The sequence below is a fragment of the Aquarana catesbeiana genome, linkage group LG03 (assembly GCF_042186555.1).
Source record: "Aquarana catesbeiana isolate 2022-GZ linkage group LG03, ASM4218655v1, whole genome shotgun sequence".
NCBI classification, from domain to species: domain Eukaryota; kingdom Metazoa; phylum Chordata; class Amphibia; order Anura; family Ranidae; genus Aquarana; species Aquarana catesbeiana.
In genome coordinates, this window is record NC_133326.1 from 271,555,876 (window position 1) to 271,627,964 (window position 72,089).

Here is a 72,089-nt window from a genome sequence, read left to right on the forward strand (position 1 = left end):
AAACAGGACAAATAGAGAGGCTGTATCTCCTAAATAGGGACACAGACAGCAATAAAAACTGACAAGCGTTCTAATCCCTCTCCACTCTATCCAAAACAAAAAAAAAAAAAAAAAGTTCTGCCCTAAGTTAAAAGATTTTTTTTTTTAATCTTTTGCTTTTAAGGGTAAAGGAGAGATTTGTGGTCTTTTAGACCCCAGATCTCTCCATAAAGATGACCTGTCATGCTGTATTGTTATCATTTTCCTTGCAATAGCAATAAAAGTGATAAAGAAAAATGTTTTTCTGTTTCAATCATTTTAATTAATATTTTGATATTAATATTTTGAGAATAGATGCCTTTCACACTGAGGTGGTTTTCAGGCATTTTAGCGCCTCGAAATAGCGCCTGAAAACCACCTCCCATTAATTTTGAAATTTCTTTTCACACTGGGGCGGTACGCTTGCAGGACATTAGGAAAAGTCCTGCAAGCAGCATCTTTGAAAAGGTGTATTTAGCGCTCCCAAAATGCCCTGCCCATTGAAATTAATGGGCAGCACTTCCAAAGCGCCTGAAAAGCGCTTCAGAAGCACCGTAACATGGGCACTTTTAACCCCTTCTTTGGAGTTAAAAGCGCCCCGGTAGTGGCCTAAAAGCGCAGCTTAAACATCGCCTCTAAAATGAGTGACCCTTTAGCGCTAACGTGACCCAAGTGTGAAAGGGGTCTTAAAGTAAAAGGAGCACTGTGCAGAGCAGTGAACAATCCTTGCATGCTCTGTATAGACAATAAGAAATGGTACATAAGTTGGGAGGAAACCAAAGGACAAAAAATCTTGGCAATTGGGTTAGGTCTGCATTTGGCCACCAACAGAAGTGGACAGGAATAACATGTTTTGTTTTATAACATGGGTATAGAACAAGAACATTATAAACACTGGGAGGTGGTCATCTATACGATCACCCAAAAAATTTTTTTGAAAGGGACAGTGTAAAAATTAAGAAAAAGGTAATAAAATACAATTTTTTTTTCTTTAAATCACCCCTGTCCCCGCATGCTTGTGTGCAGTAGTGAACACATACATAGTTCACGCCCACATATGTAAAGTGCTTGCACCACACATGTGAGGTATCAGCATGAACGTCTGAGTGAGTGCAATAATTATAGCACTAGCCCTCCTCTTTAACTCTAAACTGGTAACCTGTGGGGATTTTCAAGTACTGTAGTTTGATCCACGAGCACGCACAATTTTAAAGTATGACTTGTTAGGTATCTATTTACTCGGTGTAACATCATTTTTTATATTATGCAAAAAATTTGGGGTACATGTTGTGTTTTTTTTTGGGGGGGGGGGGTTTTAACCGCTTACTGACCAGAAGATTTTCACCCTTAATGACCAGGCCAATTTTTGCGATACAGCACTGCGTCGCTTTAACTGACAATTGCGCGGTCGTGCAAAGCTGTACCCAAACAAAATTGATGTTCTTTTTTCCCCACAAATAGAGCTTTCTTTTGGTGGTATTTGATCACCTCTTCGGTTTTTATTTTTTGCGCTATAAACAAAAAAGAGTGACAATTTTGAAAAAAAAAACATTATTTTTTGCTATAATAAATATCCCCTAAAAAATGTGAAGAAATAATTTTCTTCATCAGTTTAGGCCAATATGTATTCTTCTACAAATTTTTGGTAAAAAAAAAAAAAAAAATCGCAATAAGTGACTGATTGGTTTGCGCAAAAGTTATAGCGTCTACAAAATAGGGGATAGATTTATGGCATTTTTTTTTTCTTTTTTTAAGGGTTGAAAGTATTTTTAATGGTATTATAAACAGCGTAACAAGTACATGACTGATATATCAAATAAAGTAGAAAGGCAGCGAGTAGGCCAAGTGGCTATTGCCTGCAGCAGTGCTCGTGCTATTAAACTGTATAAACATTGGGGAGTGCAAATTATATCAAACAATGGATAATAAGGGGGAAAGAAGGATAGAAAAAGAAAGAAGTGGGGAAGAAGGAAGAAAAGAGAGAGGAGAGAGGGAATCTGCTGGGAGAGCATGGAATAGGAAAGACAGTAACTTATCTAGTGGAGGCCATCATCGCATATTAAGATTCATGGTAAAGGCGGGGCTGAACTTGGAGGGGTGGGGAGCATGCCAGCCAGAGTATTGGAGGAGGAGAAGCTAAGCCAAACTGACCACAAAATAATATACTTATCAGGTGTATTATTGTCAAGCGCCAGCATCTCCTCCATTCTCATGACATCATTCACTGTAGAGATTCATAGTGACAATGGGGGAGTGGTGGCGGTTTTCCAAAAACGTGGGATAAGTTGCCGAGCCACAGACAAGAAAAAATGGAGGAGATATCGTTTTCTGGGAGGCTACAGAGCCCGGCAACATAGAGAGGAGTGTGATCTCTGGGGTCGGCTGTAAAGATTCCTCATAGCTTTATACACCTGAAATACCTCCAGAGTCCAGAGTCCAGGAGGGTCGCATCCGTTCACACTCCCACCAGACATGGAGGTAAGTACATGAGGTTGCACCGCATCGCCAGCAGAAGGCCAGGGTAGATGGGAAGATTTTGTGTAATGTAGAGGGGTCCCTGTACCATCTGGAAAATATCTTGAAATTATTTTCCTGTGAGTAACAGGAAATGGAGGACTTGTGGGTAAAGTGGAACGCAGTCTGCAAGTCTCCCCTGGAGAGGCTCTTTCCGAGGTCTGACGACCACATCCTAGTGTAGGGGGGTAGATCATCCTGTGTGAGAGCTTGAATTAGGCCGTAGAGGGAAGAAAGTAAATGTCTGGGCATATCATGGAGAGAGCTTAAATGTTCAAATTCAGAGAGTGGACAATATATTTGGGAGGAAAGGAAAGTGTTTTGCAAAGGAAGCTAAGTGGAGGGAGATGAGCCAATCACGGGTGTCTTCAGGAATGATTGGGGTCCCAAGTCCTGGTCGAATGAAAGGCTTGGGGCCAAGAGGAGCGGTGAAATGAACCCACCGTAGAAACCCAATGTCCTGGTGGAAAGCCAGATTGTTAAATAGGTAGGATAGAGAAGAGGGGTCCGAGGAGAGGAGCTCACACAGCCCCTTCCGCTACCAGAGTGTGAGTACCGCGGTGGTTAGAGGTGAGGCGGAGGATAAGCTAGAGAAGTTACCCTTGTAGCCCCATAGGAGAGCACATAAGTGCAGTATAAGTCCTGTGCCACCCTGTAGCTTCGGGCAGGTGAGTAGTTTGTATTTGACTCTAGATAGGCCCTGGTTCCAGATAAAACAAATGAAAAGTGAGCGTAGGGCAGCAAAGAAGGATTTGTGAATTATAACGGGTACAGTTTGGAAAAGATACAGCAATTTGGGAAGGGTATCCATTTTAATGGTGTTGATTCAGCTGAACCAGGGTAGGGCGGAGCCCCTCCAGGATGATAGGTCTTTCCGGAGACTGGAGAGGAGAGGGACGTAGTTTAGTGAGAAAAGGTCAGAAAGGTTGACAGGTATCGTTCTGCCTAAGTAGGAAATGCCCTTGGTCTGCCATTGGAAGGAGTAGTTGGAGCGAAGTGAGGACATTGTGGGACAGGGTAAGGAGATGTTAAGGGCCCCAGTTTTGGAGATATTGAGCTTAAAGTGATTGTAAAGCTTAAATTTTTTTTTGTTTTTTAAATAACAAACATGTCATACCTCCAATGTGCAGTTCGTTTTGCACAGAGTGGCCCCGATCATCCTCTTCTGGGGTCCCTGGCAGCGCTGGTATCTCCTCCCTGCATTGTATAACCCTCTATTGAAGCGTGCTCCCAGGAGCGTTACCTTGCGGGGGCGCTCCCGAGTCCAGCATTTGCGTCCATAGACACGAATGCTGGACTCGGCCCCACCCCCCCGGTGCCGCGTCATTTGGATTTGATTGACAGCCGTGGGAGCCAATGGCTGCGCTGCTATCAATTTATCTAATCAAGAGGCAGAGGAAGAGCGCGTCTCTGTCGTGGGAAATTCCAGGGCTCAGGTAAGTAAAACGGGGTGGCTGGGGGGCTGGTCACGGCCAGGTGTTTTTCACCTTAATGCATAGGATGCATTAAGGTGAAAAAACACGAGGGTTTACAACCCCTTTAAAGTTACTAAGAGAGCTGAAGCGCCTGAACTCGGAAAAGAGTGAGGGTAGGGTCGTATGGGGTTGCTGGGCATAGATCGATCTGTGATTTTTAGTGGGACTGCGACATTGCAGCAGACAGATCGGACACTTGACACTTTTTTGGGACCATTGACATTTATACAGCGATCGTTGCTATAAAAATGCATTGATTACTGTGTAAATGTCACTGGCAGGGAAGGGGTTAACACTAGGGGGCGATCAATGGGGTTAAATGTGTTCCCTGGGAGGTGTTTCTAACTGTGGGGAGATGGGACTGACTTGAAGAGGAGAGAGATCGCTTTTCCTGATCACTAGGAACAGACGATCTCTCTCTACTCCCCTGACAGAACGGGGATTTGTGTGTTTATATTGACAGATCCTTGTTCTGGCTCTCTTTCCCGCGATCGTGGGTGGCCGGCAGACATTGCGGCCACCAGCCACGGGCATCGGGTCCTCCGCCGTGCAGTGGGCGTGCGTCTACTATGGCCCTTAAAAAAGAGCCAATGTACATTTACGGCGATTTGCGGAAATGAACCAACCTGCCACCGTATAACGACAGCGGCTGGATGGCAATTGGTCAATAAAGTGTATTTATTCCCAAAAAATTGCGTTTGACAGACCGCTGCGCAAAAAATGTGTGACATAAAAAACTGCAATGACTGACATTTTATTCTCTAGGGCAGGGGTCTCAAACTGGTGTCCCACCACCTCTACCATGCCTCTACCTGAGGGAGTCATGCTTGTAACTGTCAGCCTTGCAATGCCTCATGGGACTTGTAGTTCTGCAACAGATGGAGGGCCGCCAGTTTGAGACCCCTGCTCTAGGGACTCTGCTTAAAAATGTATATAATGTTTGGGGGTTCTAAGTCAGTTTCTAGCAAAAAATATTGATTTTTTTACTTAACAAATGTGAGAAAAAGGGCTGGGTCCCTAAAGGAGAACATACCAGGAACCTCCCATGCTCTCAATACAGTTATGTCTTCCTGTCTGCAATAGATGTTATGTTATAAATCCATTGGAAGTGAAATGGAGTTTCTGTGAGCCGTTGCTGTGTATGTTTTACATCGGTGAAGAGCAGAAGTCACCATTTGGTTTATTAATCTGCAGTGTAAGCTTTTACTACCCGAAATAAACGGGACACAGTTCACCAGAGAACGAAGACACGCCCACACTGAGTGAATGGGCTTCTGTGACGTGTCCGGCTCATGCACGCTGCGCATGCGCGGAACTGAGGCTCGTGGTTAGACAGGCAGGAATGATTAGCAGAGCTGAAGTCATATTCTTCCTTTCCTTCCGCTATGTGAGTGTCCCGCTGCCTGCCTTCTCCTCCTCCTCCTGTCTTTTTCTGCTGCTCCTTTCTACAAGCCATCACCAGTGTGCAGCTGCCGGCCACTGACCGTCCCCATCCCATCATGTCTGTGTCCCATCACTGGAGAATCGCCTCTGGCCTTCTGGTAAACTTGGTGGCCTCCATCTGCATTGTATTCATCAACAAGTGGATCTATGTTCACCATGGCTTCCCTAACATGAGCCTGACCCTGATCCACTTTGTGGTCACCTGGCTGGGACTGTTCCTATGCCAGAGAATGGGGGTCTTCTGTCCCAAGTCTCTCCCCACCACCAAGGTCCTACTATTGGCCCTCAGCTTCTGTGGCTTTGTGGTCTTCACCAACTTGTCTCTGCAGAACAACACCATAGGAACCTACCAGCTGGCCAAAGTCATGACTACCCCGGTCATCATCCTCATCCAGACCCTCTGGTACGGGAAGACCTTCTCGCTCAGGATCAAGCTCACTTTGGTGAGTGTCCAGTCACGTTTTTATTGCATGTTTCAAATCAGCTGGTCTAGGATAACTTTTATTGGGTGTTTTCACATCCTCGAGCCCTGCGGACCCTATAGTGTTTTTACCTGCCCATACACTATAAAATCTGCTTGAACAATCTTTTAGCCCCCCCATTCACATTAAAAGTGGCTTTGAAATCGTGCAACTTCATCTGAAATCGCACAATTTCAAAGCTGCATGTCAGTGCGACTTGAAAGATACCTGTGCGGCTTCATGCACAGATGTCTATTGAAGTCACACTGAAATTGCCAAAAGTAGTGCAGGAGCTACTTTTGCAAATCTGTGCGCCGTTGCACTGATTGGACTATGACAACAATAGGCTGCAAGTTGTCATGTGATTTGATCTGTCAAATGTAATGACAAATTGCTCCAATGTGAATGTGGGCTAAGGCAGGCTATATATTTATGCAATTTTTCTTTTCTTCAACCACAGATTGTAGAAAAGAAAATTACTTGATTCCCCCATCAACACAGTGTTTGGTGGGGGAACCCCTCCCACAGCACTGTGTTCTGCCGGTGTCTTGTCAAATACAGTCCCCTATCATATAGTGTCCGCCCTGTACTGCGCAGTACGGAGGACAAACGAAACGCCGAAAGTCTCTGAAGTTTAACAGCTGATCATCAGCTGTACACGGCGCCTGCGCTTTTATTCTCACCCTATGTCCAGGTTCATTCCCTACTATCCAAGTGGACATAGAGTGAGAATAAATAGTTGCCGAGCGCAGCGAGGCTGTGCCCGAAGCGTGGCGAGCGGCCCTCTTACACAGCCATCGCTATGAAGTGCCGAAGCGCCGTGTACAGCTGATGGTCAGCTGATCAACTTCGGACACTTTCGGCATCTCCTTCTGCTCCGTACTACGCAAGCACTACGCCTGCGCAGTACGGAGCGGACAGTATATGTCAGAACACCGGCAGTGATCATGTGATTTTGTTACAGGAAAGGGTCAGGAAGTCCCTTTACCACTGCCAGAATGCAACCCTGTATACGCAATGTAGCCCTAGGGTTGTTGGTTTGAATCCCAACCATAGCACTACCTGCCTGGAGTTTGCATGTTCTTCAAATCTTGCGTGGGTTTCCTCTGATTTCCTTCCACACTCTGAAGAAATGCTGGTAGGTTAATTGGATCCTGTCTAAATTGGCCCTAGTATGTGTATGAATGTGAGTTAGGGATCTTAGATTGTAAGCCATTTGAGGGCAGGGACTGATGTGCATGTATAATATATGTATAAAGCACTACGTAAATTAACAGCGCTATAAAAAGGTACCTGTAATATGTAGCTGAAGCTACATAGAGTTTATACGCTGGTAGTGACTACTGTATTGGTAAATAAAATAGTTTGTATGGTCCAGCTTGGCCTTTAAAGTGAAAGGAAAGATGGAGCTTGGCTTTAAGCTAACCACACACATTGCAATATGATTGTACAATCTTCTTAAGATATACCAACAAGTATGTCCTTGAAGGACCTGCCTAATTTGATAGTTTACGTAGGTCTTCATATTACATAGTTATGGTAAATCTAAAGTTGATTGTACAAAGTTCGTATGGTCAGATTGTAATGTGTATGGTGATCCTTAAGTCAGCCATAGATCGAAATTTGTCTGGTTCAGCAAGAATTGGCAGAATGTCAGTCCGTCTATGTGCAAGCTGGTTGTACTGAAGTCGATCCAGTAAAATATCTTGGACTTTATTTTTGCAAAGAAAGAGCACCTATTTAATGATTTCCTTGTTTCTTCCTCTTGTTTTCTATTTTTTATTTTTTTTTTAAAATGTTCTGTCATTGGAGTCACCCAAGGCAGAGGCTGCAGATGGAGGGGTTGCACAGAGTCACATGTTATATTTAAAAAAAAAATTTTTTTTTTTTTAATTAATTTTTTTTTCTTTGGGGGGGGGGGGGGGGGGGGTTTCCTTGAAGCTCGCAAGATAGTCTGTAATGGGAAATTCAGACCTCCACAACTCCAATAAGTTATTAGCACTTAATGGGAGAGTCTGCCTGGTACATGTTGTTAACTTAAAGAGGAAGTAAACCCTGATGGGTGTTACTTCCTCTTTGTTTCCCTGCAAAGTAAAAGCATAATGGGCTACTATGCATTGCATAGTAGCCCATTATGTGACACTTACCTGCAGGAGAAACCCGCGATGTCTCCGTCTTCCTCGCTAGTAGCAAGTGTCTATTCATCACCCCTCTTCCTTCCGGGGCTGCGAACTCCGGCTCTCTGACTGGCCGGTGTCGTGTGATGTCACTCCCGCGCAGGAGCCACCTTTAACGGCATGACCCGAGCTAGAAATGGCACAGCGTGCCCTTTCTAACTCCGGCGCATGCGCAAAAGAAATCGCCCTACGGCGATTTGCAAATATCTCCTAGACCGTGCAGGTCTGGGAGATATTTCAAGCACCTACAGGTAAGCCTTAATCTAGGCTTAAATAAAAAATAGATTTAAAAAAAACCTAACCTTTACTATCGCTTTAACTCTGTCCTTGCTGGGCATTTTTTTCAGTGACTGTTTCAGATAGCCCCAGAGACCCGCAAAGCCACCTGACAGTCCCCACAGTTGACCAGAGACACTGCATAGGTGGAGCCTTAGGAAGAAGGGGTGGAGTTTACAGATTAAGGGGTGGGTCTTAAACAGGAAGCGGTGGGGCAAATTTAGATGGGGGGGGGGCAGATTTTAGTCTTGCCTAGGGCAGCACAAAACCAAAATGCAGTTCATCCGGAAAGTGTTCACAACTATTCACTTTTTCCACATTTTGTTATGTTACAGCCTTATTCCAAAATGGATTAAATGTTATTCTACAAACGATACCCCATAATGACAACGTGAAAAAAAATGTTTGAAATCTTTGCAAATAAATTGAAAATATTGCATGTACAGAAGTATTCACAGCTATTGCCATGACAGTCGAAATTGAGCTCAGGTGCATCCTGTTTCCACTGATCATCCTTGAGATGTTTCTACCACCTGTGGTAAATTCTGTTGATTGGACATGATTTGGAAAGGCACACACCTATCTATATAAGGTCCCACGGGTAACAGTGCATGTCAGAGCATAAACCAAGCCATGAAGTCCAAGGAATTGTCTGTAGACCTCCAAGACTGGATTGTATTGAGGCACAGATCTGGGAAAGGCAGCATTGAAGGTCCAAATGAGCACGGTGGCCTCCATCATTCGTAAATGGAAGAAGTTTGAAACCACCAGAACTCTTTCTAGAATGGGCCGCCCGGCCAAACTGAGCAATTGGGGAACAAGGGCCTTAGTCAGAGAGGTGACCAAGAACCCGATGGTCACTCTGACAGAGCTTCAGTGTTTCCCTGTGGAGAGAGGAGAACCTTCCAGAGGAACAACCATCTCTGCAGCACTCCACTAATCATCCCTGTATGGTAGCTTGCCAGACAGAAGCCACTCCTCAGTAAAAGGCACATAATAGCCTGCCTGGAGTTTGCCAAAAGGCTTCTGAAGGACTCTCAGACCATGAGAAACAAAATTCTCTGGTCTGATGAAACAAAAATGTAACTCTGTGGCCTGAATGGCAAGCGTCATGTCTGGAGGAAACCAGGCATCGCTTATCACCTGGCCAATACCATCCCTACAGTGAAGCATGGTGGTGGCAGCATCATGCTGTGGGGATGTTTTTCAGTGACAGGAACTAGGAGACTAGTCAGGATCGAGGGAAAGATTAATGCAGCATTGTACAGAGACATCCTTGATGAAAACCTGCTCCAGAGCGCTCTGGACCTCAGACTGGGGTGAAGGTTCATCTTCCAACAGGACAACGACCCTAAACACACAGCCAAGATAACAAAGGTGTGGCTACAGGACAACTCTGTGAATGTCCCTGAGTGGCCCAGCCAGAGCCCAGACTTAAACCTGATTGAACATCTCTGGAGAGATCTAAAAAAAGCTGTGCACCAATGCTCCCCATCCAATCTGATGGAGCTTGAGAGGTCCTGCAAAGAAGAATGGGAGAAACTGCCCAAAAATAGGTGTTCCAAGCTTGTATCATCATACTCATAAAGACTTGAGGCTATAATTGGTGCCAAAGGTGCTTCAACAAAGTATTGAGCAAAGGTTGTGATTTCAAACTAACAACTTTCACGTTGTTTATGGGTATTGTTTGTAGAACTCCTTTTTAGTGGCTGCACACTTGTTATGGCTCATTGACTTAAAGCAATGATCAAGATACCCAGCCCCAGGAGCTTGCACTTTCAAAGAAGTCTGTTATGGAAATTGACAGCTCCCTTTTAACTATAAAAATATCTGTCTGAAAATTTCTGGTAAATTGATGTTAAATTTTTATTTTTGTGATTTGATGTATTTTGTTTTCTTTTGCAGATACCTATAACATTGGGAGTGTTTCTGAACTCTTACTACGATGTGAAGTTCAATGCATTGGGGATGATATTTGCTGCTCTTGGTGTCTTTGTAACATCCCTTTATCAAGTGGTTTGTATCTTAACTTTTTCATACTTGTTCTGCAGTACAATGCTACAAGACCTGAGAGCTGAGATCAGTAACCCCAATTTTATTTTTGCATTGCTAATTACACTAGGGTGTACTGTAGATGGACTTAATTTGAAAAAAAAAAATATTCTGCTGCCTTGTCTGTATTGTAAAGCTAAATTTCAGGCAAGCGGCTACATATTTTCACAGAGAAAAAAATATATCAGGAAGCTGTTTTGCTTGCCAAAGGATTCACATTTCTATCTGTCCAGTGTTGAGGTTGAAACAGCACAGCCCTTTCTAGTGGGGCAGGAGAGTTGATTTTCTTTGCTGCATTTAAAGACCACTTACAAAACGTGTCCCTCCTTCACTGTGACTGGACAGTGAAAGGAGAAGCAGCACACTGATGAGCTCATCACTCTGCTTTTCCTCCTATCAGTATGTTTCATGTTATAACATGAATACAGCAGCACAGCTGACTTATTCAGCTTCTCCTCCTCCCAGTCTGAGCTCTGCTATACAGGGATGACAAGCTGATACCAAGCCAAATGCAGGTACGTGCACTACTTGCATTAAAAAAGAATAATAATGTATTAATCAATACAGAACCGCATTAATGTGTGTGTGTGTGTGTGGTGTTTTTTTTAATCGGCCCGCCCCCCAGCATCCGCGTCATTGGATTTGATTGACAGCAGCAGGAGCCAATGGCTGTACTGCTATCAATCTATCCAATCAAGAGCCGGGACCCCATGGAGAGAGGGAGAGCATGTCCCCGCTGAAGAGATGAAGGGGCTCAGGTAAGTAAAACAGGGGGGCTTCGGGGCCGATGACTGCCAGGTGTTTCTTCACCTTAATGCATAGGATGCGTTAAGGTGAAAAAACACGAGGGTTTACAACCCCTTTAAAGGCTAAGTTCACTTCATTTTTTTTTTTTATGTACCCTTATGCAGCTCCCTTATGTACCAGTATAGCATTCATGTACTTTTTTTGCAAAAATATATCAAAGCCTTCCATAAAATCTACAGACACGTACCTTGCTGTCCTACATCCATGATTCAAAACGTATCTTTTGCTTCTGTCTTGCGTCTGTACAGACTGTAGGTCATGACACAGGAAGGAGTTGACCAGCTGATCTTATTAGTACATCATCATCCACCCTTCCATTCCCAGCTGCACATTTTTTTTAAATGAAATGAAATGCAATCAATCAGTGATCACCCTTCTCGCTAAATACACCATCAGATTGCATAGTGTATGGCCATCTTTATACAAGAACATAGGCGGAAGTGGACAGAAACACTCAGCTGTCAAGCCCTGTTCACATCTCTGCATAGCATGAACTCGCATTCCCACATGCGTTTTTTTTGTTTTTTAGCGAGGGGGTGGGGGGTGTTTTTGGAGCATTTTTTTACACATAGCAATCGCCCCAAAGAAGCTTCAGAACTTTTAGATTTACCAACCCCTATCTAGGCAATCACTCTGTATCCAATCAGGCAGGCCCTTGCACTACATAATTGAAGGCAAATGTAAAGGAGATTGTATAGTGTGTGGCCACCTTTATACACCTAAAATTACTAGTTGTGTTTTCAGTGTCATTAACCACTTGACCACTGGGCACTTAAACCCCCTTAATAACCAGACCAATTTTCAGCTTTTGGTGCTCTCACATTTTGAATGACAATTACTCAGTCATGCAACACTGTATCTATATGAATTTTTTGTCCTTTTTTTCACACAAATAGAGCTTTCTTTTGGTGGTATTTAATCACCGCTGGGTTCTTTATTTTTTGCGCTATAAAAGAAAAAAGACCGAAAAATCTGTAAAAAAATTAATTTTTCTTCGTTTCTGTTATAAAATTTTGAAAATTAGTAATTTTTCTTCATATATTTTGGCCAAAATTTATACCGCTACATATCTTTGGTAAAAATAACCCAAATTAGTGTATATTATTTGGTCTTTGTGAAAGTTATAGCATCCACAAGCTATGGTGCCAATATCTGAAAATTGATCACACCTGAAGTACTGACGGCCTATCTCATTTCTTGAGACCCTAACATGCCAGAAAAGTACAAATACCCCCCAAATTACCCCTTTTTGGAAAGAAGACATTCCAAGGTATTTAGAAAGATGCATGGTGAGTTTTTTGAAGTTGTCATTTTTTCCCACAATTCTTTGCAAAATCAAGTTTTTTTTTTTTCTTTTTTTTTTTTTTCACAAAATTGTCATATTAGCAGGTTATTTCTCACACACAGCATATGCATACCACAAATTACACCCCAAAACACATTCTGCTATTACTCCTGAGTATGGCGATACCACATGTGTGAGACTTTTACACAGCGTGGCCACATACAGAGGCCCAACATGCAGGGGAGCACCTTCAGGCATTCTGGAGCACCCAGGACAATTCTGACATTTCTCTCCTACATGTAAAAATCATCATTTATTTGCTAGAAAATTACATAGAACCCCAAAACATTATATATGTTTTTTTAGCAAAGACCCTAGAGAATACAATAGCGGTCATTGCAACTTTTTATCTCGCACGATATTTGCGCAGCAATTTTTCGAACGCGTTTTTTTTTGGAAAAAAAAATGTTTTTTGCTTTAAAAAAAAACAAAACAGTAAGGTTAGCCCAATGTTTTTGCATAATATGAAAGATGAAGTTACGCCGAGTAAATAGATACCTAACATGTCACCTTTCAAAATTGCACACGCTTGTGGAATGACGCCAAACTTCGCCACTTAAACATCCCCATAGGCGACGCTTTAAAATTTTTTACTGGTTACAAATTTTGAGTTACAGAGGAGGTCTAGGGCCAAAATTATTGCTCTCGCTCTACCGATCGCAGCGATACCTCACATGTGTGGTTTGAACACCGTTTTCATATGTGGGCGGGACTTACGTATGCGTTTGCTTCTGCATGCGAGCACACGGACAGGGGCGCTTTAAAAAATTTTTTTTTTTTTTTTTTTATTGTTCATTTTACTTTATTTTAGTTTGACACTTTTTTCCCAAAAAAAAATTTTTTGATCACTTTTATTCCTATTACAAGGAATGTAAACATCCCTTGTAATAGGAATATGGCATGACAGGTCCTCTTTACAGTGAGATATGGGGTCAATAAGACCCCAAATCTCACCTCTAGGCTGTGCCTGAAATTAAAAAAAAAAAAAAAAAAAAAAAAAAAAAAAAGATCCTGGCATCGATCGTAGCGGTGAGTCGGTAGAAGCACCGGAGGGCGGCGGGAGGGGGGGACGTCCCCTCTCGCCTCCCGTAAGAACGATCAAGCAGTGTAACAGCCGCTATGATCGTTCTTATGGTGTAGGGAATCGCCGGCTGAAAAAGATGATATCTGAATGATGCCTGTAGCTGCACCCATCATTCAGATATCCCCACACAAAGTCAAGGATGTCGTATGACGGAAGGCCAGAAGTGGTTAAAACGCTTTTTTTTTTTAACACAAAGTTGTCCATTTATACAATATTTATAACACATAGCATGTACATATCAAAAATGACACCCCAAAATAGATTCTCCTACTCCTCCTGAGTACGGCGATACCACATGTGTGAGACTTCCACAGCCTGGCCACATACAGAGGCAGAGCATGGCTGAGCATGGCTGAGCATGGCTGGGCATGGCTGAGCATGGCTGGGCATGGCTGAGCATGGCTGGGTATGGCTGAGCATGGCTGGGTATGGCTGAGCATGGCTGGGTATGGCTGAGCATGGCTGGGTATGGCTGAGCATGGCTGGGTATGGCTGAGCATGGCTGGGTATGGCTGAGCATGGCCGGGTATGGCTGAGCATGGCCGAGTATGGCTGAGCATGGCCGAGTATGGCTGAGCATGGCCGAGTATGGCTGAGCATGGCCGAGTATGGCTGAGCATGGCCGAGTATGGCTGAGCATGGCCGAGTATGGCTGAGCATGGCCGAGTATGGCTGAGCATGGCCGAGTATGGCTGAGCATGGCCGAGTATGGCTGAGCATGGCCGAGTATGGCTGAGCATGGCCGAGTATGGCTGAGCATGGCCGAGTATGGCTGAGCATGGCCGAGTATGGCTGAGCATGGCCGAGTATGGCTGAGCATGGCCGAGTATGGCTGAGCATGGCCGAGTATGGCTGAGCATGGCCGAGTATGGCTGAGCATGGCCGAGTATGGCTGAGCATGGCCGAGTATGGCTGAGCATGGCCGAGTATGGCTGAGCATGGCCGAGTATGGCTGAGCATGGCCGAGTATGGCTGAGCATGGCCGAGTATGGCTGAGCATGGCCGAGTATGGCCGAGCATGGCCGAGCATGGCCGAGCATGGCCGAGCATGGCCGAGCATGGCCGAGCATGGCCGAGCATGGCCGAGCATGGCCGAGCATGGCCGAGCATGGCCGAGCATGGCCGAGTATGGCCGAGCATGGCCGAGTATGGCCGAGCATGGCCGAGTATGGCCGAGCATGGCCGAGTATGGCCGAGCATGGCCGAGTATGGCCGAGCATGGCCGGGTATTGCAGAGTGTCGCCGAGTATGACTGGGTATGGCTGAGCATGGCTGAGCATGGCTGGGTATGGCTGAGCATGGCCGAGTATGGCTGAGCATGGCTGGGTATTGCAGTGTATCGCCGAGTATGACTGGGTATCGCCGAGTATGACTTGGTATGGCAGAGTATGACTGGGTATCACCGAGTATGGCTGGGTATTGCGGGGTATTGCAGAGTATTGCAGGTTATGGCAGAGTATTGCAGATTTTTGCGGGGTATTGCAGAGCATGGCTGGGTATGGCAGAGTATTGCAGAGCATGGCTGGGTATGGCAGAGTATGGCTGGGTATCACTGAGTATTGCAGAGTATGGCTGGGTATCACTGAGTATTGCAGAGTATGGCTGGGTATCACTGAGTATTGCAGAGTATGGCTGGGTATCACTGAGTATTGCAGAGTATGGCTGGGTATCACTGAGTATTGCAGAGTATGGCTGGGTATCACTGAGTATTGCAGAGTATGGCTGGGTATCACTGAGTATTGCAGAGTATGGCTGGGTATCACTGAGTATTGCAGAGTATGGCTGGGTATCACTGAGTATTGCAGAGTATGGCTGGGTATCACTGAGTATTGCAGAGTATGGCTGGGTATCACTGAGTATGGCTGGGTATCACTGAGTATGGCTGGGTATCACTGAGTATGGCTGGGTATCACTGAGTATGGCTGGGTATCACTGAGTATGGCTGGGTATCACTGAGTATGGCTGGGTATCGCGGGGTATGGCTGGGTATCGCGGGGTATGGCAGAGTATCGCGGGGTATGGCAGGGTATTGCAGGGTATGGCAGAGTATTGCAGGGTATGGCAGAGTATTGCGGGGTATTCCAGGGTATGGCAGAGTATTGCGGGGTATTCCAGGGTATGACAGAGTATTGCGGAGTATGGCGGGGTATGGCAGAGTATTGCAGGGGTATTGCGGAGTATGGCGGGGTATTGCGGAGTATGGCGGGGTATTGCGGAGTATGGCGGGGTATTGCGGAGTATGGCGGGGTATTGCGGAGTATGGCGGGGTATTGCGGAGTATGGCGGGGTATTGCGGAGTATGGCGGGGTATTGCGGAGTATGGCGGGGTATTGCGGGGTATGGCGGGGTATTGCGGGGTATGGCGGGGTATTGCAGGGTATGGCGGGGTATTGCAGGGTATGGCAGAGTATTGCAGGGTATGGCAGAGTATTGCAGGGGTATTGCAGGGTATGGCAGAGTATTGCAGGGTATGGCAGAGTATTGCAGGGGTATTGTGGGGCATACCAGAGTACTGTGGGGCATTGCAGAGGGCATTGCAGGGCATGCATAGTAGTGGGGATGGCTGAGCATGGATGGATGGATGGCTGGATGTCTCTGTGCAGCGCTGTGGGCACTACACATGCAGCCCACAACGCTGCAGCCATCCATCCATCCATCCCCCTCTCCGCTCACAGCGTACCGATCGGTACACAGAGGGGAGGAGAGGAACCGGCGTCATCAGATGACGCCGGTTTGTTTACACGTGATCGCTCCGTCATTTGACGGAGCGATCACATGGTAAACGGCCGCGATCAGCGGCCATTTACCGGGATCTGTGATGCGCCGGGTCCTCTGGACCCGGCGGTCACGGATGCTCTCGAGTGCGCGCCCTAGGGGGCGCGCGAGAGCAGAATTCTGGGAGGACGTCCCTGGACGTCCTCCCAGAGTTAAACAACCGCCCTGTAGCCGTCATTTGGCTATGGGCCGGTTGTTAAGCGGTTAATTGTTAACAACACTCCAAACACAGAAGCAAACACACATATTGGCATGTGAAAAAACGAATGGCAAATGCTGCAAAATGCACAGAAAAAAACATGCGACCCACAAAATGCCAACATGTCCCATAAGCCACATATAGCACAGCCCATTTGAAATCAGCAGGCTGCCCTATGCGTGTCACAGGAAAAACAAGACACAAAATGTTCACTCCCACTATACTAGATGTGAATGGGGCCTGAAAGTGAAATTAGTGCGATAACACAAGAACAATTAGGCTCCATTCACATCTGTGTGTTTCCTGGCATTTCAGAAATGCGCTGCACCAAAAGCCGCAGTAAAAAAACGCACCAAGCTCCGCTCTAAAAAAAAAGTTCTGAAGCTTCTTTGGGGCTATTGCTGTGTGTAGGGCAGCCCATTCAGGTGGATGGGCTGCCCTATGTGTGATGAGTGAAAATGCTCAAAAACGTCTTCTCTCCCCCCCCCTCGCTAAAAAATAAATAAATAATAAAATGCATGTGGGAATGCAAGTTCCCGCTATGCAGAGATGTGAACGGGGCCTAACAACTGAGTGTGCCCACTCCCTCCTATGTACTTGTATAAAGATGGCCATACACTATGCAATCTGATTGTATATTGTGTATTTAGTGAGAAGGGTGATCACTGATTGATTGCATTTCATTTATAAAATGTGCAGCTGGGAGTGGAAGGGTGGATGATGGAGGGTGTGTGCTAATGAGATCAGCTGGTCAACTCCTTCCTGTGTCATTTCTAGAGGTCGACCGATATATCGGCCGATATTTGGCTTTTTTTACTTAATCGGCATCGGCCGATTGTGCTGATAAAAAAAGCCGATTCAGCAGGACTTGCAAATGACTTCTGTAATATAAGTCAATTGCAAGTTGTCTGAAGTTTTCTTCTCTCCTCCTCTGGGCAGCCTGCCAAGTCTGATAAGAAGATACATTGTATCTCTTTCAGGTACTTTTATCAATGAGCTGAACTCCTGGAGAAGTTTTCAGTTTAATCATTTAAAGACTAAATCTTTTCTGACACTTGTTGCTTACAAGTAAAAATCCTGTATTTTCTGCTATAAAATCACTTAGAACCCCCAAACATTATATATATTTTTTTTAGCAGAGACCCTAGGGAATAAAATAGCGGTTGTTGCAATATTTTATGTCACACGGTATTTGCGCAGCGGTCTTTCAAACGCAATTTTTTTTAAAAAAAATACACTAATGAAATTAAAAAAAAAAAAGCAGTAAAGTTAGCCCATTTTTTTTCGTCCAAAAGTTTTGATTACCTGTTTTTGTGCATTTAATATTTAAGATATAGTTTTTTTTTTTTTAATCTAAATTCTACATACAAGTGAACTGATTGGAGGTTTGTTTTGTTTAATAAATGTTTAAATATAAAAAATTTTCTGTATCACTTATTACTTAAGGCTGCTTTCACACTGGAGCGGGCATGCGTTGACGGTAAAACGCTGTTAATTTTAGCAGCGCTTTACCGTTATTTTAGTGGCGCTATTCTGCTGCTAGCGGGGCACTTATAACCCAGCTAGCGGCCGAAGAAGGGGTTAAATGCGCCCCTGAAGCGCTGCTGCCGAAACGCTTTGCAGACGCTTCGGCAGCGGTGCGCATTCATTTCAATGGGCAGGAGTGGTGGAGGAGTGGTATACACCGCTCCAAAGATGCTGCTTGCAGGACTTTTTTTTAACATCCTGCCAGCGCATCGCCTCAGTGTGAAAGCACTTGAGCTTTCACACAGACTGCAGGGGAGCCGTTTTACAGGCGCTATTTTTAGCCCAAAAGCGCCTGAAAAACGTCCCAGTGTGAAAGGGGTCTAACTGTTAGATTTTATGAGATGAAGGGAAAAAAAAAAAAAAAATCGGCCTAATATATCGGCCCAAAAAAATCGGCATCATATATCGGCCACCGCGATTTCGAAATATCGGCTTTGGCATCGGCCAGAGAAAAACCCATATCGGTCGACCTCTAATCATTTCCTACAGTCTGTAAGGACGTAAGACAGAAGCAATAGATATGTCTGGAATCATAGATGGAGGACAGTAAGGTTAGTGTCTGTAGATTTTATGGAAAGCTTTGATATTTTTGCAAAAAAATTACATGAATGCTATATTGGTACATAGGGGAGCTGGAATTTAGAAAAAAAAAAAAGTGAACTTAGCCTTTAAGTATTTGATCACGTGATCTCAGCTAAAGAGGAGTAATTCAGATAGGATTGGCTATTTCTCAGCCAAACTGTTAAAGGTTGTATGTATAGGACTTTGGTCACGTGACTGACTCCCGTGTGATTCCAGAGAGACCATTTATGTAGTAAATGTGTCATGATTTGGTTTAAAGTTTATGATTTTAAAGGAAAACTATTATGCTTTTGGGTCAACGTCTGTTTGGTTTTTTTTTTTTTTTTTTTTTAATCCAATGTTTTGTATCTATCATCATATATACAATGTTTGTTTTATAAATATACATTTGCTACATGGGACAGGATTACTAGAGGACTGTATGTTAGGTAAGGAGACTGCACAACAAATGTTGCCTCTATTGAGCTTCTGGTTTGTCTTGGACTGTGCAATATATAGTGGTCACTTAAACTAATTACTGTGTTTTTTTAAATTTCACCTTGAGCTATTGAGTTCTATAAACTAAAAAAAGCCACCCATTGGCTCAAAAGAGAATAAAAAAATATTGATATGAAATATTTAATTTTTTGCCCAACATAAGAAAGAAAATTATTTGTTAGGTTTTTATGGTCCTGATCATAAAATATATAAAGAAATTGTCTACAGAATCTTACTTGTAAGTTAGATAGTACTAATATGTTGGAAAGTAGCAGAATTATCTATGTTTTGGGTTGAAAGTGAATCTCTGTTGTGTTTGTTTTATTTTTTAATCATGGACTGTTTGTTTTTTTTTTTTTTTCTTTTCTTGATTTTGGATTATTCATTTATTTGCAGTGGGTTGGAGCCAAGCAGCACGAGTTACAGGTGAACTCTATGCAGTTGCTGTACTACCAAGCACCTTTGTCCTCAGCTATGTTGCTTACTGTTGTACCCTTCTTTGAACCAGTAATTGGAGAAGGGGGGATAATTGGACCATGGTCACTCACAGCTGTGGTAAGTTTACACTGTAGACAGACTAACTTATATTTATCAAGTATTTGATATTAAAATTCTCTTATTTCTGTTTCAGACAATGGTGCTTCTCTCTGGTATTATAGCTTTCAGTGTAAACCTCTCCATCTATTGGATAATTGGAAATACTTCACCAGTTACGTATCCTTTATTTGTTATACAGTGAAACCTTGGATTGCGAGTAAGGCAGTTCACAAGCGTTTCCCAATACGAGCTATTTTTTTTTTTTTTTTAAATCCTGACTCGACTAGCGAGTAGTTATGAGCCGAACACCCTCCTGTACGGTTCGCAGCAGAACATGCAAACAGGCAAAAAATTTGGCAGAACACACGAACACCATTAAAGTATATGGGACACGACCATGAATAATCAAAAGTGCTCATTTTAAAGGGTTATATGCAAGTTATTGTCATAAAAAGTGTTTGGGGACCCAGGTCCTACCCCAGGGGACATGTATCAATGCAAAAATATTTTTTTTAAAACGGCCGTTTTTTCAGGAGCAGTGATATATATATTTTTTTTAATGCTTAAAGTAAAACCATAAAAATGAAATATTCCTTTAAATATTGTGCCTGGGGGGTGTCTATAGTATGCCTGTAAAGTGGCGCATTTTTCCCGTGTTTAGAACAGTACCGCAGCAAAATGACATTTCTAAAGGAAAAATTGACGTTTAAAACAGATCGCGGCAGTAATGAATTGTCGGGTCTCGGCAATATAGATAAAACTCATAGAAAAAAAGAGCATGGGATCCCACCTCCTCTGACGCCACTGGGAATTCCCCATGGCGTCCCCGTGGTGTCAGAGGGGGCGTGGTCACCCGATTACATCACCGGGTGCCCCCACCCTCAGTTATATAAGAGCTGTCACAAGTGAAGACGCGTCAGACGGCGGGAGCCTCCCATGGAAACGGATCGGTCGCAGATTTTTTTTCTTTTTCGGTCCGGGCGGCATGATAGAAGAAGATGAATGGACATTGTGGGACATTTTTATTTTTTAATAAAGGACTTGTCCCAAGCTGTGTTCTGTCATTTTTAACATTTTGACACTTTTTTTGTGAAATGGTAGGGGTACTTGTACCCCGTTACCATTTCACACAGGGGGGGGGGGACCAGGATCTGGGGGTCCCCTTGTTAAAGGGGGCTTCCAGATTCCAATAAGACCCCCAGAACCACCAGGCAAGGGTTGTGGGGATGAGGCCCTTGTCCCCATAAACATGGGGACAAGGTGCGTTGGGGACCACCCCAAAGCACCCTCCCCATGTTGAGAGCATGTGCCCTGGTTTTTAAAAATTGGCACAGGATTCCCCTTAATTTCCATATCAGACCCAAAGGGCCTGGTATGGATTTTAGGGGGACCCCTACGCATTTTTTTTTTTTTTTGGTACGGGGTTCCCCTTGATATTCATACCAGGACTGCACTATGGACCCGGGTCCCCAAACACTTTTTATGACAATAACTTGCATATAAACCTTTAAAATTAGCATTTTTGATCTTTCATGTTAGTGTCCTATATACTTTAACGGTGTTCCGGCGGCTTTTGAATTTGCCTTGAAAACCACATATTGTTCGGTGTTCGCAGAACATCCGAACAACCAAAGTTCGGCCTGAACGTATGCTTAGGCCGAACCATTCGCCTATCTCTATTTGTGAGCGTTGTCTTGCAAGACGAGCAGGATTCAAGCCGCTGGGGTGTGCAGTACCGCATTTGGCCAGAGGTGCGGGGGTGCCAGAGAAGCTCGGTTCCTAAGTGTCTCCAGCACCCTTGCACTTCTGGCCACATGCCGTACTGCATACACCAGCGCCCCCGCACCACTGGCCACATACAATACACCAGCAGTCACTGTGGAACTAATTATCTGAGTTTCCATTGATTCCTATAGGGAAACTCGCTTTTGATATATGAGTGCTTTGGATTACAAGCATGCTTCTGGAACGGATTATGCTTGTAATCCAAAGTACTACTGTATTGTATCTTCTGTTAAATGTACATTGAGCTCTGCATGCACAGCTTGGCATACATGAATGACTAACTGCATACATGGGAGTCATGTTATGCCCACTGACCAATCAGGAGACTGAAAGCTGGCAAATGGAAAAGACCCAGGGAGGTGTCCGCAGCTGGTGAGGAATTCAACTGTTGCATTGCTGGAACAGAGGCGAGTATTCTTTGTATTGTAGTTTTTGATTTAACACAGACAGGGGTGCATGTAATAGTCGACTTTTATCCATGTATGTAAAACATCTATATAAAAAAGAAAAAAAAAATGGTTGCTTTAACTACTTTAAAAAGCGTTAGCTAGGGTTCAGCTTTATTAGGTTCATCTAAATCTGTTAGTGCTTCTAACAATACACTCTCCCCAGACCGACAGTTCTGCTGTCCCAAGGCGTCTCTGTTGCTCCTTCAGTGGGGTGGGGAGACCTTAAGACTGCTTTCACACTAGGGCATTGGGGGCGTCGGCGGTAAAGCGCCGCTGTTTTTAGCGGCGCTTTACCATAGTTGTTAGAGGTTTTTGGCCAATAGCCGGGCACTTTTAACCCCCGCTAGCAGCCGAAAAAGGGTTAAAACTGCCTGCAAAGCGCCAATGCCCATTGATTTCAATGGACAGGGGCACTTTAGGAGCGGTATATACGCAAAGATGCGGATTGCAGGATTTTTTTGGCGTCCTGCCAGCGCACCGCTCCAGTGTGAAAGCCTTCGGGCTTGCGCACCGCTCCAGTGTGAAAGCCTTCGGGCTTTCACACTGGAGTGAGAGGAAATGCGCTTTACAGTCGCTAGGTAGGCGCTATTTTTATCGCTATAGTGCCTCAGTGTGAAAGCAGCCTAAGGCAGAAAGTGTGTTACTGGCTGGATCTGGAGGTAAAAATAAAGGGGGAAAAAAAAGCCTTAAAAAAAACGAATGCAGCCCCCACATCCTAAGGATTAGTAAGCTGCAATTTATTAAATGTTTTAGGGAATAATGCCACTTTAACAGTAAGCTTCCACGTGGTTTTAATAGGTAGCATAGAAAGAAAGTGAAGTGGCTTTACAACCAGTTTAATTTTCGTATATTTTCCCCATGCACTATAACAGGATTGTTCCATATTGTTTAATGGTAGAGGTAGTAGACTGGTTCTTTCACATCTGGCAGTGTATACATTGATATGATATGGATATATTTTTATGTAAGGAAACCACTCGGTTCTCCAAAGGGTGTTCAGTATTACTGTGGTCAGAGTGAGGCTAGTAGTATTCAGTGCCAAGAGACCTGTAATATAAGGGTTATATTTTCAAATTAGGGGGGGGGGGGTGGGCCTCATTAAGGATTCTGTTTATAGTGATGGGCCAGTAGCCATGTATGGGGGTGAGTCAAAGGGGAAAGGTTTAACACTACCTGAAAGTGCTTGAGGTTTGCCTTTCAGAACAACCCATTATTTGTCTGTTACATGAAGGTTTGGGAGGCAGTCACGGGTATGTGTGGACACCTCTAGGTGCCTGCACTTCATGTTTACCTCCCTTCTCCTTAGTCATCTTAAGTGTTAGTTAAACAGACTCTGGGTAAAGTCACTAAGAGATAAGTACTGCATGGATTTTATTTGATGGTGTTATTTAATGCATGAGTTAAATATTTGTTTTGTGATATTTAGCGTTTAAAGCTGATGTCTGTTTCCTGTCACTTTAAATAGTTTGGACCAAGCTTGTCCAAACAAATGATTTGCTTCACTAAGTGCTGCAGAGTCTCTAAGCACTGTATGTACTGCATAGAACTTCAATTGCATACAGTACAGTGTTGGGTTCCAGCTAAGAGACAGTCCTCCCATCTCACACCTGGAACAAAACAGTCTGGCTGAGCGCTGAATACAAAGCTTCCTCTGACTGGCTGAATAGGAGGGGCAGACTGATGAAGTCACGCTCTTAGTCAGCCAGAGGAAGCTTTGTATTCATTCACAGACCCTGTTTTGTTCCTGTCTAACAGCCAGAACCCAGCACGTTGTACTGTATGTAGCTCAAGTTACATGCAGAACATACAGTGCTTAGAGACTCTGCAGCGTCTAGTGAAGCAAATAGTTCGTTTGGACCAGCTTGGTCCAAGTAAACTATTTAAAGTGATATGAAACATGGATATCCGCTTTAAATTTTGTAATATTTATTACATTATTTTATCACAGGTTTTTTTCACAAAGCTATCATTGCAGAGGGAAATTGTTTTATGAATGAAGACACACCCAAATATTTTGAAACTTTGAAAATATTTAAAGCTGGCCGTACGCTGATTGATATTCAGGCAGTTCAGCAGCTACAAGACAAATTTCAATCAGTGTGTGCCCATCCTCACTCAGCAGAAGTCTGTCAAAGGGACACGTTGGAAACATTTTATTGGTCAGCGGCTGTACCCTGACAGCAGCGGTTGCACCTCCAGGGAAGGGGGTAGGGTTGGAGTTCCTTCATCCACCTCATTTGCGTGGATTATTATTTTTTTTTTTTAGCCCACTTGCTGAATCAAAAAACCAACAATCTATGGCCAGGATTAGTTTGCCTTCAGTCACATAACAATGTCCCTCTAGTCTAGTGCAATATTACAAAGTATTTACATTTCTGTGCTAAAGGCAAAATATTACCACGGTGTTCACACCCATGCGATCTGATTCAGGCAAACGCGATGTGTTGTGCGTTTGGGGGGTGTTAACTTTTGACACCCGCCAGCAGATCTTGTGCATTTCCCACATCACATCAGTTTGATCCAAGGCTTAAATCCGCAAACTTTCTCCAGGTCTGTGACAACATATTTACAGCATTGGATTACAGTGCATCTGGAAAGTATTCACAGCACTACACTTTTTCCACATTTTATGTTACAGCCTTGTTCCAAAATGAATTAAATTTATTATTTTCCTCTAAATTCTACAAACAATACCCCATAATGACAACTTGAAAGAAATTTGTTTGAAATCTTTGCAAATGTATTAAAAATAAAAAACGAAAAAAATCACGTGTACATAGAGTGCCTTGAAAAAGTATTCATACCCTTTGAAATTTTCCACATTTTGTCATGTTACAACCAAAAACGTAATTGTATTTTTATGTGATAGGCCAACACAAAGTGGCACATAATTGTGAAGTGGGGTCAATACTTTGTAGAACCACCTTTCACTGCAATTACAGCTGCAAGTCTTTTTGGGGATGTCTCTACCAGCTTTGCACATCTAGAGAGTGAAATGTTTGCCCATTCTTCTTTGAAAAATAGCTCAAGCTCTGTCAGATTGGATGGAGAGTGTCTGTGAACAGCAATTTTCAAGTCTTTCCACAGATTCTCAATTGGATTAAGGCCTGGACATTGACTGAACCATTCTAACACATGAATATGCTTTGATCTAAATCATCCCATCTTAGCTCTGGCTGTAAGTTTAGGGTTGTTGTCCTGCTGGAAGGTGAACCTCCACCCAAGTCTCAACTCTTTTTCAGACTCTAACAGGTTTTCTTCTAAGATTTGCCCTGTATTTGGCTTCATCCATCTTCCCATCAACTCTGACCAGCTTCCCTGTCCCTGCTGAAGAAAAGCATCCCAGCAACATGATGCTGCCACCATCATGTTTCATGGTGGGCATGGTGTGTTCAGGGTGATGTGCAATATTAGTTTTCTGCCACACGTAGCGTTTTGCTTTTAGGCCAAAAAGTTCAATTTTGGTCTCATCTGACCAGAGCACCTTCTTCCACATGTTTGCTGTGTCCCCCACATGGCAAACTGGACTTCTTATGACTTTCTTTCAACAATGGCTTTGTTCTTTCCGCTCTTCCATAAAGGCCAGATTTGTGCAGTGCACAACTATAAGTTTTTTTTCTTGTGGACAGATTCTCCCTCCTGAGCTGTGGATCTCTGCAGCTCCTCCAGAGTTACAATGGGCCTCTTTGCTGCTTCTCTGATTAATGCTCTCCTTGCCTGGCCTGTCCGTTTAGGTGGACGGACATGTCTTGGTAGGTTTGCAGTTGCGCCATACTCTTTCCATTTTTGGATTATGGATTGAACAGTGCTCCATGAGATGTTCAAAGCTTGAGATTTTTTTTTTTTTATAAGCTAACCCTGCTTTAAACTTCTCCAACTTTATCAGTGACCTGTCTGGTGTGTTCCTTGGCCTTCATGATACTGTTTGTTCATAATTCAAATACTGTTTGTTGTAATTACACACAGGTGGCCTCTATTTACTAATTAGGTGACTTCTGAAGGCAATTGGTTCCATTAGATTTTAGTGATGGGTATCAGAGTAAAGGGGGGCTGAATACAAATGCATGCCACACTTTTAACATATTTGTAAAAACATTTTGAAAACCATTTATCATTTTCCTTCCACTTCACAATTTTGTGCCACTTTGTGTTGGTCTATCACATAAAATTACAATAAAATACAATTACGTTTTTTGTTGTAACGTGGGAAATTTCAAGGGGTATGAATACTTTTTCAAGGCACTGTAAGTATTCACAGCCTTTGCTTAATACTTTTGTTGAAGCACCAATTACAGCCTCAAGTCTTTTTTTTTTTTTTTTTTAGTATGATGCTACAAGCTGTGGCACACTCTGATCACAGATTGAGGTATAGAGCCAGTGGCTCTTTACCACGTGATCAGCTGTGTCCAATCACAGCTGATCATAATGTAAACAGAAGCTGGTTATTGGCATTACTTTACTCATGCTGACAGCGTGAGGAATGGAGAAGAGAGACGATAACCGGCTTCTGTAAAAGGGACATGTACATTGATAATAAGGGCACTGATCATCAGTGCTGCCTATCCATGCCCATCAGTGCAGACTCATCAGTGCACATCAGTGAAGGAGAAAAATGACCTGTTTGCAAAATTTTACAACAAACTATAAAAGTTTTTTTCTTATTTAGCAAAAAAGGAAAAAACCCAGTGGCGATTAAATACCACCAAAAGAAAGCTCCATTTGTGTGAAAATATGATAAAAAATGTTTTGGGTACAGTTGCATGAAAACACAATTGTTATTCAAAATGCAACAGCACTGAAAGCTGAAAATTGGCTTGGGCAGAAAGGGGGTAAAAGTGCCCAAGTAGGCAAGTGGTTAAAGGAAGCAAAACCATGCAGAGTTAGGACCTCTATGCACTACTAGCAAAAATAAACTATATGGAGGTGATTTTTATAGTGCTATTTATTGATAAGCTCAAACCAGTACAGTTACATCCTTAACATAACTGTTCAGTTACAACATGTTTGGACACTTTAAATTTTGTATCACTCTTTTGGGAGGATATATCCTATTCCAGGACTCACTTTCTCTTAATCAAGGATTTGGAATATTATGCACCTTGCTTGGTATTTTAGCTTACACTCACTTCAAACTTAATGAACAGGAAGTGAATAAAAGTAAACTAGTCCAGAGGCCATGAGTCATGCCTTAATAGACTGCTTCCTTATTAGATTTTTCTCTATGTGTAAAGAACTGTAACAGACATTATCCATTCTAACAAAGGAACTTACATGGGATTACCATTTAATATGTGGCGCTACAAACAAGTGTTCAGAATTGTGCCAGGATTTTGAAAAGCTTCAGCAGTATGTGCACACATATACACAGTATTTCTGTGGGAAATGGAAAAGTGTGGTAGGTAGAATGAATGTCTATATATTATGTATGTATTTGTTTGGACACTTTTCATTTTGAAATGTGAGAATACAATTCCTTGATTTCTTTACATGCAATTAAGGAGACTTTGAAACCTCTGTGAGTGCAAATTCAAAGTTTGAGAAAAAATATTCTCTAAGTATTCATATTGAATAAATTCTGAAGAACATTTCATAAGAACAATTGTATTGTGTCTTTTGTGATTTAGTGATTTACAATGTAAAGGATAAAACATCATGTCCCTATAGATTGAAAAGGAAAAAAAAAATATTTTGGTTCCTTATTCATACTTTATGATTTCCCATACTGATATTTTATAAAGCAGGGGTCAGCAACCCCTGGCACTTGTGCAAAGTAGGACATGGTATGTCTCTTTGATTGGCATACCCCCCTCTTGCTCAGAGGTGTCCTCAGGCTCCTGGCGGCAAAGCAGTGCCCTGGCCTCATTACTTTGAGACACTAAGCCAGTGTCTCAAAGTGTCCTCGGTATGGGGGACCTCAAGTGTGGCCCCCTGACCTCACCAAAGGGCGACACATAAAAGTTAGTGACTATTCATAATTGGAGACAGCAGACACACAATGGGCTATGGGCATGATACAAAAGATGGTCAGAGACAGCATACACACAATGCGAGATGGTCAGAGATTTTGGACATGATTCAAGAGATTGTCAGAGACTGCGGGCCTGGTGAAGTAGACTGTGAACATGCTTAGGAATTGTTGAAGACCGGGGACAAGCTGCATGAGAAAGTCAGACTGGAGACCTATTAGTTGAGACTACTAGAAATCACTACTATAACAGGACAATAGGGAAACACAGATTAGTATCAGGTGGGGCCCCGAGGGCTACACAAATCGTGCCAAAGGGCTGCTGGTTGGGCACTAGGTCATGAAGCAGAAATAAGTAGGCTTATTAGGCATTTTACCTTTCTAATCTGTATGCTTGTTCCAGGTAAGTGACTGAGAAATGGTAAGCTTGAACCCACTCTCAAGCCCCTTTCAGATTCTGTTTACAGCCTCTGGGTTCCATGCTACATTAGGCTTCATGTAGACTGCTGCTGGTAAACGGACGTTTAGGAGCAGTTGGGCGTTTTTTTTCAGCTGCCCCTGAACTCTCCTCTGTTATCTTATCAGTACATGTACACAGGGTCGTTTATGGCAGTTTCTAGGCAGTTGAGTTTTTAGAAGCAATAAAAAATGCGTTCAGGACGGATGTTCAGAGGTACTTAAAAAAGCCAAATGCCTGTAACCGCTTGTAAATGCTGTAACTCGCGTTTAGCTACGTTTTTGTTTACAGGCGTTTTTCATTTTTGACTATTTGCAAAAAAAAATATTTTTTTAAAATACGCTTCTAAACCTAAACGTGGCATGATGGACGTTTTTTACCATCTGTCAAGTTAAATCGTTCAGGGGAGGTTGTAAAACTTCCTGTGTACATTAAGCCTTAAGAACTTATCCTAGCTTCCCAAGTTGAACACAGACAGACTCGGATACCTCCAGGGATGTTTTAATAACTTAATTTGCCGACGTTTTTTCAAACGGCCTGTATCCTTCCACCCTAATATATAGGTCTAATCCTATGGATAGGGGGGGTTAAATACTAATTGGTTCATCCTATTAATGCAACAGATGCAATAAATGTGTTAAGAATATTGAAAATTATGAGAGACTATAGGATTCTGATTGTCAGGATTACATACAGACTTTCAGCAGGAAAAAAAAGGGGGGGGGGGGAGGGGGGATAATGGATTACAATGAATTTTTAAAAAATTGTGACATCTCACTCATATTTCATGTCCTTTGGTATGCTTTTATTGAGAGCAAAGACTCAACGGGTGTTATTTACTAAAGGCAAATCCACTTTGCACTTCAAGTGTACTTGAAAGTGCAGTCGCTGTAGATCTGAGGGGGACATGCAAGGAAAATAAACAGCATTTTAGCTTGCACATGATTGGATGATAAAATCAGCAGAGCTTCCCCTCATTTCAGATCTTCCCCCAAAATGTTTCTCTTTTCTGCTTGGGGAGAAACAATCTCCCCCTCCTAGCTAGTCTGTCACCTCCTTACTATTATTTGAACTGTGTGTTGGATCCATGCATCAATAAAGTGCATGGTTATATTAGGGTTGGTTCTTGTCCTAATATTAGAAAGTTGGTCCTAAAAAAGATTGAACAGCCATCTATTTATCCCAACAACAATATTGTATTTTGGTACTTGTCACAGATGACAACATATATGATTTGGTATCCAGCGTTACAAAGTGTAACAAATAATTCTGCGTCACCCGGAGAGATGAGCAGCTAACACGGCCAGTAGGATATGTGCACAATAAGAAAAACAGAAAAGTGTAGCGCTAATATGAGAAGTGAAATGTCAACATCACATGTACAATAAGAACTAGTGCATCATCAAAATTAAAAACAAAGGAGACATCACAAATGGAATGTTGTGAGTCCCATATAAAGAACAACTTCATCTGTGGATCATGACAATGTGCACGTGAAATCATGAAGTGAGAAAAGCACCACCACCGACAATAGGGAGGCTTACTGGAACATTTGAACCCAAAGAAACGTACATTCGATGGGTCAAACAAGCTTGTGTTGTAAACCAGCCAATGTAATTCTATGGAAGTTGCGAGGAAGACCTGCGATAATCCATAAACCGGTGTGTCCCTCAGGAGTGATGCCCCAATTGCATAACGGTTAGGTTAAATGGAAAAAAGGCCACATAGTGTAATTCCGTAAAAAATTTTAACAAATTTATTAAAAAGAAATAAACTCACATTTGAATGGATAAAACAGCGCTGTATGAGTAAAATGGCGACAGTGGGGTCCTACCCCACAGAACTTAACAGAATTTATTTTATTTATTTTTTTTGGGTTAACAAACACTTTAAAAAGATTTATTAGGAATCTTACAGTGCAACACTTACAATATAAACTCTTAAAAAAAAAAAAATAGAAACCTGGATACCGCTCATGAGGGTACAATTAGTTACATCTAGGGGGATAAAGATGTAAAGATGAACTCCTTGTCATTGATGCCTTAGAATTGCTTTTGGAAAATGAAGCATGTCACCAGAAAACACAAAACTCTACAGGAAACACAAATCAGAAAGCCTTTGAAATGCCCCTCCCTTCCCTTGCACCTATGTTTGTATTGAAGATAGAGAACCTCCACCATGTGCGTAAGGAAGAAAAAATACTCCCAACTTAAGAACACCTAGGTTGTGAAGGAACCTCCAACTAAGCCGTGAAAAACGGACAAAAAGAAGGGATGGGAATCTGGATGCTGTCCTGGAAGATTCATGGAAATACGGTTACCGGTAAGTCTAATGGGGGTTTTCACCCTTCATCTTACAGGACAGCTTACTTAGAGAGGATAAGCAAGATTGCATACCTTAGGGAGGGATCACAGCCTGTAAAAGGTCCTGGCTGGAGAGCATCTGAACTCTATAGTGTCTGATGAAGGCATGTGAAGAAGACCAGACGGCTGCTTTGGAAATTTCTTCCCATGAAGCTCCCACTCATTCTGCCCATGACGTAGCTAATGATCTGGTAGCATGGGCTCTGACTTTTTCAGGAGGGGCCTGATTGGAAAATCTGTATGCCCAGACAATAGTGTTTCAAATTCATCTAGCGATGGAACTTCTGGATGCTTTAGTACCCTTCTTGGGGCCACTAAATAAAAGAGGAACTCAGGGTGAATCTAGATCTTGCCAAGAGAAATCTCTTATATATATATTCAGCAAGCCTCTTATCCAAGAAAACTGACATGGCAGCAACTTGCACTTGCAGGGTACTAATTGATAAACCTTTGTCAACACCACTTTGGAGGAAATCCAAGACAGAAGGCAGAGAAAAGGAGTCACTCCCTCTCCTCCTCTGCCAGGACCTGACAGTCTTCCAAATTTTCCCGTAAATTTTCCTAGTGACTAATTTATGACTACTTAGTATAGTATAGTGTTGACAACTTTTTATGAACAACCCTTCAGTTGTAAGATGCACCGTTCAGCATCCAGGCCGTCAAATGGTAAATCTGAGGGCCTGGATGGTAAACCAGACCTGCAGGAGGAGATCCTTGCGCTCCAGAAGTGTCCAAGGAGGAGCCACCGACAGCACCTTTAGTGCTCCTCCTGGGCCACCAAGGGGCTATCAAAATCACCTTTGCCTGTTCCCGAATGATCTTTCGGATTACCAGAGGTAGTAGAGTAAATAGAGGAAAGGCATACGCTAGCCCAAAGGTCCATGGGAAGCTCAGTGCATCCGTCCCTAGAAACACCCCTGATGTGTACTGCTGAAATTGAGGAAACTGTTGTCGCTGCCCAAAATAAGATCTGTTGGGACAGAGACAGCAGGCTCTCTGAACGGGTTCCCCCCCTGTTTGTTCAGATATGCCATAATCGTGGCATTGTCTGTGAAGACCAAAATCTCTTTACCCTGTATTTTAGGTACCAATGCGCGTAAGGCTGTGCCTACTCCCAGAAACTCTAATTTGACCACTGATTCGCTTCTTCTGGCTGCTAAACTGCCTGAGTATGCCAGTCGTCTGAATGGGCACCCCAACCCCTGAGACTGGCATCTGTGGTAATTTTGACTGGTGTGCTCTGAGCCCATGGTCTTCCCAATACTAAATGTTAAGCTATTTCCCAAGACAGATCTACAGAATCTGCCGCTGAAAGGGGGACTAGTTGATTCAGGACACTTTTCTTGCGATTCCATGACTTGAGAAGAAATGCTTGAAGGGTCCTTGAGTGCAGTTGAGCCCGTGAAACTCCTGGGATGGCTGCCCTCATTAACACCAACAACTAATCTGGCGTAAAGAAGTCTGTGGGAGTAATTAGAAAGTTTGGACTGACAGAATAATTTTTTCCACTTTCTCTCGTCAGGAAAATTTTCTAAATTCACTGTGTCTATCTGATAATCTAAGAAGGCTAGGGACTGACAGGGGACCAGTGAGGACTTTTCCTGAATGATTTTCCAACCTAACCTCTGTAGGGTCTGGAGAACCAGAGATAAATACTTCTCTAATTTCTGCTGATCCTGTGCAAAAATTAGGAAGTCGTCCAAATAGGGGACGATCAAAACTTCCTTAGGAACGCCATAACTTCTGCCATCATTTTTGTAAATATTCTCGGGGCTGCCGAGAGGCCAAAGGGCAAGGTTCTGAATTGCCAATGACGCGGACCAGGATTGCAAAACCTCAGAAACTTTTGATGCTCTAGACCAGTGATGGCGAGCCTTGGCACCCTAGATGTTTTGGAACTACATTTCCCATGATGCTCAACTACACTGCAGAGTGCATGAACATCATGGGAAAACATCTGGGGTACCAAGGTTCCCCATCGCTGCTCTAGACAAATCTGTACATGCAAGTACGCATCTTGGAGGTCCAGGGTAAAAGATTTCTCACAGTGTAAATATTTTCCATCCAAAATTTTCAGAATACCAGAAACTTGTTCAGCAGGCTCATATTGATCAACATTCGAAACCTGCCGGAAGGCTTCTGGACAAGGAACAAGTGAGAGTAAAGCACCCAGAATTTTTGATTGTCTGGCACTGGAACAATTGCCTGTTCTAATTCCCACTGGGAAACTAGATTTAACATCGCCTGTTTCCTTACATGGTCTCTCAGCAGCCGGGTGAAAAAGAACCTGCAGGGTGGGGGAAGGTTAAATTCCAGCCTGTAACCTGACTGTATTATCTGAAGGACAAAGGAGTTTTCTGTAATATTTTCCCATTGACTGAAAAAAAGGGACAGTCTTCCTCCTACCTCCGGCCTGGCGTCACTGAGTGCTCTTGGAAGGGGCTGCAGGAATAAAGAGTCCTCCAATCTTGGCCTTATCTCTATTAAAGGACCACTTCCTTTTAGCCTGATTTTTGACTCCGGCTTGCCCTGAGGACCACAAAAAGGTTTCTTGTTACGAAATTTGTTACGTTTTTCAGGGAATTTCTTACTCTTCTCAAGAGGAGCGCATCAAAACTGTCTCTAAAGTAGAGCCAAACAAAACCTTTCCTTTGAAAGGGATTGCACATAATTTATTTTTAGGTATGATGTCACCCTCCCAGGATTTAAGCCATATTGCACGCCTAGCTGAATTAACAAGGGCAGAGGTTCTGGCAATGGATTTCACTAAATCAGTCACAGCGTCCGCCAAAAAAGCTACTGACTTAAGTGGGAGATATTCTCTAATTTCCTCCATGAGTGTGTTAGAGGAAAGAAGACGATCCAACCGTTTGACATAGACATCCAAGTTCCTTGTTACTCATGTGCAGGGCTGTCTTACTGAGCGGGCACCCCTGGACACTGCCTGGGGCCCCAGTTAGGGCCGGTTCTGTCACAATAAATTACCATGCAGGAAGCATAATAGCTAAGGGGAGGTCAGCTGGAAGGACTGCAGTCTGGTCTCTGCATGGACAACTGACAGCCATCAGCGCCAGTCTCGAGAGTCAGGCGGCTGCGGGCGGCCGCTTCTGTTCTACTTCTGCTAGGCTGGCTGCCATTTCTCCCAACTCTCCTCTCCTTTACTCTTCCCTGAGTGAACTGAATGTCGGCAGCTCCGCCTCCACGGCAGCGGGTTAAGTGCACAGTGAACTGTGCTGCCTTGGTAGCTGCTTGTGCCGATCCAGCACTGTCACTCATATTTTCACAGGAGGATTCAGAGTGAACAGCACAGGACCTTAGTGTGCTGAAGACACCTGTAAACTGACCAATCCCTGATTCCCTGCTGTGCCCGGGATAGCAACCCCACCCCCTGATGGGTACATACACATGCAGCATGGTGCTAGATAGGGGTGTGTGTGCAGCTGCAGCATAAAAACTGCAATTGGAGGAGACAAGGGGCTGTAAAATTGGCAAGTCCACTGTCCAAACACCCCCCCTCTGCTGCTCTGAGCCGGTTCACACTATGTGGTGCGGGAAACTGCATGCGAGTTTGAACAATAAGCACATTCCTGTTCAAATCACATGTGATTCTTCAGCAGTGCAATTTGAGCCATTCATTCTGTATCGCACAGACATCGCATGTGATTTGCAGTGTGGTGCAAATCAGTCCGATGTCAGACAGCACAGCAGTGTGAACCGGCCCTATCTGTAAAATACTGCCGCGCATGGGTTGCTTTTCAGGGTTATTACACAGGCAGTGAGGAGGCGATGTGTCGCCTCCTCACACCTGTTTTAACCCCCTAAGGCCCTATTCACACATGAGCGTAGCGTTTTCAGGCAGAAAGTTGCTCATTTTTGACGCAATTTCCCGCAATTTGTACAGGTCGAAAGGTCACCGATGTAAAAAGCAGAAAAACGCCCAAATCTGCCTAAAAAAGGTTCCAGAACTTGTTTGAGCTTCAGGCATTTTGGAGGTTCTGGCTTCAGGCGTTTTGGAGTGGAGATGTGAACCATCTCCATAGAGAATAATTTATTTTTTCCCCTCCAGCATTTTGTAGCTTCAGGCTTCAAGCTTCAAGCTACAAAACTCTCAGGTGTGAATGGGGCCTAAATGCTGCATCACCCCCACCACAACTATGTGCATTGCACATGGTTATGGGAAAGTTGCAGCACGGACTCTTTTATTTGATTTGGTAGGCAGTAGTGCCCGCCAAATGCAACTGGTGATATAATTCTTGCTGCAGTCACAAAGCAAAGCATCGTGGTTCCAGCATTTGAACACCCCCAGCTGCTGTCTTGTCAGAAATTCAGTCTAGCTGCTGTGTTACAACATGCTGTGCTTTCTTTTTTTAACCGCTTGCCAACCGTATACTCTATATATACAGTGGTGGAGCAGCTCTCCTGCACCGGATCACGTACCTAGTGCGTGATCCTGCACTTCCACCCCAGACCTGGAATTGGACACAGTGGGAACTGGGTTGAACACAGCGGGAGCCAATCAGCGGGTCCAGCAGACTATTTCCGTTGGCACCCACCAATTATTTGGGACACAAGCAGAATGGCAGTCTGCCTATGTAAACAAGACAGATTGCCGTTCTGTCAGTAGGGAAGGCATTGATCCTGTATTTCTGCAAACCAGGAACATGGATCAATGCCTCCCCTTAGTAAAAGCGCCTCCCCACAGTAACCAAGCACAGGCTAGGCACACAGTTAGCAAGCACTCACAAGGCACACAGTTAACCCTTTGATCAGCCTTGATGTTTATTCCTTCCTTGCCAGTGTCAGTACAGTGACAGTACATGTTTTTAGCATTGATCACTGTATTCATGTCACTGGTCCCCAAAAGTGTCACTTAGTATCTGATTTGTCCGCCGCAATATGGCAGGGATTTTTTAACCAAAAATATGTAGCAGAATACATATTGGCCTAAATAGATTTTTTACATTTTGCAGAAAGTAAAAAAAATATTGTTTTTTTTTATAATTGTCGCTCTTTTTTTGTTTATAGTGTTAAAAATTAAAATCTATCAACTATTTATACTTTCATTCTTGAGAGTAGGTGTGTAAATTGGGGAAGGTTTGTAGGGGCCCCAGTGCATTACCTTGCCCAGGGGCCCATGATGCTATTAAGATGGCCCTGCTCATGTGGCGGCCAGTGCATGACCCAGGGCAAAGGCAGAGGAGTCCCAAGCTTTACTTAACCAGTTGCCGACCGCTGCACGACGATGTACGTCGGCAGAATGGCACGGGCAGGCAAAAGGACTTACAGGTACGTCCTTGCCTGCCCGCGGGTGGGGGGTCCGATCGCCCCCCCCCCCCCCCGGTGCCTGCGGCGGTCGGCAAATCTTCCCCGGCAATCGGAGGTGAGGGGGAGGCCATCCATTCGTGGCCCCCCCCTCGCGATCGCGCCCAGCCAATTAGATCATTTCCCTGCCTCTGTATTGTACACAGAGGCAGAGGAAATGATGTCATCTCTCCTCGGCTTGGCATTTTCCGTTCCGGTGCCGAGGAGAGAAGACTGTAATGTGAGTACACAACACACACACATACAGTAGAACATGCCAGGCACACATTACACCCCCAATCAACCCCCCGATCACCCCCCGATCCCCCCCCCCCCCGTCACACTGACACCAAGCAGTTTTTTTTTTTTCTGATTACTGCATGGTGTCAGTTTGTGACAGTTAGTGTGGTAGGGCAGTTAGGGTTAGCCCTCTTTAGGTCTAGGCTACCCCCCTAACCCCCCCTAAGAAAGTATTAACCCCTTGATCACCCCCTGTCACCAGTGTCGCTAAGCGATCATTTTTCTGATCACTCTATTAGTGTCGCTGGTGACGCTAGTTAGGGAGGTAAATATTTAGGTTCGCCGTCAGCGTTTTATAGCGTCAGGGACACCCATATACTACCTAATAAATGTTTTAACCCCTTGATTGCCCCCTAGTTAACCCTTTCACCACTGATCACCGTATAACTGTTACGGGTGGCGCTGGTTAGTTCGTTTATTTTTTATAGTGTCAGGGAACCCGCCGTTTATTACCGAATAAAGGTTTAGCCCCCTGATCGCCCGGCGGTGATATGTGTCGCCCCAGGCAGCGTCAGATTAGTGCCAGTACCGCTAACACCCACGCACGCAGCATACGCCTTCCTTAGTGGTATAGTATCTGAACGGATCAATATCTGATCCGATCAGATCTATACTAGCGTCCCCAGCAGTTTAGGGTTCCCAAAAACGCAGTGTTAGGGGGATCAGCCCAGATACCTGCTAGCACCTGCGTTTTGTCCCTCCGCCCAGCCCAACCCACCCAAGTGCAGTATCGATCGATCACTGTCACTTACAAAACACTAAACGCATAACTGCAGCGTTCGCAGCGTCAGGCCTGATCCCTGCGATCGCTAACAGTTTTTCTGGTAGCGTTTTGGTGAACTGGCAAGCACCAGCCCCAGGCAGCGTCAGGTTAGCGCCAGTACCGCTAACACCCACGCATGCACCGTACACCTCCCTTAGTGGTATAGTATCTGATCGGATCAGATCTATACTAGCATCCCCAGCAGTTTAGGGTTCCCAAAAACGTAGTGTTAGCGGGATCAGCCCAGATACCTGCTAGCACCTGCGTTTTGCCCCTCCGCCCGGCCCAGCCCAGCCCAGCCCATCCAAGTGCAGTATCGATCGATCACTGTCACAAAACACTAAACACATAACTGCAGCGTTTGCAGAGTCAGGCCTGATCCCTGCGATCGCTAACAGTGTTTTTGGTAGCGTTTTGGTGAACTGGTAAGCACCAGCGGCCTAGTACACCCCGGTCGTAGTCAAACCAGCACTGCAGTAACACTTGGTGACGTGGCAAGTCCCATAAGTGCAGTTCAAGCTGGTGAGGTGGTAAGCACAAGTAGTGTCCCGCCGCCACCAAGAAGACAAACACAGGCCCATCGTGCCCATAATGCCCTTCCTGCTGCATTCGCCAATTCTAATAATTGGGAACCCACCACTTCTGCAGCGCCCGTACTTCCCCCATTCACATACTAAACCAAATGCAGTCGGCTGCATGAGAGGCATTTTCTTTATGTCCTCCCGAGTACCCCTACTCAACGAACCCCCCCAAAAAAGATGTCGTGTCTGCAGCAAGCGCGGATATAGGCGTGACACCCGCTATTATTGTCCCTCCTGTCCTGACAATCCTGGTCTTTGCATTGGTGAATGTTTTGAACGCTACCATACACTAGTTGAGTATTAGCGTAGGGTACAGCATTGCACAGACTAGGCACACTTTCACAGGGTCTCCCAAGATGTCATCGCATTTTGAGAGACCCGAACCTGGAACCGGTTACAGTTATAAAAGTTAGTTACAAAAAAAAGTGTAAAAAAAAAAAAAAATAGTTGTCGTTTTATTGTTCTCTCTCTCTCTCTACTCTCTCTCTATTGTTCTGCTCTTTTTTACTGTATTCTATTCTGCAATGTTTTATTGTTATTATGTTTTATCATGTTTGCTTTTCAGGTATGCAATTTTTTTATACTTTACCGTTTACTGTGTTTTATTGTTAACCATTTTTTTGTCTTCAGGTACGCCATTCACGACTTTGAGTGGTTATACCAGAATGATGCCTGCAGTTTTAGGTATCATCTTGGTATCATTCTTTTCAGCCAGCGGTCGGCTTTCATGTAAAAGCAATCCTAGTGGCTAATTAGCCTCTGGACTGCTTTTACAAGCAGTGGGAGGGAATGACCCCCCCCCCCAACCGTCTTCCGCGTTTTTCTCTGGCTCTCCTGTCTCAACAGGGAACCTGAGAATGCAGCCGGTGATTCAGCCAGCTGACCATAGAGCTGATCAGAGAACAGAGTGGCTCCAAACATCTCCATGGCCTAAGAAACCGGAAGCTACGAGCATTTCATGACTTAGATTTAGTCGGATGTAAACAGCGCCATTGGGGAATTGGGAAAGCATTTTATCACACCGATCTTGGTGTGGACAGATGCTTTGAGGGCAGAGGAGAGATCTAAGGTCTAGTAGACCCCAATTTTTTCAAAAAAGAGTACCTGTCACTACCTATTACTATCATAGGGGATATTTACATTCCCTAAAATATCAATAAAAATTATTAAAAAAAAAAAAAAAAAAAAAAAAAAAAAAAAAAGCACCCCCCCCTCCCTGTCCCCCCCTGCTCTCGCGCTAAGGCGAATGCAAGCGTTGGTTTGGCGTCAAATGTAAACAGCAATTGCACCATGCATGTGAGGTATCACCGCGAAGGTCAGATCGAGGGCAGTAATTTTAGCAGTAGACCTCCTCTGTAAATCTAAAGTGGTAACCTGTAAAGGCTTTTAAAGGCTTTTAAAAATGTATTAATTTTGTTGCCACTGCACGTTTGTGCGCAATTTTAAAGCATGTCATGTTTGGTATCTATGTACTCAGCCTAAGATCATCTTTTTTATTTCATCAAACATTTGGGCAATATAGTGTGTTTTAGTGCATTCAAATTTTAAAAAAGTGTGTTTTTTCCCCTAAAAATGCGTTTGAAAAATCGCTGCGCAAATACTGTGTGAAAAAAAAAAATGAAACACCCACCATTTTAATCTGTAGGGCATTTGCTTTAAAAAAATATATAATGTTTGGGGGTTCAAAGTAAATTTCTTGCAAAAAAAAATAATTTTTTCATGTAAACAAAAAGTGTCAGAAAGGGCTTTGTCTTCAAATGGTTAGAAAAGTGGGTGATGTGTGACATAAGCTTCTAAATGTTGTGCATAAAATGCCAGGACAGTTCAAACCCTCCCCCCCCAAATTACCCCATTTTGGAAAGTAGACACCCCAAGCTATTTGCTGAAAGGCATGTCGAGTCCATGGAATATTTTATATTGTGACACAAGTTGCGGGAAAGAGACAAATTTTTATTTTTTTTTTGCACAAAGTTGTCACTAAATGATATATTGCTCAAACATGTCGTGGTAATATGTGAAATTACACCCCAAAATACATTCTGTTGCTTCTCCTGAGTACGGGGATACCACATGTGTGAGACTTTGGGAGCCTAGCCGCGTACGGGACCCCGAAAACCAAGCACCGCCTTCAGGCTTTCTAAGGGCGTAAATTTTTGATTTCACTCTTCACTGCCTATCACAGTTTCGGAGGCAATGGAATGCCCAGGTGGCACAAACCCCCCCAAATGACCCTATTTTGGAAAGTAGACACCCCAAGCTATTTGCTGAGAGGTATAGTGAGTATTTTGCAAACCTCACTTTTTGTCACAAAGTTTTGAAAATTGAAAAAAGAAAAAAAAAAAGTTTTTTCTTGTCTTTCTTCATTTTCAAAAACAAATGAGAGCTGCAAAATACTCACCAGGGGTGATGATGGACGCAGCCACCAGCGGGGACATCACTGGCTTAGTTTGCAGGTAAGTGACACATAATAGGCTAGTAAGCGATACATACTAGCTCATTATGCTAGTTAGGATTTCCTTCCTCTTTAAAGGAGTTGTAAAGGCAGAAGGTTTTTTATCTTGATGTATTCTATGCATTAAGATCAAAAGCCTTCTGTGTGCAGCAGCCCCCTAACACATTGCCTCAGATCCCTCTCGGTCCATGAATGTCTCAGCCGTCCGAGATTTTCCTTCCTGATTGGCTGAGACACAGCAGTGGTGCCATTGGCTCCTGCTGCTGTCAATCAGTCACCAGCCAATCAGGGGAAAGAGGGGGCGGGGTCGGGTCAGGGCTCTGTGTCTGAAGATACACAGGGAGCTATGACTCAGCTTGGGTGCCCCCATAGCAAACTGCTTGCTGTAGAGGCACTGAACAGCAATGAGGGGCCAGGAGCACAGAAGAGGGAGCCGAGAAGAGGAGGATCTGGGCTGCTCTGTGCAAATCCACTGCAACAGAGCAGGTAAGTATGACGTTTTGTTTTTTTAGAGGAAAAAAAAAAAACAAGACTTTACAATCACTTTAAACCCCGAAGCAAAAATGTAAATGTGGATGGAGGAGCTGCACAGCGAGCGACCCACCTTTGATCCCGGTGCTCAAGCCTTATCTGTAAAGGTTCACTACTGGAACAGCATGCAAGTAACATGCTTCCGAAATGAAATATCGGCCACCAGAGAGGCACATATCATTAGAGGTACCTTACTTGTACCTAGCTAATGCCCCAATACAGTTTTTGCCCACACTTCAGTTGCATTACTCAATATGGGCTATATAACTGAAGAAATTCAGGTTATTATCACTTTCTGTGCCTATAACAGGGAGATTAACACTCTCTATTCGAGCCAGTGACCATTCTCACTGAGAGTGAAAGTGAAAGAAAATTCCAAATCTTGCATTGCCACCAGAACAGTATTAGAGGGGAAATCTTCCAATGGGTACACTGGTTCTGGTGACAACCAGGGATCCGCTCACTTTGGAGGAATTTCCTTTCACTTCCTGTTTTGGCTATGGGACAGGAAATTAAGGGAAATCTCCCCAGTGGGACACAGATGTAAAAACAAAAAAAAAAAAAAAAAAAAACAGGGTCTATAACCCTTTCTATGGGCTAGGTTCTGTGTGGCTGGTGCACAGCCGCAATGACCTGCACAGAAAAACACGCTGGTTGCGTGCAGGGGCCATTAGGCTTGGTTAAAATCTATGCGCTTTTTAGTACTTTTTGCAGAAACTCAGTACAGTCCATTTAACCTGGTTTTCTATGGGACACGTTCACATCTACTGTATGCTTTTTTCAGCCACTGTGTTTTTGGAAAGGGTCAGGGACTTTTTTAAATGCAAAATGGTGCATTTTCGGTTCAACAGACTTCAATGGAGAAGCTGCAGAAAAGCATGTAGTGCATTTTTTTTGCTGCGATTTCAGCCCGATTTGCGCTATTTTTTTTTTTTAACAAGGTTGGTCTTTATTGGAAAAAAAATATAAATGAAGTTGTTACGATACATTTTTGTCTGGACAGTAAATAAATACAATCATAATCATACAAAGATTATATCAATTTGAAGATATTGGTACAAAACGTCAGGCGTCATTGATAGTAGAGTAACCACACAATAATTCAAAAAGTACACAGTATATGTACTGTGGGAGGGGGTGGGAGGGGAAAGGGGAGGGGGGATAGGGGAGGTAAACACCACAGGATCACCTCAAGAAAAGACTAGTACACTTGCAAGCCTCAACAATTATGGGCAGGTGCTATATGTGGGATCCGTCCACGGCCGCCAAATGCGCTCGTACTTCAAAGGACACCCTCTACTCATGTAGGTTAGCTTATATAATGGTAATATTGCGTTAACTGAGTCCTCCTACGATCTCATCGTGGGGGGCAAATGAGAGGTCCATTTCAATAAGATTTCTTTTTTGGCGTAAAAAAACAATAGCGAAATCAGTATCTTAGTGTATCTAGGTCTCTGCTCGTCATCCTGGATACCCAGTAGGGCCAACTCTGGTGTCAATGGGATATTCAGCTGAAAGCGAATATTAATAGCTTCCCCCACCTCAGCCCAGTACCTCGATAGTGGAGGACAGGTCCAAAACATGTGAAAAAAGGTGCTGTCCGGTGAGTGACACCGCTGGGAATTTGGGGAACATAGCGGATAGATTCTATGCAGTCTCTGAGGCGTGTAGTATATCCTGTGTAAGAATTTTGTTTGGATCAACTTGTCTCTAGACGAAATCACTAATTTAGAGCTATCCTCAAAACAGTCCTCCCAGGTTTCTCTATCTAAATCAGGTAAATCTGCTTTCCATTTATTCCATAGGGCTTCCATTTTGGGTGAATTCTTTTGAATGAGAGCTAAATACAATGTAGACATAATCTTAGCGAGGGATTCCTGTGCCAGCAACTCCTCAATAGGGTCTGCTTTGAGACTGGGAGGCAATGGGAACTGTGCCCTAGCTGCATGACGCAACTGAAGATACCTAAACTGCATCCAAGCAGGGAGGGCAAATCTATCTGCAAGAGCCCTAAATGAGAGAAGAGATCCAGCCTGGACCACATCTCTTAGCAGCTTAATGCCATAACGGGCCCAAAGTTGTGGATCTGGGATAGTTCTAAAGTGAGGGAGAGAAGGATTGCCCCACAAGGGACAAAAGGGGGACCACCTATTAGGACACATAAACTGTCGCCTGGCCATAGCCCACACCCGTAGGGTCACCGCAGTCGAAGTCGGAAGGGAGGGATACGCAGAGGAGCCCCTATACACCAAATTGCCCAGCTCCGTAAGAGAACCCACTATGGCTGCCTCCAAACACACAGCTGCATTTGCTCTAGATTGCTGAAACCACCACCTCACTGTAACAAGCATAGCTGCCCAATAGTACACCAGAAAACTGGGTAAGGCAAGGCCACCACAACTTACAGGAAGCTGGAGAGTTTGTCTGGCCAACCGAGGGGAAGCACCCTGCCACAGAAAAGAACCAATGCTACTGTCTATGTCTTTAAAGAAGGACGGGGATAACCAGATGGGACAATTCCTGAAAATATAGGTAAATTTGGGAAGGTAAATCATCTTCAGAATATTAATGCGACCAAGAAGATTAAGCGGGAGATTAGCCCAACGAGAGCAATGATCTCTAAGACGCTGGACCACTGGCTGGAGATTAAGGCGCTGGAAGGAGCTCAGATCCCTTGCTACTTTAATACCTAAATAATTGAATTCCTCCACCCATTGGAAGGGGGTCCGTGTCCCATTCACCTTGGCCTGCGCATCCAAGGGCAATAAGGCAGATTTGGCCCAATTAATGCGAATTCCTGAAAATCTTCCAAATTCATCAAAGGCTGCCAAGGCAGCATCCAGTGACGATTCAGCATCCTGCAGGTACAGCAAGGTGTCATCTGCATATAAGGATATTTTCTCCTCCAGAGGGCCGACCCGAAGACCTACAATACGGTCAGATTCTCTAATCAGGACCGCCAGAGGCTCCAGCGCCAAGGCAAACAGGCTGGGTGATAAGGGGCTTCCCTGGCGGGTCCCCCTCTGAAGGAGAAAGTAAAGGTTACTGTTTATACGGATCCTAGCTCTAGGCGTGCAATTTGCGCTTTTTAATTGACCCAACAACAAGTTGGCCAAAAGCATAAAGAATGCACTGCAGAAACGGATGAAAAGCAAACTGCATAGGTGTACACCGAGCCTTATGCCCTGTACAACCCGTGCCCCATACACACGATCTGAAAATCGGACAGATCATCCAACATTTTTCACTTGCTAGTCGCAAGTGATTGAACAGGTTACTAAAGTTACAAAAATTCTCATACAACAATAAAAATTTGGAAGTAATGTATTATTTTGTAATTTTAGACAACTGTACTGATTAAACGAAAATCGTACAAGATGTTTTTTTGTGCTGGTCCGATCAGATAATATCAAATGAACTGTCGTGATCCGCTATCGAAAGATATTGTTCAGATTATCGTGCGATTGATTCGAAAGCGGTATTTTTCGTTAGATTTGGGTACGGGCCATTAGGCTTAGGTCACACCTATGCAGTTTGCTTTTGTTACGTTTCTGCAGTACTTTTTGCGATGCATTTTTGCACACGCATTTTTCGCACTTTTTTTATGCTTTTTTTGGGGGCTAATTTGTTGTTGGGTGGATTAATAAATGCAAAATACAAATTGCGGGGAAAAAAACGCACTACGTGCATTTCTGCAGCTTCTCCATTGAAGTCTATTGAACCAAGAAGGCACAGTTTGGTTTTTAAAGTCCCTCATCCCAGACGCACCCCCCCCCCCCCCCCGATGCCTTCCGTGGCTCTCCCTTCCCACCGGGAGACCTGAGCGTCCGCCGGTTGGCCAGATGGCCAAGCAAGGCCGGCATTGGCTTTGCTCAGCTGTTCGTAACAGTAAACCAGAAGCAATCAATGACATGACATCACTCCCGGTTTACTCGCAAACCATCGGCGCCAGTTTTAACAAATCTACAGCATTCAAAAACACAGATCTTGGTGTTTTGAATGCTTTTAAGCATTCGTCACATGCCTACTGCTGTCACAAGGATGTTTACATTCCTTGTGACAGCAATAAAAGTTATAAAAAAATGAAAGCAACAGTGTAAAAAAAAGAAAAAAGAAAAATTACTGATTAAAAAAAAAAAAAAAAATTTAAAAAGTGCCCCATCCTCCCATGCAGAGGTGAATGCGTGTGTCGGTCCCGCACGCACGTAAACAGCAATTACCCCACACATGTGAGGTATCACTGTGAATGTCAGATTATGGGCAGTAATTCTAGCACCAGACCTCTGTAAATCTAAAGTGGTAACCTGTGAAGGCTTTTAAAGGGTTGCCTATGGATAGTAAAATGTATGTTGTTTGTTCCCGTTGCACGAGTGTGCGCAATTTCAAAGCGGCTGGGGAAGGACAAATTTAGATGGGGGGGCGCCCATTTTTAGTCTGGTCTAGGGCAGCACAAAACCAAAATGCATCACTGCAGATGACCCCTCATTGATTCCTAAATTCGATCATATTACCAGTTTGTACTATGTGTGTGTGTGTGTGTGTGTGTGTGTGTGTGTGTGTGTACAATCAGTGTGTACTGTTTGTGTGTACTGTGTGGTTGATTTACTAAAGGCAAATCCACTCTGCACTACAAGTGCACTTGGAAGTGCAGTCGCTGTAGATCTGAGAGGAAGATCTGTAATGAGAGGAATCTCTGCTGATTTTATCATCCAATCATATACAAGCAAAAATGCTGTTCTTTTTATTTTCTTTGCATGTCCCCCTCAGATCTACAGCGACTGCACTTCCAAGTGCAAAGTGGATTTGTCTTTAGTAAATAAACCTGTGTGTATGTGTACAATCAGTGTTTACTGTGTGTGTGTGTATATATATTATCAGTGTGTACTGTGTGTATATTATCAGTGTGTACTTTATCAGTGTGTGTGTGTGTGTGTGTGTATATATTAGACCTGCACGATCCTGGCCAAAATGAGAATCACGATTTTTTTGCTTAGAATAAAAAGATCACGATTCTCGCGATGTAAAATCTTTAACATTATACAAAAAAAAAAATGGGCTAACATTACTGATTAGTTTTTTTTTTTTTTTTTTAATTCATTAAAGTAATTTTTCCCAAAAAATTGCATTTGAAAGACCGCTGCGCAAATACAGTGTGACATAAAATATTGTAACAACCACCATTTTATTCTCTAGGGTCTCTACTAAAATATATATATATATATATATATATATATATATATATATATATATATATATATATATATATATAATGTTTGGGGTTCTAAGTAATTTTCTAGCAAAAAAAAAAAATGATTTTAACCAAATGTCAGAAAAAGGTTTAGTGTTTAAGTATTTTTTTCAATTAGGCTTCATTCCCACGAGGCGGATCTGCTGCCACGGAGTCTGCCAGCTCAGCAGAAGATCTCTCCGTCGATCTCCGCTGAGCCAGTGGATGACAGGTCCCTCTCTGCTCACTGTGCGGGGAGGGGCTTGTCGAGCGCCGCTGGGTGCTATGGAGAGAACGGACAGCATGTCTGCTTTCATTAGATCTCACCCGATCCGATCCACCAGGGATGGATGTGAACATAGGGCCATCCGTCTGATTTTAGCGGACCGGGTCGGGTGTCAGCGGACATGTCACTGCTGACATCCGTTGCTCCATAGACTAACATGGAGCGCCCGTTCAGGTCCACCGACAAAATTGACAGGCGGACCTGAACAGTCCGACAGTGTGAAAGGGGCCTTATACACAAAGTCTATTCCACTGACAAATTGTTACAATGTTTACACTTCAGTTCAACTGATAAAGAATGTTTGATTCTTGGCAGACTGCCTGTTTTTTCTCTTTCTTTCTTTTGAGGGCTGTGGCTTCAGAAGAGCAGAGAGAATTCTTTGCATAGCAAGAATCGGGAAACACTTTAGTCAAGATCGCAACGGGAAAGAATCGCGATAACGATTCTTGACGATTAATCATGCAGCATATGATCAGTGTGTACTGTGTGTGTGTGTGTATATGATCAGTGTGTACTGTGTGTGTGCATATGATCAGTGTGTACTGTGTGTGTCTATATGATCGGTGTGTACTGTGTGTGTCTATATGATTGGTGTGTACTGTGTACTGTGTGTGTGTATATAATCAGTGTGTACTGTGTGTGTGTATATGATCGGTGTGTACTGTGTGTGTATATGATCGGTGTGTATATAATCAGTGTGTACTGTGTGTGTGTGTGTGTGTATATGATCGGTGTGTACTGTGTGTTGCATATGATTGGTGTGTACTGTGTGTGTACATGATCGGTGTGTACTGTGTGTGTGTATATGATCGGTGTGTACTGTGTGTGTGTATATGATCGGTGTGTACTGTGTGTGTGTATATCATCAGTGTGTACTGTGTGTATATGATCGGTGTGTACTGTGTGTGTGTATATGATCGGTGTGTACTGTGTGTGTGTATATGATCGGTGTGTACTATGTATGTGTATATGATCGGTGTGTACTATGTATGTGTATATGATCGGTGTGTACTGTGTGTGTGTGTATATGATCGGTGTATACTGTGTGTGTGTATATGATCAGTGTGTACTGTGTGTGTATATATGATCGGTATGTACTGTGTGTGTGTGTGTGTATATGATCAGTGTGTACTGTGTGTATATGATCAGTGTGTACTGTGTGTATATGATCAGTGTGTAGTGTGTGTTTATATACGTATGATCAGTGTGTGTGTGTATATATGATCAGTGTGTACTGTGTGTATATATGATCAGTGTGTACTGTGTGTATATGATCAGTGTGTAGTGTGTGTTTATATGATCAGTGTGTAGTGTGTGTATATATGATCAGTGTGTACTGTGTGTATATGATCAGTGTGTAGTGTGTGTTTATATGATCAGTGTGTAGTGTGTGTTTATATGATCAGTGTGTACTGTGTGTGTTTATATGATCAGTGTGTACTGTGTGTGTTTATATGATCAGTGTGTACCGTGTGTGTATATGATCAGTGTGTAGTGTGTGTTTATATGATCAGTGTGTACCGTGTGTGTATATGATCAGTGTGTAGTGTGTTTATATGATCAGTGTGTATTGGGTGTGTGTATATGATCGGTGTGTACTGTGTGTGTATATGATCAGTGTGTACTGTGTGTGTATATATGATCAGTGTGTACTGTGTGTGTGTATATGATCAGTGTGTACTGTGTGTGTGTGTATATGATCAGTGTGTACTGTGTGTGTATATGATCAGTGTGTAGTGTGTGTTTATATGATCAGTGTGTACTGTGTGTGTTTATATGATCAGTGTGTACTGTGTGTGTTTATATGATCAGTGTGTACTGTGTGTGTTTATATGATCAGTGTGTACTGTGTGTGTTTATATGATCAGTGTGTACTGCAGTGGTGTATTTAGGTTTTGTGCTGCCCTAGGCCTGACTGAGCTTGCGCACCCCCTAATTTAAATATGACCCACCCCTTCCTGTCAAGGCCACACCCCTTTCTTTTAAAGATCCGCCCTGTCATCTTCATTGGAGGAGGACAGAGGGACGCCGCGGGAAGAGGACAGAGAGGCATGCAGCATCTTTTCGTTTGGTGGTAAGGGGATATGTGCTGGTTGCTTTGGGAGGGGAGGATCAGACCCCTCCCAAAGCACCCAGCACATATCCCCTTACCCCCCCTCCCCTCATCCATGTGTGCATTTGTTATCTGCCTCCTTCCCGGTTACTGTGTCCCCCTCCACTGTAAACTATACACAGACCTCAGAGCAGAAGCGCGGCTCTTACACTGAAGTCGTGTCCCTCCTCTGTGGCTCCTTCTCCTCCTGGCTGTGTACACTAGAAACTTTGGAGCTGAGAAGGAGGAGGAGCTGAGGAGTGTGTGTGGCTGACAGTGGGGAGAGAGGTGGTGGCTGCTACGGAAAGCCGATCGCCGCTTGTGGGACCCCAGGTGGCAGATGTCCTGGGTGCCCACGCTAGCGCACTCTGGCTGCCAGTTACCGAAGCTCAGTGCCGGAACTTGTTGTGGGCTCTGGGACAGTGGCGTCACTAGGTTTGGTGTCACCTGGAGCTGTAAAAATTGTGTCATCCCCCTTAATTTTTTGACTGGAGGCCCAGCGTTGGAGCTCATTGTGGCGGTCAACAAGGCCCAGAGGATATCAGGTTAGGCACTTCCTAATGGCTCAGTCCCTGGGAACAGTAATGAATAATGGCCAACAGGCTCTCTTACCAGACCCGGTGAAACCGCAACAGTGATCCCTCCGGCTGGACGTTCGCTCACTCTGGGTTGCCCAGGCTGACTCTGGTCAGTAGTGTAGCATGTCTGTACCCCGGCAGTGGCTTCATCTTTCTCCCCCTCTGGTGGTGCGGGTACAGCGTGGCTCTCTGGTGGTGCGGGTACAGCGTGGCTCTCTGGTGGTGCGGGTACAGCGTGGCTCTCTGGTGGTGCGGGTACAGCGTGGCTCTCTGGTGGTGCGGGTACAGCGTGGCTCTCTGGTGGTGCGGGTACAGCGTGGCTCTTTGTCGGTGCGGGTACAGCGTGGCTCTTTGGTGGTGCGGGTACAGCGTGGCTCTCTGGCGGTGCGGGTACAGCGTGGCTCTCCGGCGGTGCGGGTACAGCGTGGCTCTCTGGCGGTGCGGGTACAGCGTGGCTCTCTGGTGGTGCGGGTACAGCGTGGCTCTCTGGTGGTGCGGGTACAGCGTGGCTCTCTGGTGGTGCGGGTACAGCGTGGCTCTCTGGAGGTGCGGGTACAGCGTGGCTCTCTGGTGGTGCGGGTACAGCGTGGCTCTCTGGTGGTGCGGGTACAGCGTGGCTCTTTGGTGGTGCGGGTACAGCGTGGCTCTCTGGTGGTGCGGGTACAGCGTGGCTCTCTGGTGGTGCGGGTACAGCGTGGTTCTCTGGTGGTGCGGGTACAGCGTGGCTCTCTGGTGGTGCGGGTACAGCGTGGCTCTCTGGTGGTGCGGGTACAGCGTGGCTCTCTGGTGGTGCGGGTACAGCGTGGCTCTCTGGTGGTGCGGGTACAGCGTGGCTCTCTGGTGGTGCGGGTACAGCGTGGCTCTCTGGTGGTGCAGGTACAGCGTGGCTCCCTCTTTGGCTTCCCCCAGCACAGTACTCTCTTTTTCTCCTCTAACACCCCCCCTCAGCAGAGTGCATGCATGCTGGGGGCTGTAGCATGTCTGTGGGGGCTACTTTTCCCATGATGCCCCCCAGAGTCTTCTGATTGGCCCTCTGCTGTGGCCAATCATGGGGAGGAAAACAGCGGTCAGGAAGCTGGGCGACGGCGCAGGGAAACCAATTAGAGCCGCTCTCTCTTCTCCCTTAGGCTGACAGAAAGGGGAGGGGGGGCGAGCGGGGGAGTTCTCTGGCAAATGGAGCAGCAGATCTGTGACAGGGAGAGGAGAGATGCGGGTTGTCAGGGGAGGGGGGGCGAGCGGGGGAGATACACAGACAACCCGCATCTCTCCTCTCCCTGTCACAGATCTGCTGCTCAATTTGCCAGAGAACTCCCCCGCTCGCCCCCCCGCTCGCCCCCCCTCCCCTTTCTGTCAGCCGAAGAGAGAAGAGAGAGCGGCTCTAATTGGTTTTACCGTGCCGCCGCCCAGCTTCCTGACCGCTGTTTCCCTCCCCATGATTGGCCACAGCAGAGGGCCAATCAGAGACAGAATCACAGCTTTACGGAGGGGCGGCTTGACGGCACCCGGGACGCCACTGTACTGCACTGCTAAGCTGTACTCCCTGCTGTGCGGGAGTCGGGAAGAGGGCGCCGCTGCCATTTTCGGGGGGGGGGGCGGCTTTCTGCCGCCCCCCCGCACAGTGCCGCCCTAGGCCTGGGCCTTGTTGGCCTAGGCCAAGACACAGCACTGCCCCGAATGCGACATTGGCCTAGTGTGGGAAGCACATAAAGCCGTGATTCGGGGAGTGCTTATTAAACATGGCTCCAGATTGAAACGCCAAAGAACGGAACAATTAATAACTCTACTACGGAAAATGCAAACACTAGAAACGACACATAAACTGAACCCGACAAAGGAGATAGGGGCCGAGCTCGACGTCACCCGCAAGCAGGTCACTGACCTATTATACTTCAAAGCCAAGGCGGCCATACAGATTTGCAGGAAAAAAATCTATGAGTCGGGCAACAAATGTGGAAGGATGCTAGCTCGGTCCCTACAACAGCAGAAACAAGCATCTTACATACCTCAGATCATAACTCCTTCAGGACAGGCAACATCTCTACCCAAGCAAATCACCGAAGAATTTAGAACATACTACAATTCTTTATACAATTTACATGACACACCGACCACAATAGACAGCACTCCCGAATACATAGCCACGTCACTGATGCCAACACTGTCGACCGAGACTAGAGAAATTTTAGAGGAACCCATAACTTTAGTCGAGCTACAACTAGCTCTTAAATCAGCCAAACAGGGGAAAGCACCGGGACCGGATGGCTTAACTATTTCCTACTATAAGACGTTCTTATCATCCTTAGGCCATCACATACTTAAGTTATTTAACGACCTGGGCGCAGGTTCAAGATTACACACCACCACTCTACAGGCACAGATCTCGGTGATACCGAAAGAGGGTAAAGATCCTAAACAATGCGGCAGTTGCCGCCCGATATCCCTACTAAATACAGATCTAAAACTCTTCAGCAAGATTATAGCCCTAAGAATACAACAACACCTACCACACCTCATACACCAGGATCAGGTGGGCTTTGTACCGTCCAGAGAGGCCAGAGATAACACCATTAAGGTACTGAACTTACTCCACATAGCAAATAGAGACAAAACGCCTTGTATCTTCCTTAGCACGGACGCTGAAAAGGCGTTTGACCGTGTGAAATGGCGGTTCTTATTTGAAACACTTAAACATATTGGAGTGGGAGAAAAGCTGCTTAACTGGATATCGGCTGCGTACACAAACCCGTCAGCCAGAGTCAGAGCTAATGGTTTTGTCTCGGACCCATTCCAAATACTAAACGGAACCAGGCAGGGATGCCCACTCTCACCCTTACTATTCGCCCTCTCGCTGGAACCTTTCCTCTGCCACGTGAGACTAAACAAAAATATCTCAGGAATTGCAATTCAGGGCACCCAACACAAAGTATCTGCATATGCGGATGACTTGATGTTTTCTATCACCAACCCATCCATATCCCTTCCAAATCTAATGAAAGAGTTTGAGATATACGGACAACTCTCTAACCTGAAAATAAATTTTAATAAATCAGAGGCGATGGGAATAAGTATACCAATGCCTCGGCTCACACATTTTATGAACAGCTTCAAATTCAAATGGACGAATACAGCATTGAAATACTTAGGTACCTACATTCCCCCAAAACTCTCCCAACTCTTCAAACTTAACTTCCTACCATTACTAAAAACCATACAAAACTTGCTCCACAGTTGGAAAAATGGCCTACACTCTTGGTTCGGCCGTTGCAATATATTAAAAATGATGATTTTACCCAAATTTTTATACCTCCTACAGGCCCTACCAATACACGTACCAGCAACCTACTTTAAACAAGTACACACCCTATTCGTAACTTTCTTATGGGCAGGGAAAAAGCCACGCCTCCCAAGACAGACACTATCCCTACCGAAACAACATGGAGGCCTGGCCATGCCTGAGATCAAAACATACTACCAAGCGGTACACCTAAGCAGACTTATCGATTGGTGTAGGCACACAGAAACCAAAATATGGCCACAGTTAGAACAAGCACAGTCTGAAATACCTCTTCAAAGGGCCCCATGGGGTAATGCGACACTCCCCTCACAAATACGGTGCCATCCCTTGATTGGAAATACCTTAAAAGTATGCACACGGCTACTAACACAATTAGGTTTGTCCACTAGGAACTCACCACTGAGGCCCATAATAGGTAATACCCAATTTGAACCAGGAATAAAAGACCATGTATTCCTCAGGCTAAAAGATACAGATTCACGGATCGCACTGTCCCTGACGATCCAGCGTATTTCCTACTACATGCTACTGATACCCCCGCGCGTATATACAAAAAGTCAATTGTACGACACCTACTCGATGCAGCCAAAGCATGTATACCACTTAACTGGAAATCTCCTCACCCACCCTCCATTGCTGAGTGGCTTAGGAAAATAGACGAAATTAACAAACTGGAAGATCTAATCCTTACAAACCAAAACAGAAACGAAACATACTCCAAGACATGGCAGCTTTGGAATATGTTCCACTACTCAGAGGAGGGACAAGCCCTTGAGAGAGGAGATCAGAATACATGACCAGAAATAGAACAGAATCAATTACAGGACCCTCTTACATTAATTTACCAACTAATTACCGTATGAGTGCTCTCGGTAGGCCACAATGAGGAGCCCATGTTCGCGAATACTTACCCACCCCCCCACCCCCACCCCACCCTCTTTATATCCACTTTCCCTCCCCTTTCTTGATCTCTAGCCTGTAACATAAAAACAGGTTATCTTTTCCTTTTTCTTTTCTACAAGAAAACGAGAAAATGGAAGGAGACAGGGCATGCATAGGAGCTTTCTACAGACCCCACATAAATATTCTCACTGGATGATCATATCTTGCTATAGATAACAGATTGAGAAACACAGATACCGCCGGTGCTGCACCCTGCTTTAGGTAACACTACCCACTATATATCTGTGAAAAGGTACCATTTCTGCATAAGCAGATCAGCACAAGAAGTCTACAATATATATGAAGCAAGGTATACCTCTGCTATCTATATAATCGTTTATACCGCATTGTCGACCATCGTGATGTCAATTAATACTGTAATGGTTCCTGTAAACCTGTCTTCTGTGATAAATAAAAATTAAAAAAAATAAATAAATAAGTGCAGAAAATGTTTGAATATACAGTATATATATATATATATATATATATATATTATACAAAAACTTAAAAGCACAGCTAAAATACACATACTATACATGAGCCATTTTACCTGCTAAAGGATTTGTCTCTCTGTCCATCTAGTCCTTATAGTTACACAGCTCCACAACACAGCACAACTGTCCCCGGCAGGGCAAGAAATCTGCACATGGGAAGGAGGGGGATTTGCTTTTGATTGGTTTCAAGACGTTTTACTTCTATTTTCCAAAGTATCATCTCCCAACGTCCTTGGTGCTCTATGATGCTACCATATCCTCCAATTTATAAATATTTATTCATCTTCATTATTATTATTATACAGGACTTATATAGCGCCAACAGTTTGCGCAGCGCTTTACAACATGGGGCAGACAGTACACTTACAATACAAATCAATACAGGAGGGATCAGAGGGCCCTGCTCGTTAGAGCTTACAATCTAGAAGGGAGGGTCAAGTGGAGACAAAAGGTAATAACTGTGGGGGATGAGCTGATGGGAAAAAAAAAAAAAAAAAGTACAGTTGTTAGGTGTGGGTAGGATAGGCTTCTCTGAAGAGAAGGGTTTTCAGGGATCTTCTGAAAGCTAATAAAGTAGGAGATAAGCGGACAGATTGGGGTAAGGAGTTCCATAGGATTGGAGAGGCTTTGGAAAAGGCCTGGAGGCGAGCATGGGAGGAGGTGACAAGGGAGCTAGAGAGCAGGAGGTCTTGAGAGGAACGAAGAGAGCGAGTAGGTTGGTATTTAGAGACTAGGCAAGTGATGTAGCTGGGGGGCGAAATTGTGGATGGCTTTGTACGTAGTTGTTAGAATTTTGAATTTAATTCTTTGGCCGAGTGGAAGCCAGTGGAGGGATTGACATAGAGGAGTGGCAGACACAGAGCGACAGGTAAGGTGGATGAGTCTGGCAGCGGCATTCATAATGGATTGAAGAGGTGATAGACTATGTAGAGGTAAGCCAATGAGAAGGGAGTTGCAGTAGTCAAGGCGAGAGATGACCAGCGAGTGAATTAAGAGCTTTGTTGTGTCATTGGTTAGAAAGGGGCGTATTTTGGAGATGTTGCGGAGGTTGAGGCGGCAGGATTTGGACAGTGATTGGATGTGTTGCTTGAAGGAGAGTTCAGAGTCTAGGACTACACCTAGAACTTTGGCATGTGGGGATGGGCTTATAGTTGTGCCATCGATTTTGACAGAGAGATCAGGGGAAGAGGCATAGGGGGGAGGGAAAATTAGAAGTTCGGTTTTGGCTAGATTGAGTTTAAGGAAGTGGTGAGACATCCAGACTGATATATCTGAGAGTAAATTACTGATACGTGAGGAGACAGAGGGAGTGAGCTGAGGTGTAGAGAAATAGATTTGGGTGTCATCAGCGTAGAGGTGGTATTGGAAGCCATGGGAGGCTATCAGTTGACCCAGGGAGGCAGTGTAGATTGAAAATAGTAGAGGTCCAAGAACAGAACCCTGAGGGACCCCAACAGAGAAAGGAAGAGGGGAGGAGGAAGTAGAGTTATAAGAAACGCTAAAGGTGCGGTTGGATAAGTAGGAAGAGAACCAGCGAAGTGTACAGTCACGGAGACCAAAGGCGTGTAGTTTTTTGAGGAGGAGGGGGTGGTCAACCGTATCAAAGGCAGCAGAGAGGTCCAGGAGTAGGAGTACAGAATAGTGTCGATTGGTTTTGACAGTTAGTAGATCATTTGTTAGTTTTAGGAGAGCAGTTTCTGTGGAGTGTTGAGGACGAAATCCAGACTGAAGTGGATCGAGAAGGCCATTATCAGCGAGGTGGATGCTCAGTCGGTTGTAGACCAGACGTTCGAGGAGTTTGGATAAGAAGGGGAGCAAGGAGATGGGGCGTAGGTTGTTAAGATTGGATGGGTCCAGTGAGGGCTTTTTAAGTATGGGTCTGACAAGTGCATGTTTTAGAGAGTTAGGGAAGATGCCAGAAGAGAGGGAGAGATTGAAGATGTGGGTTAGAGAGTGTAGTATAGGGCCAGAGGGTGAACGTAGCATTTGTGAGGGAACAGGATCCAGAGGGCAGGTGGTAAGGTGGACATTAGCAAGTAGTTTAGCAACTTCGTCTGTAGTGGTGGGGTTGAAAGAGGGAAATAATGATTGTGCCTGTGGACATGAAGAGTAAAATGTTGAGGGTGTCGGCACAGTAGAGATCTCAGCGCGAATAGTATCAATCTTCTGTTTGAAGTGATTGGCGATCTCCTGTGCAGTGAGTGAGTTGGCGGGTGGAGGCAGTGGAGGACGAAGTAGAGAGTTGATGGTGGAGAAGAGTTGACGGGGACAGGATGATAAGTTGCTAATGAGAGTGGTAAAATAGGTCTGCTTGGCAGAGAGGAGGCTGGAGTTGTATTTTTGGAGGGCAGATTTATATTGGTAGAAATCTCTCTGGGACTTAGTCTTACGCCACAGGCGCTCCAGAGCACGACTACGTTTTTTAAGACTTCTAGTATCATCTGTTTGCCAAGGTTGAAGGGGTCTGGGCTTGATTCTGTGTGTAGTGAGGGGGGCAAGTGAGTTCAGTGAGGCTAGAAGTGAAGCGTTGTACACAGAAGTGGCTAGGTTGGTGCAGGATAGGGGAGAGATTTTGTCGTAGAGGTTGTTGATGGCAGAGTAGAGAAGAGAAGGGTTGAGATGACGTAGGTTTCTGCGGGTAACTTTAACGTGGTTGGAGGGAGAGGAGGTGAAGGAGAGGGAGAGAGTGAAACTAATAAGGTGGTGATCAGAGAGAGGGGATGGATAGTTAGAGAGGTTGCATGGAGTGCAAAGGCGAGAGAACACGAGGTCAAGGATATTGCCTTCTGAGTGAGTTGGAGCATGTATCCACTGCTTCAGGTCAAAGGAGGATGTTAGGCTGAGAAGTTTGGCAGTGGAAGGAGTGTTAGTATTAATAGGGATGTTGAAGTCCCCGAGAATGATAGTGGGGATTTCAGAAGAAAGAAAGTAGGGTAGCCAGGCAGAGAAGTCTTCAAGAAAGGTTGATACTGGTCCAGGGGGCCTGTAGATCACAGCTATCCTTAGAGAAACTGGAGTGAAAAGGCGAATACAGTGTGCTTCGAAAGAGGAGAGTGACAGAGAGGGAGGTGGCTGAAGTACCTGAAAGGAGCTATGTGGGGCTAGCAGCATTCCGACACCTCCTCCCCTACGTCCGTGGGATCTGGGGGAGTGAGTCCAGAGAAGACCACCATGGGATAGGGCAGCAGAAGATGCAGTGTCGGATTCGTGGAGCTTCATCAGACAGCCCTTTAGATTGGTAAAATGCAGTTTCATATTACATAGAATCGGTCTAGTATGGTATCCCATTAAAGCTCTAGTAAATGTATTGTCTTATGACCTAAGACAGTAGTCTTCAATCTGCTCTTCGTTCGCCTTTAACAGGCCTTTGGGGCACCATTTCTCCCAGTGACACCAACAGCCACCAAATTCCTGCCACTGACACCAAAGATTGGACACTAATCATCCAACTAATACCAGCAATGGGACAATATTATTACCACTGACACCAACAAGGGGGCACTATTCTTACCACCGACACCACTGATGGGACACTATTCCTCCCAATAATACCAGCAATGGGGCAATATTATTTCCAAGGGGGCACTGTTCTATGCCACTAACACCAGCGATGAGGCACTATTCTTCCCACAAACACCAGTGATGGGGCACTGTTCCTCCCACTGATGCCAATAATAGGGCACCTTTCCTCCTCCTACTGATCGCAGGTGATGTGTAATTTTTTTTACTTCCACTGACCACCAAGCCGGAGGCACGGTTTACTCTCGCTGATACTGGGTCATTTTCTACCCCCCACTGGCCACAATCTCCCCCCCCTCTCAATATCTGAAGGACAGTAAACTGGCCCAGTGTTTACAATGTTTAGGGACTCCTGACCTAAGACATGGACACATGCCAACAAACACTTAATTGTGCTAAAAAATATTTGTATCCAAAACAATACGATAATGATAGTGGCTTATGTTCACTAAATATTGTTATTACTGAAAACGTCCCATTGGGACAACATGAAGATTAAGGTTTAGTGTTTTTTGTATGTGCTACAAGTCAGGGTATGCCCAAGTGGCTCTGTTTTGTACTTAAACCTTTGAAAATTAATTAAAAAAATAATAAGTTTAGTGCTTTTTGGCCAAATTTAAAAAAAAAAAAAAAAAAGAGGGTAAAACAAATCTTAGCGCCTGAACAGAGTTTTGCAACTTTGACATGTGTTTGTCAAACTGTATATATCATCACAACTACTTAGTGTATTTAGGTGAATCGTACCTTGTTCTTTTTACAACAAATTAGGCTTTTTTTTGCTGGTAAATGGTAATTGATATTGCCTGATTTTTTTATCAAAGTCAAACTGGCACAAAATAGTAAAAAATCGTTGTTGCCAGCGGTTTAGACATTAATGGCTGTGTGTTGAGCTATTTTGAGGGGACAGCAAATTTACACCGTTATACAAGCTGTACACTCATTACTTTACATTGTAGCAAAGTGTCATTTCTTCAGTGTTGTCACATGAAAAGATATAATAAAATATAAAATATTTACAAGAATGTGAGGGGTGTACTCACTTTTGTGAGATACTGTATATATATATATATATATATGTATATATATATATATATATATATATATATATATATGTAATAGCATGGGGTGATATGTAATAGCATGGGGTGTGGGGTATGCTGGAGGGTCTATTGATGTTGTCTGCTGGGGGATCTATTGTCACTGGTGGGGATCTGATTTTGTGTGAGGGTCTATTGTTGCTGATGGTGAATCTATTGTTGCTGGGGGGGTCTTATGTTGCTGGCTACTGGGAGATCTGTTGTTGCTGCTGGGGGGGGGGGTCTAATGTTGCTTGGGTGGATATTTTGTTGTTGGTGGTTCACTGTTGCTGCAGGGAATCTATTGTTGTTGGGGTGGAGTCCATTGTTGCTGGAGGAATCTATTGTTGTGTGGGGATCTATTGTTGCTGGCTGCAGGGGATTTATTTTACTGCTTTTCTTTTTATCATTACCATGTTCCATACAAATGATTTAGCACCACAAAATGATACTTGGTTCTGTATTCTCTAAAAGGGGCAGTTCTGGTAGGTGGGTAGGGGGTGGAATCAAGGGACGGTGATCAGAGGTGGGTTGGGGGCAGAGACAAGGGGTGACTCAGACGGGGGGAGTTCCTGCACCTATTCTCCGAGAAAAAAAGCCCTGTATATATATATATATATATATATATATTTATTTATTTACCTGGAGAATGAACATCAAATTTCATATCAAATTACAAGACATGTGCAAATTTGTATACTGTAGTAGGATATGCCAAGTAAATGACTAAAGCCAAATTTGAAATTCGGGCCCTAGAGGTAACACCTAAATAAGGAGCATAGGTTCTTTGATTGAATATCTCAAGGACTGACATCATGGCATCTAGATAAATAAATGGCGCAAAATATTGATTACATGGGCTCATGCCCATTTGGGGTTGAGGAACTTGACTGGCCTGCACAGAGTCCTGACCTTAACCCGATAGAACACCTTTGGGATAAATTAGAGCAGAGACTGTGAGCCAGGCCTTCTCGTCCAACATCAGTGCCTGACCTCACAAATGCGCATCTGGAAGAATGGTCAAACATTCCCATAGACACACTCCTAAACCTCGTGGACAGCTTTCCCAGAAGAGTTGAAGCTGTTATAGCTGCAAAGGGTGGGCCAACTCAATATTGAACCCTACGTACTAAGACTGGGATGCCATTAAAATTCATGTGCGTGTAAAGGCAGGTGTCCCAATACTTTTGGCAATATAGTGTGTATATAATTTTTTTTAGCACAGCTTCAGATTATGGTGCTGCGCCCAGCTTTGTGCATGGGCCTGTGGCATGACATACAGCTGCATTCAGATCTGTATGCATTATGGATCTGATCACAGAATGTTTTGGTCCTGTAAGCATAATCATTTCTACTGATTATTATACTAGAAATAAAATTTGGACAGGGGTTCTAGTTTTTCTATACTGGAGAGTTGCCCTCACTTCCTGTCTGGTGAAACATTATTAGCAGGACAGGAAGTGAGGGCAATTCTCAAATGGTGCCCTGGATAGCATAAAACATGACAGAGGTTACAAAATACAATGGAACACACCAGAACCCATCAAAAATCTATTACAGCAATAAAAAAACAAAAAGAAAAAAAAAGACAAGAGGGGGAAAAAAAAGCATTGGATCACATTACAAAAAAAAAACAGGAAAATTTATATATTTTACGCCCCTGAACGCTGATCTAAAATATGCCTGTTCGCGACACAATGTGTATATGCAAATGATAAACATGGAGCTGCTTCAGAGGCAAAAGTACAAAATGCTAAAAAGAGTTTTCAGTCTAATTGACACACCTATGCATGTACATTTATTCTAATGGCTAGAATAAATTATTTCTAGCCAATAGACTGAGTTTACACTCTTCTGCATCTAAATATAATATGCATGCAAACACATGTACATATGTGAGTAAACATGCATAAAAACACAGCATTTTCTGAGAACTTCTGGCAGCATATTTGGAGTGTTTTTTCATACACTGGTAAACATGAGCCCTAAGGCTGATAGTGTGAAAAATGTGCGTCCAGGGTTCAGTGCCCTCAAACGCATGCAGTAAAAAAAACGCACTAAGCTCAACACCCTAAAAGGGGTAGGAGCTTCTTTGGCCTGTTTATCACACGTAAGACATCCCATAGAGGTAAATAACCTGCCCTCTGCTTGTGACGCAAGAACGGCGCAAGCAAAAATGTGCATTCTGGAGATGCTAGGGGTGAATAGCGCCTGAAAGTGGCTTTTTGTCTGCTCGTGTACATGAGGCCTATCACTTGGATATGTGGAAATTAGAAAGGAAATGAATGGAGGAGAGGAACAGAGCTTTGTAGGTTATAATTAGTATTTGAATTAAATCTGCTAAATATCAGCCTAGAATAATATACTACAAAGAACGCACTTACTGCCAAGATAGCGGCCCGGCAAACACCACATTCTGGTCACCATAATATTGTCCACATATCAGCCGGGTTCCTCCTCTCCTCCCTCACAGGTCCAGAAATAATGGCTCCCAGTAGAAGTGTCCCCTCACCTCATCTCTCAGACATGGTGCTCCATCTCCTCACTATATGTCACCTTCCTTCCAGCCAGGCTTCCCTTTCCTTTCCTCACTGATTAGGCCTCAGACCTCCCTCCCATTACCCGCCAACCACAACCAGCAGAGCCAGAACCATCACTTGGCAACTAAATTTGATAGCAACCCTGCCTAAACATCAGGGTGCTACACATTAAAAAAAAAAAAAAAATTAAAAACCCCAAAAGTTTTTGATGGCATCATGAGGTGCACATTTACATGCACTTCAACAGTTGAAGGGTTCCTTCCGACTCTTCAATACCCCTCCCATCCACCTCCCCTTCCCACCCTTTACTGCCCCTCTCATTCACCTTCCCTTCCTACTCCTCTCATTCACATCCTATTTCCCACTTCTGTTCTGCTTCTCAAATCCGCCTCCAGGACCCCCCAGCACTACTTCTTTCATCTATATCCACTGATGGTGCTGCTCATGTCCAATCTAAGCATGCCATCACTGCCAGGACAAAGTGACTCCTGTGTGCGGGTGTTGCGCCACTGACGGACAGCCAATTAACCACTTGCTTATGAAGTAGAATAGTAAAGTATCGAACCAGGCAGAACTTCAGCAATGCAGGTTTATTAACAGCTGATAACATACAAGTTTATGTTCAAAGTATTACAAGATACAGATCTAATTTATACACTTTCTTACAATGCAAGCATATTAGATATAAATATTCTTATCCTCTAACCAAATTTAAACAATTGTGAATTGTTCTCACCTTGAACCAGTATGGGTCTTTACTGCCAATTCTTGGGAACCCGTCACCCGATAGGGACCAGTCGATCGACCAGTGGTCTGGTCCCCTCACAGAGTTCTGGGACCTCTGCCGGGTTAGCCCCCCCATATCAAAATTTTTGAAAAAATCTTATGCAGTTTGTTAGATCTTTGTTAGATCAGGTTAGATCAACCGTTGTTTGCGTTAGATCTCACACAGAAGAAGCGATATTAACAGTTATTTGCTGGGGGGGCTAACCCGTCATCAGCCCCCCGTTATCAAAAAATTGACCAAACAGCTATTTTGGAAGCAATTTGTTAGATCCGGTTTGATCAAGTGTTTTTAACGTTAGATCTCACATAATTAGAGACTTATTAAGTGTTTAATGAGGGGGGGCTGGCCCCCCCTTATCAAATTTTCGGCCCAAAAATCATTCAGGCTAATAGATATTCGTTAGATCCGGTAAGATCAAGTGGTTTTAACGTTAGATCTCACATCATTTCAGAGATATTCCACATCAAAATAGAGATATTAGGTGGTACATATGGACGGGTTAGCCCCCCCTTATCAAATTTTCGGCCCAAAAATCATTCAGGCTAATAGATATTCGTTAGATCCGGTAAGATCAAGTGGTTTTAACGTTAGATCTCACATCATTTCAGAGATATTCCACATCAAAATAGAGATATTAGGTGATACATATGGACGGGTTAGCCCCCCCTTATCAAATTTTCGGGCCAAAAATCATTCAGGCAAATAGATATTCGTTAGATCCGGTAAGACTAAGTAGTTTTACGTTAGATCTCAACTCATTTCAAAGATATTCCACATCAAAATAGAGATATTAGGTGGTACATATGGACGGGTTAGCCCCCCCTTATCAAATTTTCGGGCCAAAAATCATTCAGGCTAATAGATATTCGTTAGATCCGGTAAAATCAAGTGGTTTTAACGTTAGATCTCACATCATTTCAGAGATATTCCACATCAAAATAGAGATATTAGGTGGTACATATGGACGGGTTAGCCCCCCGTTATCAAATTTTTGGGCCAAAAATCATTCAGGCTAATAGATATTCGTTAGATCCGGTAAGATCAAGTGTTTTTAACGTTAGATCTCACATCATTTCGGAGATATTCCACATCAAACCAGAGATATTAGGTGGTACATATGGACGGGTTAGCCCCCCCTTATCAAATTTTTGGGCCAAAAATCATTCAGGCTAGTAGATATTTGTTAGATCCGGTAAGATCAAGTGGTTTTAACGTTAGATCTCACATCATTTCAGAGATATTCCACATCAAAATAGAGATATTAGGTGGTACATATGGACGGGTTAGCCCCCCCCTTATCAAATTTTCGGGCCAAAAATCATTCAGGCTAATAGATATTCGTTAGATCCGGTAGGATCAAGTGGTTTTAACGTTAGATCTCACATCATTTCAGAGATATTCCACATCAAAATAGAGATATTAGGTGGTACATATGGACGGGTTAGCCCTCCCTTATCAAATTTTTGGGCCAAAAATCATCCAGGCTAATAGATATTCGTTAGATCCGGTAAGATCAAGTGTTTTTAACGTTAGATTTCACATCGTTTCAGAGATATTCCACATCAAAATAGAGATATTAGGTGGTACATATGAACGGGTTAGCCCCCCCTTATCAAATTTTCGGCCCAAAAATCATTCAGGCTAATAGATATTAGTTAGATCCGGTAAGATCAAGTGGTTTTAACGTTAGATCTCACATCATTTCAGAGATATTCCACATCAAAATAGAGATATTAGGTGGTACATATTGACGGGTTAGCCCCCCCTTATCAAATTTTCGGGCCAAAAATCATTCAGGCTAATACATATTCGTTAGATCCGGTAAGATCAAGTGTTTTTAACGTTAGATCTCACATAATTTCAGAGATATTCCACATCAAAATAGAGATATTAGGTGGTACATATGGACGGGTTAGCCCCCCCCTTATCAAATTTTCGGGCCAAAAATCATACAGGCTAATAGATCAAGTGGTTTTAACGTTAGATCTCACATCATTTCAGAGATATTCCACATCAAAATAGAGATATTAGGTGGTACATATGGACGGGTTAGCCCTCCCTTATCAAATTTTTGGGCCAAAAATCATCCAGGCTAATAGATATTCGTTAGATCCGGTAAGATCAAGTGTTTTTAACGTTAGATTTCACATCGTTTCAGAGATATTCCACATCAAAATAGAGATATTAGGTGGTACATATGAACGGGTTAGCCCCCTCTTATCAAATTTTCGGCCCAAAAATCATTCAGGCTAATAGATATTCGTTAGATCCGGTAAGATCAAGTGGTTTTAACGTTAGATCTCACATCATTTCAGAGATATTCCACATCAAAATAGAGATATTAGGTGGTACATATTGACGGGTTAGCCCCCCCTTATCAAATTTTCGGGCCAAAAATCATTCAGGCTAATAGATATTCGTTAGATCCGGTAAGATCAAGTGTTTTTAACGTTAGATCTCACATAATTTCAGAGATATTCCACATCAAAATAGAGATATTAGGTGGTACATATGGACGGGTTAGCCCCCCCTTATCAAAATTTCGGGCCAAAAATCATTCAGGCTAATAGATATTCGTTAGATCCGGTAAGATCAAGTGGTTTTAACGTTAGATCTCACATCATTTCACAGATATTCCACATCAAAATAGAGATATTAGGTGGTACATATGGACGGGTTAGCCCCCCCTTATCAAATTTTCGGGCCAAAAATCATTCAGGCTAATAGATATTCGTTAGATCCGGTAAGATCAAGTGGTTTTAATGTTAGATCTCACATCATTTCAGAGATATTCCACATCAAAATAGAGATATTAGGTGGTACATATGGACGGGTTAGCCCCCCCTTATCAAATTTTCGGCCCAAAAATCATTCAGGCTAATAGATATTAGTTAGATCCGGTAAGATCAAGTGGTTTTAACGTTAGATCTCACATCATTTCAGAGATATTCCACATCAAAATAGAGATATTAGGTGGTACATATGGACGGGTTAGCCCCCCCTTATCAAATTTTCGGGCTAAAAATCATTCAGGCTAATAGATATTCGTTAGATCCGGTAAGATCAAGTGGTTTTAACGTTAGATCTCACATCATTTCAGAGATATTCCACATCAAAATAGAGATATTAGGTGGTACATATGGACGGGTTAGCCCCCCCTTATCAAATTTTTGGGCCAAAAAATCATTCAGGCCAACAGATATTCGTTAGATCCGGTAAGATCAAGTGGTTTTAACGTTAGATCTCACATCATTTCAGAGATATTCTACATCAAAATAGGGATATTAGGTGGTACATATGGACGGGTTAGCCCCCCCTTATCAAATTTTTTGGGCCAAAAATCATTCAGGCTAATAGATATTCGTTAGATCCAGTAAGATCAAGTGGTTTTAACGTTAGATCTCACATCATTTCAGAGATTTTCCACATCAAAATAGAGATATTAGGTGGTACATATGGACGGGTTAGCACCCCCTTATCAAATTTTCGGGCCAAAAATCATTCAGGCTAATAGATATTCGTTAGATCCGGTAAGATCAAGTGGTTTTAACGTTAGATCTCACATCATTTCAGAGATATTCCACATCAAAATAGAGATATTAGGTGGTACATATGGACGGGTTAGCCCCCCCTTATCAAATTTTTGGGCCAAAAATCATTCAGGCTAATAGATATTCGTTAGATTCGGTAAGATCAAGTGGTTTTAACGTTAGATCTCACATCATTTCAGAGATTTTCCACATCAAAATAGAGATATTAGGTGGTACATATGGACGGGTTAGCCCCCCCTTATCAAATTTTCGGCCCAAAAATCATTCAGGCTAATAAATATTCGTTAGATCCGGTAAGATCAAGTGGTTTTAATGTTAGATCTCACATCATTTCACAGATATTCCACATCAAAATAGAGATATTAGGTGGTACATATGGACGAGTTAGCCCCCCCTTATCAAATTTTCGGCCCAAAAATCATTCAGGCTAATAGATATTCGTTAGATCCGGTAAGATCAAGTGTTTTTAACGTTAGATCTCACATCATTTCAGAGATATTCCACATCAAAATAGAGATATTAGGTGGTACATATGGACGGGTTAGCCCCCCCTTATCAAATTTTCGGGCCAAAAATCATTCAGGCTAATAGATATTCGTTAGATCTGGTAAGATCAAGTGGTTTTAACGTTAGATCTCACATCATTTCAGAGATATTCCACATCAAAATAGAGATATTAGGTGGTACATATGGACGGGTTAGCCCCCCCTTATCAAATTTGCGGGCCAAAAATCATTCAGGCTAATAGATATTCGTTAGATCCGGTAAGATCAAGTGGTTTTAACGTTAGATCTCACATCATTTCAGAGATATTCCACATCAAAATAGAGATATTAGGTGGTACATATGGACGGGTTAGCCCCCCCTTATCAAATTTTTGGGCCAAAAATCATTCAGGCTAATAGATATTCGTTAGATCCGGTAAGATCAAGTGTTTTTAACGTTAGATCTCACATCATTTCAGAGATATTCCACATCAAAATAGAGATATTAGGTGGTACATATGGACGGGTTAGCCCCCCTTATCAAATTTTGGGCCAAAAATCATTCAGGCCAACACATATTCATTAGATCCAGTAAGATCAAGTGTTTTTAACGTAAGATCTCACATCGTTTCAGAGATATTCCACATCAAAATAGAGATATTAGGTGGTACATATGGACGGGTTAGCCCCCCCTTATCAAATTTTCGGGCCAAAAATCATTCAGGCTAATAGATATTCGTTAGATCCGGTAAGATCAAGTGGTTTTAACGTTAGATCTCACATAATTTCAGAGATATTCCACATCAAAATAGAGATATTAGGTGGTACATATGGACGGGTTAGCCCCCCCTTATCAAATTTTTGGGCCAAAAATCATTCAGGCTAATAGATATTCATTAGATCCGGTAAGATCAAGTGTTTTTAACGTTAGATCTCACATCATTTCGGAGATATTCCACATCAAACCAGAGATATTGGTGATACATATGGACGGGTTAGCCCCCCCTTATCAAATTTTTGGGCCAAAAATCATTCAGGCCAACAGATATTCATTAGATCCGGTAAGATCAAGTGTTTTTAACGTTAGATCTCACATCGTTTCAGAGATATTCCACATCAAAATAGAGATATTAGGTGGTACATATGGACGGGTTAGCCCCCCCTTATCAAATTTTCGGCCCAAAAATCATTCAGGCTAATAGATATTCCTTACATCCGGTAAGATCAAGTGGTTTTAACGTTAGATCTCACATCATTTAAGAGATATTCCACATCAAAATAGCGATATTAGGTGGTACATATTGACGGGTTAGCCCCCCCTTATCAAATTTTCGGGCCAAAAATCATTCAGGCTAATAGATATTCGTTAGATCCGGTAAGATCAAGTGTTTTTAACGTTAGATCTCACATCATTTCAGAGATATTCCACATCAAAATAGAGATATTAGGTGGTACATATGGACTGGTTAGCCCCCCCTTATCAAATTTTCGGCCCAAAAATCATTCAGGCTAATAGATATTCATTAGATCCGGTAAGATCAAGTGGTTTTAACGTTAGATCTCACATCATTTCAGAGATATTCCACATCAAAATAGAGATATTACCTCTGCCGGGTTAGCCCCCCCATATTAAATTTTTGAAAAAATCTTATGCAGTTTGTTAAATCTTTGTTAGATCAGGTTAGATCAACCATTGTTTGCGTTAGATCTCACACAGAAGAAACGATATTAACAGTTATTTGCTGGGAGGGGCTAACCCGTCATCAGCCCCCCCTTATCAAAAAATTGACCAAAAAGTTAGCTATTTTGGAAGCAATTTGTTAGATCCGGTAAGATCAAGTGGTTTTAACGTTAGATCTCACATCATTTCAGAGATATTCCACATCAAAATAGAGATATTAGGTGGTACATATGGACGGGTTAGCCCCCCCCTTATCAAATTTTCGGGCCAAAAATCATTCAGGCTAATAGATATTCGTTAGATCCGGTAAGATCAAGTGGTTTTAACGTTAGATCTCACATCATTTCAGAGATATTCCACATCAAAATAGAGATATTAGGTGGTACATATGGACGGGTTAGCCCCCCCTTATCAAATTTTTGGGCCAAAAATCATTCAGGCTAATAGATATTCGTTAGATCCGGTAAGATCAAGTGTTTTTAACGATAGATCTCACATCATTTCAGAGATATTCCACATCAAACCAGAGATATTTAAGGTGGTACATATGGACGGGTTAGCCCCCCCTTATCAAATTTTTGGGCCAAAAATCATTCAGGCCAACAGATATTCATTAGATCCGGTAAGATCAAGTGTTTTTAACGTTAGATCTCACATCGTTTCAGAGATATTCCACATCAAAATAGAGATATTAGGTGGTACATATGGACGGGTTAGCCCCCCTTATCAAATTTTCGGGCCAAAAATCATTCAGGCTAATAGATATTCGTTAGATCCGGTAAGATCAAGTGGTTTTAACGTTAGATCTCACATCATTTCAGAGATATTCCACATCAAAATAGAGATATTAGGTGGTACATATGGACGGGTTAGCCCCCCCTTATCAAATTTTCAGGCCAAAAATCATTCAGGCTAATAGATATTCATTAGATCCGGTAAGATCAAGTGTTTTTAACGTTAGATCTCACATCATTTCAGAGATATTCCACATCAAAATAGAGATATTAGGTGGTACATATGGACGGGTTAGCCCCCCTTATCAAATTTTCGGGCCAAAAATCATTCAGGCTAATAGATATTCGTTAGATCCGGTAAGATCAAGTGGTTTTAACGTTAGATCTCACATCATTTCAGAGATATTCCACATCAAAATAGAGATATTACCTCTGCCGGGTTAGCCCCCCCCATATCAAAATTTTTGAAAAAATCTTATGCAGTTTGTTAGATCTTTGTTAGATCAGGTTAGATCAACCGTTGTTTGCGTTAGATCTCACACAGAAGAAACGATATTAACAGTTATTGGCTGGGGGGGGCTAACCCGTCATCAGCCCCCCTTATCAAAAAATTGACCAAAAAGTTAGCTATTTTGGAAGCAATTTGTTAGATCCGGTAAGATCAAGTGGTTTTAACGTTAGATCTCACATCGTTTCAGAGATATTCCACATCAAAATAGAGATATTAGGTGGTACATATGGACGAGTTAGCCCCCCCTTATCAAATTTTCGGGCCAAAAATCATTCAGGCTAATAGATATTCGTTAGATCTGGTAAGATCAAGTGGTTTTAACGTTAGATCTCACATCATTTCAGAGATATTCCACATCAAAATAGAGATATTAGGTGGTATATATGGACGGGTTAGCCCCCCCTTATCAAATTTTCGGGCCAAAAATCATTCAGGCTAATAGATATTCGTTAGATCCGGTAAGATCAAGTGGTTTTAACGTTAGATCTCACATCATTTCAGAGATATTCCACATCAAAATAGAGATATTAGGTGGTACATATGGACGGGTTAGCCCCCCCTTATCAAATTTTTGGGCCAAAAATCATTCAGGCTAATAGATATTCGTTAGATCCGGTAAGATCAAGTGTTTTTAACGTTAGATCTCACATCATTTCAGAGATATTCCACATCAAAATAGAGATATTAGGTGGTACATATGGACGGGTTAGCCCCCCCTTATCAAATTTTCGGGCCAGAAATCATTCAGGCTAATAGATATTCGTTAGATCCGGTAAGATCAAGTGTTTTTAACGTTGAATCTCACATCATTTCAGAGATATTCCACATCAAAATAGAGATATTAGGTGGTACATATGGACGGGTTAGCCCCCCCTTATCAAATTTTCGGGCCAAAAATCATTCAGGCTAATAGATATTCGTTAGATCCGGTAAGATCAAGTGGTTTTAACGTTAAATCTCACATCATTTCAGAGATATTCCACATCAAAATAGAGATATTAGGTGGTACATATGGATGGGTTAGACCCCCTTATCAAATTTTCGGCCCAAAAATCATTCAGGCTAATAGATATTCGTTAGATCCGGTAAGATCAAGTGGTTTTAACGTTAGATCTCTCATCATTTCAGAGATATTCCACATCAAAATAGAGATATTAGGTGGTACATATGGACGGGTTAGCCCCCCCTTATCAAATTTTCGGCCCAAAAATCATTCAGGCTAATAGATATTCGTGAGATCCGGTAAGATCAAGTGGTTTTAACGTTAGATCTCACATCATTTCAGAGATATTCCACATCAAAATAGAGATATTAGGTGGTACATATGGACGGGTTAGCCCCCCCTTATCAAATTTTCGGGCCAAAAATCATTCAGGCTAATAGATATTCGTTAGATCCGGTAAGATCAAGTGGTTTTAACGTTAGATCTCACATCATTTCAGAGATATTCCACATCAAAATAGAGATATTAGGTGGTACATATGGATGGGTTAGCCCCCCTTATCAAATTTTTGGGCCAAAAATCATTCAGGCTAATAGATATTCGTTAGATCCGGTAAGATCAAGTGGTTTTAACGTTAGATCTCACATCATTTCAGAGATATTCCACATCAAAATAGAGATATTAGGTGGTACATATGGACGGGTTAGCCCCCCTTATCAAATTTTCGGCCCAAAAATCATTCAGGCTAATAGATATTTGTTAGATCCGGTAAGATCAAGTGGTTTTAACGTTAGATCTCACATCATTTCAGAGATATTCCACATCAAAATAGAGATATTACCTCTGCCGGGTTAGCCCCCCCATATCAAAATTTTTGAAAAAATCTTATGCAGTTTGTTAGATCTTTGTTAGATCAGGTTATATCAACCGTTGTTTGCGTTAGATCTCACACAGAAGAAACAATATTAACAGTTATTTGCTGGGGGGGGCTAACCTGTCATCAGCCCCCCCTTATCAAAAAATTGACCAAAAACATAGCTATTTTGGAAGCAATTTGTTAGATCCGGTAAGATCAAGTGGTTTTAACGTTAGATCTCACATCGTTTCAGAGATATTCCACATCAAAGTAGAGATATTAGGTGGTACATATGGACGGGTTAGCCCCCCCTTATCAAATTTTCGGGCAGAAAATCATTCAGGCAAATAGATATTCGTTAGATCCGGTAAGATCAAGTGGTTTTAACGTTAGATCTCACATCATTTCAGAGATATTCCACATCAAAATAGAGATATTAGGTGGTACATATGGACGGGTTAGCCCCCCCTTACCAAATTTTCGGGCCAAAAATCATTCAGGCTAATAGATATTCGTTAGATCCGGTAAGATCAAGTGTTTTTAACGTGAGATCTCACATCATTTCGGAGATATTCCACATCAAACCAGAGATATTAGGTGGTACATATGGACGGGTTAGCCCCCCCTTTTCAAATTTCTGGGCCAAAAATCATTCAGGCCAACAGATATTCATTAGATCTGGTAAGATCAAGTGGTTTTAACGTTAGATCTCACATCGTTTCAGAGATATTCCACATCAAAATATTGATATTAGGTGGTACATATGGACGGGTTAGCCCCCCCTTATCAAATTTTCGGGCCAAATATCATTCAGGCTAATAGATATTCGTTAGATCCGGTAAGATCAAGTGGTTTTAACGTTAGATCTCACATCATTTCAGAGATATTCCACATCAAAATAGAGATATTAGGTGGTACATATGGATGGGTTAGCCCCCCCTTATAAAATTTTTGGGCCAAAAATCATTCAGGCTAATAGATATTCGTTAGATCCGGTAAGATCAAGTGGTTTTAATGTTAGATCTCACATCATTTCAGAGATATTCCACATCAAAGTAGAGATATTAGGTGGTACATATGGACGGGTTAGCCCCCCCTTATCAAATTTTCGGGCAGAAAATCATTCAGGCAAATAGATATTCGTTAGATCCGGTAAGATCAAGTGGTTTTAACGTTAGATCTCACATCATTTCAGAGATATTCCACATCAAAATAGAGATATTAGGTGGTACATATGGACGGGTTAGCCCCCCCTTACCAAATTTTCGGGCCAAAAATCATTCAGGCTAATAGATATTCGTTAGATCCGGTAAGATCAAGTGTTTTTAACGTTAGATCTCACATCATTTCGGAGATATTCCACATCAAACCAGAGATATTAGGTGGTACATATGGACGGGTTAGCCCCCCCTTTTCAAATTTCTGGGCCAAAAATCATTCAGGCCAACAGAATTCATTAGATCCGGTAAGATCAAGTGGTTTTAACGTTAGATCTCACATCGTTTCAGAGATATTCCACATCAAAATATTGATATTAGGTGGTACATATGGACGGGTTAGCCCCCCCTTATCAAATTTTCGGGCCAAATATCATTCAGGCTAATAGATATTCGTTAGATCCGGTAAGATCAAGTGGTTTTAACGTTAGATCTCACATCATTTCAGAGATATTCCACATCAAAATAGAGATATTAGGTGGTACAAATGGATGGGTTAGCCCCCCCTTATCAAATTTTTGGGCCAAAAATCATTCAGGCTAATAGATATTCGTTAGATCCGGTAAGATCAAGTGGTTT

At 43.2% G+C, this 72,089-nt stretch overlaps 1 protein-coding gene across 1 annotated transcript; it reads left to right on the forward strand.

The window, feature by feature from the left end:
* Positions 1 to 5,289: 5,289 nt before the first annotated feature.
* Positions 5,290 to 27,582, forward strand: SLC35E3 (solute carrier family 35 member E3). Its single transcript, XM_073620062.1, has 5 exons — positions 5,290 to 5,893; positions 10,270 to 10,380; positions 19,609 to 19,767; positions 19,844 to 19,926; positions 26,977 to 27,582. Exons 1-5 carry the CDS (start codon positions 5,507 to 5,509, stop codon positions 27,161 to 27,163), a joined length of 927 nt encoding a protein of 308 aa, XP_073476163.1. The 5' UTR covers positions 5,290 to 5,506; the 3' UTR covers positions 27,164 to 27,582.
* Positions 27,583 to 72,089: the final 44,507 nt, after the last annotated feature.

Excerpts from the sequence above, each read along its gene's own strand:
- SLC35E3 (XM_073620062.1), top strand. The coding sequence starts at position 5,507 with ATGTCTGTGTCCCATCACTGGAGAATCGCCTCTGGCCTTCTGGTAAAC. Across the intron at positions 5,894-10,269 it reads TCAGGATCAAGCTCACTTTG|ATACCTATAACATTGGGAGT; the intron begins GTGAGTGTCCAG and ends TTTCTTTTGCAG. Across the intron at positions 19,768-19,843 it reads CATGGTCACTCACAGCTGTG|ACAATGGTGCTTCTCTCTGG; the intron begins GTAAGTTTACAC and ends TTTCTGTTTCAG.